Genomic DNA, 72,089 nt, shown 5'->3' on the forward strand with positions numbered 1-72,089 from the left:
CACCTTAGCAGTTTGCCTGGTACAAGAGACCTCTCTACCATTCGCTAATTCCACAAGTAAAGTAGGTGCATCTATTGTGGCTATTCCTAATCTTTTTACACAGACTAGTGAAATGAAGGAATGTGTACTGCCACAATCAATCAAGGTTTTGAATCTTTTACCTTGATAATCTGATGGAGTTTGAATCACCGAGAATTGGCGATTCGGGCCTTTCTTGTGAAGAGCGGCATGAACTGTTGCCCTCTCAATGTCAGCTTCCATGGATGGATTTTCCTCGTCACCCAACTCCTTGTTGGCAACACTGGAGGTTCTCCCTCTAGCCATGACGGTGGCTCCTTGGCCATGGACGGCTTCCTGGAATGGCCCTTGACGTTGTCCTCTGCTAAGCTTGGGACACTGCCTTTTGAAGTGTCCAGTCTCATTGCAATGGAAGCAACGGAGATTGCGGCCATTACCTTGTGCAGGAACGAAGTTGTTGACAGTGTTGGCCCTAGCTTTCTTCCTTTGTCCCTGATTTTGGCCCTGCGCTCTCTTAGCCTAAGATCTATACATTCCTTTGTTCTGATCCTTGTAAGACCAAGTCCTCTTATTCCTTGGCTTGGTCTGCACCTCATGTATTATTGGTGCAACTTGAATGAGTGCGTCTTGTAGGTCTGTTGGGCGCATTGATTCCAAGCGAGTGTTTATGGGTGGATTTAACCCAACACAAAACTTTGAAACCTATTGTGTCATATCCATTTGTGGCGCGTACTTTAAGAGAGAGACGAACTTTGAATAATATGCATCAAGGGATAGTCGAAGCTGCTTCAGTTCATAGAATTCGTTCATCTTCTGTGTGCGGTAGGTAGGTGGCAGATACCTCCCTTGCACAGCTTTTTTAAGCTTCTTCCAAGTAACTGACCCTTCCGAGATCCCTTGGTCTCTGCACCATTGTTTCCACCAAAGTCGTGCTTTGTTGGTAAGCTTCAGTTTGGCGAGCATTGCTTAGTTAGTGGGTGCAGTTCCTGCTGCCTTGAAATAGTCCTCCATGGATTCGATCCAGACCTTGGCGTTAGTTTGAATGGTCCTTCCCTTACCATCAAATTTAGGTGGCTTGATTTGTTTGAGGAGGAACTTCTTCTCTTGAATTAGAGTTGTACTTAGTGCAAGGGTCGAACTAGGAATCTACACTTGGGGTTGCGCCTGGGCAATAAGATTCTTTACGTTAAAAACTTGCTAAACGTTTCTCACATTACACTAATATGCTCAGTTCAGCTTTTAGCCAAGTGACCTAATCACTTAACTCCTTTACCAACACTTACAGCCATGACAGACAGTGATAAAAATCTTATTCATTCATGTGGGCATAGCCCTTTTTAGTACATTTATTTTGGGAAGGTAGAACAAGCTGATACATCAGTTTGGGAAAAATAGGATTGTGTTACATTTGGCTATGGGGACTGAGTAATAATATGGAGAGAGGTCATGGATTTTCAGGAATCGATAGGTCATAGGAAGCTTGGGATATCCCTTCCTTTGATACCCATTCTTCTCATAACGTTCCAGCACCTTGATTCTATCGGCAGGGATTATTCGAGTCACTTCCTTGTACACATACTTGTTTTGCTTGACTTTTCAACCGTCGACATGTAAGGTTGCGTTTGCGTGAGCCTCAACAAAGATGAACAGCTTCACGATCTTTAAATCCTCCATGCACTTGATTCTCTTCACGTTGGTCTGAAGGTATGTAAGTCAGTGGACTGCTATGTAATATATCCTTCATTCACCCGTCCATCTCCGTTCCATGTACATGGGTGAAGGATTGTGGATGCAGTCTAGAATATTCATCATTCCTAGCCTCCGTCAATAATCCAAAGCATGCATTGCAGTCATAAACATAACCTAGAACACCAAGAATTTGTTCCATGCTTCGCGACTCTGCAGTTCAATATCCATAAGTAAGTAAGGAAATGTTCTTAGCAGCAACATTACTCTACTTACCCTCATTAAGTTCCCTTGTAAATATTAGATCTCGTTGGTTTGCTCTGATACCAACTATAACGTGTCCCCATGTCCACTTATAGGACACATCTTAGCAGCCCATCGGGAAGAGAGTCTAGAAAGTGCCGCCCGGCATTTACAAGGAATGTCATGGGGTTTGTGATCACGGTCTACTTGAGTCTGCCACGAAGCGGAAGCAGCTGGCTGTTCCCACTTAGGACCGACCTGTATCAAGGTTTTCCTAATAGTCAAGTTTCTAGGAAGTAGCTAGCATCGAACCCTAGATGAACCACTTTGCGCAAAAACATCAGGATCGAAGCGGATTTATACTACACTTGGTTCAAGGAGAATGGGAAACGAGAAGGATGCAAAGCTCGACCTTTCTGCCCATAAGGCATAGTCCCATTCCATTCCCCTAAAATAGCATAAATCGGGACTCTAGCTCTATTGATTCTAGGTCATTGCTACCTTGCTGTCAATTCTTTTTTGAGAAAAGTTCTCGGCCAACTGGGACCACCCTTCTGTAGAACGGACCCAGAGTCACGTCCACCGCACTTTCCTCGGGTTGCTTAGTTATCTAACTACCTACCACATTTAGTGTGACAAGCAAAAACAACTTCCTTAATTAACCAATTAAACACTGGTTCCTTCATGTAACTTAAGCACTGACACAGAAAAACAATGTCAAGAAAGTTCATTTTTTAACATTTGATCTTTATTTATCATAGTCTTTGGAATACATCAAATATCTAGCCCAAAGGCTATCCCAGAAATCCTCAAGGATTGCTATTCCAAGTTTCACCCGTTGACTAGTATATGGGCCTCAAGATCCCGTCTCAAGTCACGTTGGCCTCTTCTGCAGGATCCGGAGGCAAGGAATTTATGGCCAAAGCCTCCCCTGGCACCCAAGCGTCCTCCTACTCCAAGTAGCACCTACGGAGAGACCTCTCACGACGGGTTCGGTCCACGTACCCTGCGCGGCTAACAACCCCCTTGGATAGGGTCAGGCAGACAGTCGGAGGTAACTGGTACTGCCTCTCCCTCCAGGCTTTTAACCTGAAGCATTAGTTGTTTTCCTGAATTAGTTTCTTGAGCAAAGAAGTACAAACAGTGCACCTAAGTGTACAATCACGAGCATGCTAGTGGTCGTTCGTATGGCCAACTGCTAAGGTGTGATTCCTTCTCCCTGAATACTTTTAGCATTCGATCCTAGATCATTAGCGACTTGGCAAGATCCCAAAGGTTTAGCAAGCTGGGTTGCTTGTTTACGCTTTTTCCTTGAGATAGGGTTTATACCCTGTTGACCCCAAATTGTTACTACCTTGGGTTTCCTTATGTTATAGTTAAATAGCTTCTAGACAACCCTATTGACCTAACTTAGTTGGTCAAATTGCTTCTTGGCAAGTCACCACTGCCCTAAGCTTGATAAATCAGCTCTCAAGAGGGAGTGTTGTAGTAGGGCAACTACTCAATTCTCAGAGAGACTAATTTGTAATTAGAACTCGCCAACCTTGGTCTAAGGTATGGTAGTACTAGCTTGTGATTTATTCGCAAGAGCATAGGACCTCGCAGGCATGTTGCACGAGATAGGTGTCAGTACCTAACTTGTGGGATTATATCTCTCATCATACGGTATTTCTTGATCAAGAATGCCTTTGATCAAGCTATAGGGTTTGGGAGTCCTATTGACCCAATCCAAATCCCTAGCCCTACTAGGCTGATAAACGTTTTGGCCCTAGGGTCCCTAAATTCCTTACGAAAGTCCATCATTTGGTCGTCTGATCCTTCGGGTGAGAATCCTAGATCATTCGTATACAAGCATTTAGATAATCCTAGCATTTCATGAATGTGGGTAGGACCTTTAAGATCGAAAATATTGAATCGGCATCCTAAGTGCGATACTAAGTATAATTTTAACATAACTTAACCTAACCTAGCACATTGAGGTGCTCGTCGTACGCTAACTATCCACGCCTTATAAATCTCATGTGAGTTACACAATTACATGTGATTTACCTAATTATCTAATTGTCTTACGATTAAAGATGATCCTTCCCTTAGAGATGCAAATATTTCCCTCTAAATTTTGCAAGAACATTCCTTAAAAGATGGAAGTAAGATATATGAGATGCATCATTCCATGCAAATATGCAATTTCAAGACCATAGATCTTTTGCCTTTATGCAACTATAGGATCTACAATGATCTTTCTTTTCCTTGCCCTATACGGTATTGGTTGACATTTAGAACTATTTCTTATAAATCCTACGCTTATGCATCAATTTCAAAGCTTTTGTATTTTAATGAAGGTGCATCCTTTCCCAATTGCAAATTTTGATAATAGAACTCCATGCATGGATGCAACATTCCTTCATGACCGTATGCCAATGAATACATCATTGATTTAATCCATCCTTTATCACTTATCTCAACCTAAAATGTAACTATCCTTGCATGTGAATTGCATACTATATGTCTTTTGTCAAAGTTCATAAATCTTTTCCTTTCTTGCAACTATTTAGTCATCATTTAATGACCGTCTATGATTATCTTATACACGAGTCACAACCAGGAAATTATTACATAAGTGCATTATGTGTTATATATCCTATCCTTTGCGTGATGCAACAAGGATGCCTTTGCACAATTTCATCTCCTAACATATGCATCATACGTTCAAAAATGCGACTACCCTTGACCATGGAAGTGCAAGCAAATGAAAGTACTTGTCATGCACCCGAACTTTGTAAATCGAACAAGTATATAAATTTTCCAATGAATTTAAGTTTCCCTACATGAATTAAAATATGATTTATGCATCCTTTCCATGAGGGAATATTTTTCAAAACCTGGGCATTCAATATCGGGGCGTTGTCCACTCTCGTACTTTGGGTGGAAGCTCTCGCGTGCACCCCTCTCGACTTTTGCTTAGGAGACATTGAAGAAGTAAATTTCATCTCAGCGAACTCTCCCTTGGCTCCCTTACGAGATTCAAAGTTACTACTGCCCGAAATCTCCTCCCCTGCACAAGAAACAGTCCTTGCAAGACACAGTCTAAAAACCTCAGGAGCTGCAGGTGAACTTGGTCTAGAGAAGCTTCAATAGAAGCTTCTCAAGCTTCTGGATAGACAGAGATGATGTGTGAAGACGTGATGGTGAAGATGATTGAAGTAATGATGGTGAGGATAACGATGAGGATGATGATGGCGTTGGCGGCAGCAGCAACCTGACGGCACGGACAGCCTCATGGCGGTAGCAGATCGATGGCGGGCAGCACAGACAATGCCCCCCCCCCCCCCCCAAGCTTCGGAGGGGGGTTTATATGAGGTGAAGGTGGGGGGGTGGCCACACACATGGCAATTGCATGATCCCCCCCCATGCCCCTCCATAACACCTACTCACTCTCTCTCTCCTCACCATGCAACGGGTGAAGGGAAGGGAGTTAGATAAAAAAATTTGCAATTTATTAATTATTCCTTTTTCCCTTGAAGGGGAGTTCCCGCGGTGGGTTACGATTTTGAGCCACGGTTTCCTATGCACAATGCGGGTTGGTGTTTGTTAGTAGACAAGGATGGAGCACTTAGGCAAAAGTTTTTTTGTTGCGGGAGATTACTTCGAATTGCTTTTGCGTGGGATCTAGGGTCTTTAATATTTTGTTGTAGAAATATTACAAAAATAGTGTGCTACTTTTCCTATCAAGAAAAAGTGATCACCCCAACAAAAGAATGAAGCTCTAAGATAAACAAATAGACTTGAGATCTTCACCTTCTCCTCAAGAAGAAAATAATTCATCAAATCCCACAAGATCAAAGTCAAAATCACCTCAACAAAGTTCCTTGTCACAAGCTCTTATTGTTAGTATGGCTGCTAATACTACTGAGAATGATTCCACTTAACCTTCCATTCTAGAAGTTACGCCTGCAAAGCCAATAATTTCTCTTGAGGTCAAGGGAGTAGAAAGAACATTTGATTTTCTTGAGATGGTTAAGAAGAAGGGAAAGAAGGAAGAATCAGGATTTCAAATGTTTGAAAAATTATTTCCATTTGGTCCAACAACACAATTTCCTGTTCTCGTTGATAGGTGTTATGAGGCACCTCCTTTGTATGCTTATAGGTCACTATGTTGGGATTATGTAGAGAAGCTAACCACATCTTTCATAAACAATCCCATGAATCCAGAAACAATAGCATATCTTATGCCTTTTGTATGCCTTTTGTACAAGACAACAATAAGAAGAGACCCATGCATCGTGATGAAGTGGATGCTAATAAGTTGGACACTTATAGTTATTGGATTATATCGGGGCTTCACTCAATTCATGCAGCAAAGATATGTATTCAGAGTAATATTGCACGTTGTCTAGCAACCAATCATTTATACACCATGAGAAATGCTAGAATATTAGTTGATTGTCCTGCAAAAATGTGCATTGAGCTTTCATGAATGACAAATATGGAATCACATAATGTTATTAGAGAATACCCCTTATATTGAGCAACTTCAACAATTAAGAGATCAGTGGCTAGCATTTGGTTCTCCACCAAAACCCCAACAAGGGCTTTCTAAGACAAGCTCTCAAAGAGTACCATGGCAGGTAAGCACATATAAGCTTACCTTCTCTTTTTGTGAAGATTAGTGTGATGCTCTCTCTTTTGTTCTATGCTCACTATTTTGATTTTTAAAAAAAAGAGATTTGTGGCATACATTGGAGAAAATTGTGCATCTAGAGATTGCCATATGATTGTTAGCTCCCAAGAAATATTTGATAGTTGGATCAAAATCATGAAGAGATACTCTAGAGGTGAACTGATATCCCAAGAGGAGAGTTTGAGAAAAAAGGGAAGGCAAACTTCTCCTACTGCATTTCATTGCCTTAATGGGTTTAAAGGATGGAGACATCCTTACACTACAAGAGGAGATCAATGAAGGTCATATCCTTTTTCTTAGAAACAAATGTAATAAGGAAGATATGATTGACATGGAAACAAGGGCTAAGCAAATCAAGCAAGATAGGGGTCCTAAAGGAGGAGTTAGTCACTCTTTTCAATGCTTCAATTCTAGAAAGTAGTGCTATGATGAAGACTTGGGAAGAGCTTGTTGATGATTATGATATCAATGATGAAGTCTACACAAAGATTTTAGGCATTTGCAATGATTGGGTATCAAAGAAACTCACACATGGAGCTGATGTGGGGTCCCTACCAAATGGAGCAAAAGATATTGTGAACTTCCTAATTGAAAAAAAGTAAAATCCTTTTCAGTCCTCCACTACTTCCCCTTGGTGTGTACATGTTGTCAGATGGAATCTAGAAACCTTTGATCTTATACATAATGTTTACAGAGATCCAATTACCATTGGGGTTTCATTACCCTTGGCGTGTATGCTCAATTTAAGGTTTTCAGTGATGAATGCACTAGAGCAGAGAATGATGGTATTTCATTATCATCATCACCACCGCACGAGACCATGATTGATAAAGATGGTATATATGTTCAACCTTCAATTACTTCTTGCTTCAAGAGACCATCTATTATACAAACATCCTCAAGAAATGCCTCATGTCATCCATCTCTTACATTGAACAGCTCCCAATTATCCATGTTGAAGCAGACTCCTTTACTCTCTACTTTGAAAGATATGGAAGCAATGCAACTTGCTCATGAGTTAGGTTATCACAAACATTTTATAAATGGTAGTGTAGCTAAACGTTTTATACAAAATCTACAAAAATTTTATTTTTTCAGTATACATGATGTAACAAGGTGGTGACTCTATATGGACTAATTTTGACTTTCATAATAAATATATCCCTTACATGAAAGGCTTTTGCATGGCTATGAAATATATGCTTGTTAGAAATTTAAAGTGTTTTATGTAGTTATCTCGGTGTTTCTAAACACCACCAATATCAATGAGAGAATCTACTTGATGTATTTAATTATTTCAATAACATTAGTGAACTCTGTTGAAATTTCTTATAAAGTGGTTTAAATCCCATTTTGTACTATGATCCTCTATTATACAAACATACTCAACAAATGCCTCACGTTGTCTATCACTTTACATTGAACAACTCACAATTATCCAAGTTGAAGCAGAATCCTTTAGTCTCTACTTTGAAAGATATGGAAGCAATGCAACTTTCTCATGAGTTAGGATATCACAAACATTTCATAAATGGTAGTGTAGCTATCTACAAAAGTTGTGTTTTTCCAATATACATGATGCAACAAGACAGTGACTCTATATGGACTAATTTTGACTTCCATAGTAAATATATCCCTTACATTAAGGGCTTTTGCATGGCTATGAAATATATGCTTGTTATAAATTTAAAGTGTTTTATGTAGTTATCTTGGTGTTTTTAAATGCCATCAATATCAATGAGAGAATCTACTTAATGTTTTTTATTCTTTCAAATAACAGTAGTTAATTGTGTTGGAATTTCTTATAAAGTAGTTTGAGTCCAATTTTGTACTTTATGTCTTAGCTAACAAATAAGTCTTAAATAATAATAAAATTGATGTATATTTCTTTGGAAACACAAACCATTAGTCAAAGGTTAAATCGTTGGTCTTAGAAAAATCATAAACTTCTAGCTTGGTATATAAATCTTCATTTTATGATATGAAAGTTCATTTAGCTAGTCAAAGTGTGAAGCTAGTTGATTTTGGCCAAAGCCAATATCCATCTTGTCCATATATTGTGAAGATAGATAGAAATTTTGAACAAAAGATAATTATATATCATGCATATACATACAAAAAATGCAAATTAGGTGAGCAATTATTTAACATACTTGTGTCTATTGGTTTACACAAAAAAAGAACCATCACATCATAGGTTATCCAAACTTATTACTATATGGCATTAGATCATGTATCATCTAGTTGAGAAGATGAATGGACAAAAGCCGGTGATACAAATGGTGCAACAAAAGAGGAAGACAAAGAAGAGTAAATTCCATACAACAATGAAATTTAGCCTTGCTTTTTTACTTCTTGTTGAAATATTTATTTATTTTTTAATTACTTTAATTTTAATAACTATTTTCAAATCTCAATAACATATGTATAAAGAGTCTCATAGTGAATAGGTTTCACACGATGGATGAAATTTATGTACTTCTCCTATGGTTCTTTTTAAAACTTTCTTTCAAAATCAAAGAACTTTTCAAGATGAAAAATATGCTATTATTCAAAAAATTTAGTCATTTTCAAATCCATTTTTCAAAACCTTGACTCAAGAAAGTGTGATTTTGAATAATTACATGAAAAAATGGTTGTAGGGAATATTTGAGAAGATTCTAGATATAGCTTCTAAGACAAAATGTTACCCAAAAGAGGTTATGTTTTCTAGCCTAAAAGACTCTTAGGTTTTATTGAAATACCAAAGCATCAAATCAATCACACTTACCTACAAGGTTCCAAACTCATAACCTTGGATTGTATTTTTCCACATGCTCCGACCATTCACTACCCACTTGATTAACACCAGCATACTCTACAACATAACCTGTTCATAGGATTTTCTTAAATTCCTTACAAATGTTAGATGAAAAGTGGATTAGCTATAACACGTTCACATCTAGTTTTGCTTCACATAAAGCATTTGCTAAATCAAACTCTTAGAAGTTTGGTATTAGTTTCTTCTCTTTCCATATGGTCTCCTCTTTTGTCTTACTAATGACATGAGAATCCTTCTTAACTTTTTCTTTCCAATTATTTTTAACCATAGGCTAATCTAAAATAGCCTCATCTTTAAGAGAACCTTCTTGTGTGTTATCATTTGTCACCTTTTTGACAACCATACTGTAACGTGTCCACTAGTATCATCCAGGACACGTCTTAGCAGTCCATCGGAAAGGATATCTAGAAAACTCCGCCCCGCACTCCCATGGAATGTTACGGGTTTTGCGATCTAGGTCTTCCCGCGTCTGCCACGTAGCGGAAGTATCCTGGCCGTTCCCACTTAGGGTCGACCGGAATTAGGGTTTTCCTGATTGGTCATTAGCTAACAGCAACTAGCGTCAGACCCGAGCGAACTACTTTATGCAGAAACGCCAGGTCCAAAGCGGATTCAAGCTGCACTTGGTTCAAGGAGAATGGGAAACGAGAGGGATGCAAGGCTCAACCTCTCTGCCATAAGGCATAGTCCCATTCCGTTCCCCTAAAACAACGTAAATCGGGTAAGACGTAACTCTAGGTCATCGTTCTCGTTATTCGTTTTGATGATCATCCCGCTGTTCTTTGAGATTTTTGAGAAAAGTTCCCGACTAACCGGGACCACCCAACCGTAGGACGGACCCATGGTCCATCCTCGGCACTTTCCTCGGTTTGTTTTAGTTATGTAATTATCTAACACATTAATTTGACATATAACAATCAGCTTCTTTAATTAATCATGTTAAGCACTGGTTCCTTCACGTAATCTTATCACGTGACATAGAAAAACAATATCAAGCAAGTTCTTTTTTTAACATTTCATCATTTTATCTTTGAAATACAAGGAGTTCCGCCCGTAGGCTTGTCCATAATCCACCGAGGGCTATCCAGTAATCCCCAGGGATCAGTATTCCAAGCTTCCGCCTGTAAACTAGTATGCGGGCCTCGAGATCCAATCCCGAGTCACGTTAGCCTCTTGTGCAGGACCCGGAAGGCGAGGGATTTACGGCCAGAGCCCCCCCTGGCGCCCAAGCGTCCTCCTACTCCAAGTAGAGCTCAACGGAGAGGCCTCTCGCGGCGGGTTCGGTCCACGTTCCTGGCGCGGTGAACAACCCCCTTGGTTAGGGTTAGGCAGGTAGTCGGGGGTAACTGAAACTGCCTCTTCCTTCAGGCCTTTAACCTGAAGTATAGGTACTCATTTAATTTGTAATTCATAATTCAAACAGAGCCCTAAAATCTCTAGCAAGCACAAACATTTCCATTAATCAACCATGTTGTTTGGCAAACTGCTAAGGAAGTGTTCTTTCCTTTTGAGTGTATCAGCACTCGTTCCCAAGGTGTCTTGTAAATTGGCAAGATACTTTACATTCTGGTGTAGGGCATACCTTATTAACCCAACTTGGTCAACCCTAAAGTTCCTTAGATATGCTAGTTTCCGGTTTACAACTTTCCTTATTTAGAAGGATATCCAAAAATACGTCCTTTTGCAAGATAACTTGCGTAGGGATCTGCCATCCTTGTTGAGGTTTTTTTACCCTTTCTCCTTGTGAATCAATCACAAGACTAAATGATTTCGTACTTACTGCGCAAGTCCTGCGATGGAATAATCCGTTTTAGGTCCTTTAAGCTGACGTATGTCGGGCCTAGGGTTTCTTTTTAAGGATCTCGGGGACAGCCCTAGTTCTTTATCTTTACGAATTTTTTTGACCCTACAATAAGGAAAGTAGTCAAGTGCTTAGGGTATGAATATTTCTATGTTTAGATTGGTTTGGATATCTTTTGGAAGGTAATATTAATCGTCTTGTCACAGTTTTGCTATCCTTGTGACAATTTACTTTTCAGTCAATACAGTTCAATTTACACTTCCTTTTTCCTTGCAGATGAACTCGTGCCAAATAACAAACATTTCCCTTGCTAAGATGTGCAATTAGCAATGATAACTTCCTAGTAATTTGAGCAACGAAAGAAACCTTTCATGAATTTAATCATTTACAATGATTCGTTGCGAAAGGAATAAGATAATGGTGCAAGATATAATTTCTATACCTTTAGGATTTAACTAAAATATACTACTATAGTAAATGGATAATCTTGCTCGTAATTTAATGCTTGATGCAATTCGAAGGAAACTAAGTTCTATACATTATCATTCATTCAAATAAGCTAAACTCCTTCATTACAAATAACTCGGACAAATATATCCTATCCCTAACAATTTCTCTTTATATGATCGACTTAAACCGAATTAAAGAAGAAAAACCTGGTTTTGGGGTGAGATATCCACATGGATACCGGGAGATGACCCTCCTGGGGCTACGCCTTCGACTTTCTTAGGAGGCATTGCAATTGTAGTTTTTCGAACGTGGAAGCAGCTCTACAACTCCTCCTAGGAATTCCACCGTCGCTTCCTTGCACTGCTTGTCGATATTAGTTTTTGGAAGACTCCCTCCTTGGAAGTCAGGGAAATTCAAAAGGGTGTTTCAGAGTCTTCTACTATTAAGACCCATTGAAGCCATGGGGAAGGCTTAATGGTCTTTTAATGACTCGCTCAAACGAGGAACGAAAAGGGATGGAAAAAACACAAGGTGCAGGAGAGAACTTCTAAGGGGATATAGTAACCGTAAAGGTTATAAATAAGGTCAAAGGACCCTTAAGTCAAACTTAAAAAGGGGGTTTCAATATGCCACAAGGGGAGGGCTAGGGAAGGTATAAATACGGAGGAAAGAGGGGTGGTTCCCAAGCCAAGGGTTAGGGGTTTGAGGGTTAATACACAGGGGGTGGGGTTGAGGATTTATAAAATACGAAAAAAAAAGCTTAAGGAAAAGGGCTAAGTGGCTTTTTTTAAAAAAAAACACGGGGGGGTGTAATAGTAGGACCTTTAAGCCACCCTTTATAGGGAAAAAAAGGGGCTTATGACCCTTTAAAACACGGGGGGGGGGGGGGGGGGGGGGGGGTAGTAGGGAGAATTTGGTGAGGCACAAGAAGGGGGTGAAAGGGGGCTTAAGGGGTTTTAAAACCCGAAGGGTGAAAAGGGGTTTAAAGGCCAAGGGGAATGGGGGCTAAGATGACCCCCCCTTTGGAAGCTTCCAAGCTTCCAGAAAGTCAAAAGGGGGGGTGATTTTCGACAGTGACGACCCGAGGGGGAGGGAGTCTGCAGGTGGCAGATGACGGCTCACGTGATAGAGGGGGCAGAAGCTGGTGTGATGGCGCTTGGCTCCTTCCTCTCGAGGGTAGGATCAATGGCAGCGTCAGAAATCTGACAATCCTCCCAGCGACCGCCTCCTTGGCTTCGACGTCAATCACTCCTTTCCTCCTGGCAGTTAGGCGGCAACATTCGTCTCTGTCCTTTCCTCCTCCTCCGTTCAGTAGAATATGGCAGCCTCCCCCGATCGTTCTTCCCTCCCTAATTTTATAGGGGGGGAGAGAATCCCTCCCCCTTACCTGCCATCATGCATGGCAAGGGAGCCAAGCAAGCTCCAGCGCGAGGAGCTTGCTGGCTCCTCCATTCCACCTCGCATGCTCCCACTCGACACGCCGCCGTGAAGGAGAATTTTTTTTTTCTTTTTTTCCTTTTAATATATTACATTCTCTCCCCCTTAGAAGAATCAAGATGTCCTCATCTCGAGATAAACTGGGGATACTGATGGTTGAGAGTGCCTTCATCTACCCAGGTGGCATCCTCTTCGGAATAATCTTTCCACTGGACGAGGCATTCTCTTAAGGTTCTAGATCTTAACTGTCTCTCCCTAACATCTAAGATCCTATCCGGCCTTAGTTCAAGGACTCCTTGACTAGGCATTACAATTTGTTGGTCATCAAGTACATGATTAGGGTTGGGTACATATTTTTTCAATAGGCTGATATGGAATACATTGTGAACCTTTAGGTTCTCAGGGAGTTGCAATCTATAAGCATTGGGTCCTAGGCATTTGAGGATTTTGTATGGCCCACAATACCTTGGACTTAGCTTCTTGCATTCTCCTAGGGATAGAGAACTCTTTTTAGGGCGTACACGAATGAAGACCATGTCCCCTTCTTCGAAGACTCTTTCTTGACGTTTCAAATCTGCGTATGCATTTTGTCTATCCTTGGCCGCTTGTATGTCTTGTCTTATTGACTTTATTTGATCATCCATGTCTTCCAACATCTGTCTTGACGCTTCAACTCTTAGGGTTGGATCAGAAAAGTTTAGGGGACTTCGACAATCATGACCATACAATGCCTGGAAAGGAGTCATCAGAATGCTCTGCTGGTAAGAAGCATTGTAGGCAAATTCAACCAATGGCAAGTATTGAATCCACCTCTTCGGCTCTCGACAGCAGTATGCCCTAAGCATATCTTCGATGATTTGATTTACTCGCTCTGTTTGGCCATCCGTTTGGGGATCGTGAGTTGCTAGGCCGGATGTAACCCTGATCTAACAGTTGCTTGAGTTGTTCCTTCAACTCAATTGCTTCCGATATGGACATTCTATAAGGTCTCTTTGCAATTGGTGCAGCTCTAGGCACTAGCCTAATCTCATGATCTACTTCTCTTGGAGGCGGAAGTTCAATCAATTCCTCAGGGAATACGTCAGCGTATTCCTTTAGCCAAGAAGGTCCTTCATGAGACTCTTGCTTTTGATCTAACTTGTTGAGTTTGATCAGGTAAACGGGTAATCCTTTTCTGACTCCTTTTATGATCCGAGATACTTTGGCTAATTGGATTCTTGGCACTCCTGCCTCACCTTGAGTTGTGACAAATTCCCTTTCAGAGTTTCGAAAGGAAACTTGACCCTTTCCACAGTGGATGTGGGCGTCGTTGGGCTTAAGCCAATCCATCCCGAGTAGACACTCATGGATACCTAAATTCATGACTCTGAATTTGACTGAAGTCTTCTTTCCTCCCAGAAAGAATTCCACCTTAGCAGTTTACCTGGTACAAGTTACCTCACGACCGTTTGCCAACTCCACAAGTAGGGTAGGTGCTTCTCCTGTGGTTATTCCTAAACTTTTTGCACATGCTGGTGAGATAAAGGAATGTGTACTGCCACAATCAATCAAGGTTTTGAAACCTTTACCTTGATAGTCCAACGGTGTCTGAATCACCGAGAACTGGCGATTCGACCCTTTCTTGTGTAAAGCAGCATGGACTGTCGCTTTTTCGAATTCAGCTTCCATAGTCGGATCTTCCTCTTCTTCTTCTTCGCATCTTTGCCTATTGGCAATGCAAGCAGTTCTTCCTCTTCCACGGGTAACGGCTCCTTGACCGCGCCCTGCACCTTGGAAAGGCGTTTGACGATGTCCTCCGCTGAACTTGGGACATTGCCTCTTGAAGTAACCGGGTTCGTTGCAGTGGAAACAACGGAGGTTTCGGCCATTACTTTGAGTAGGAACAAAGTTGTTGACGTTATTTGTCCTTGCTTTCTTCCTTTGTCCCTGATTATGACCTTGAACTCTCTTCATTTGAGGTCTGAATGCTCCTCTGTTCGGGTCACTATAGGACCAAGTTTGGTTACCCCTTGGTCTAGCTTGCCTCCTGAATTATAGGCGCCGCTCAAATGAGTGCATCCTGAAGATCTGATGAATGCATAGATTCGAGACGGGTATTTACGGGTGGATTTAAGCCCGCACAAAATTTGGACACCTGCTGCGTCATGTCCATCTGTGGCGCATACTTTAAAAGTGAGACGAATTTAGAGTTGTATGCATCAAGAGTGAGTCCTAGCTGTTTTAGCTCGTAGAACTCATTCATTTTCTGCGTACGATATGCAGGTGGTAAATATATTCCCCGCACGGCTTTCTTCAACTTCTCCTAGGTAACGGACCTCTCTGAAATCCCTTGATCCCTGCACCATTGCTTCCACCAAAGTCTGGCTTCGCCGGTGAGCTTTAACTTGGCGAGCATGGCCTGATTGGTAGGTGCAGTACCAGCTGCTTCAAAGTAATCCTCCATGGATTCAATCCAAATTTCAGCATCAGCCTGGATGAATCTGCCTCTCCCATCAAACTCGGGTGGCTTTATCTACTTGAGGAGGAACTTCTTCTCCTGGGTCACAGCAGTACTTGATGTAGGAGGCAAATTTGGAACCTGTACCTGGGGTTGTGACTGGATAAAAGTTTTCTTAACGTTATTATATGATAATCAACATTAGCTTATCTTTCATTTTTAGTTCAGCTATCTCGTAAACAATGTAGCTACTTAACTTTTTAACAACTCTTATGCACAGCCAGATATTGATAAAAAGAAGTCTTTATTTGTATTTACATGGGCATAGACTTTTTGAATACAACGTTTCGTGTGATGATAAGCCAATCATTACATTCAGTTTGGGGAGAACAACGTTGTATTGCATTTGTCTACAAGAACTGTGTAATAGTAGGGTTTTGGGTCATGGATCTTTAGGAATCGATAGTTCATTGGAAGTTCAGGATACCCTTTCCGTTGGAATCCATACTTCTCATGGCGGCCCAACACTTTAATCCTGTCGGCTGGGATTACGCGGGTTACTTCCTCATATACATATGAATTCATTTCAACCCTCCAACCTTGAATATGTAAAGTCGAATTTACGTGAGCTTCCACAAAAATGAATAGCTTCATGACTTTCAAGTCTTCCAACCACTTGATCCTCTTTAGGTTGGTCTGTAGATAAGCAAACCGGTGGGCGGCTATATAGTAGATTCCTGAAGACCCCGTCCATCTTCGTTCTATGTATAAAGGTGATGGATTATAAATCTGCTCCAAAATGTTCATCATCCCAATTCTTTGTCTATAAAGGGGAGAATGCATTGCAGTCATAAACATGACCCGAAATACCAAAAACTTGTTCCACGCTTCATAATTCTGCAAGACAGCATTGAAGGTGAGAAAATGTTTGGACAGCAACAATTTCTTTACTTCATCTTATTGAGATCTCATAAAAACAATTCCGTTGTTGGTCGGCTCTGATACCAACTGTAACGTGTCCACTAGTATCATCCATGACACGTCTTAGCAGTCCATCGGAAAGGATATCTAGAAAACTTCCGCCCGGCACTCCCATGAAATGTTACGGGTTTTGCGATCTAGGTCTTCCCGCGTCTGCCACGTAGTGGAAGTATCCTGGCCGTTCCCACTTAGGATCGATCGGAATTAGGGTTTTCCTGATTGGTCATTAGCTAACAGCAACTAGCGTCAGACCCGAGCGAACTACTTTACGCAAAAACGCCAGGTCCGAAGCGGATTCACGCTGCACTTGGTTCAAGGAGAATGGGAAACGAGAGGGATGCAAGGCTCAACCTCTCTGCCATAAGGCATAGTCCCATTCCGTTCCCCTAAAACAGCGTAAATCGGGTAAGACATAACTCTAGGTCATCGCTCTCGTTATTCGTTTTGATGATCATCCCGCTGTTTTTTGAGATTTTTGAGAAAAGTTCCCGGCTAACCGGGACCACCAAACCATAGGATGGACCCATGGTCCATCCTCGGCACTTTCCTCGGTTTGTTTTAGTTATGTAATTATCTAACATATTAATTTGACATATAACAATCAGCTTCTTTAATTAATCCTATTAAGCACTGGTTCCTTCACGTAATCTTATCACGTGACATAGAAAAACAATATCAAGCAAGTTCTTTTTTTAACATTTCATCATTTTATCTTTGAAATACAAGGAGTTCCGCCCGTAGGCTTGTCCATAATCCGCCGAGGGCTATCCACTAATCCCCAGGGATCACTATTCCAAGCTTCCGCCCGTAAACTAGTATGCGGGCCTCGAGATCCAATCCTGAGTCACGTTAGCCTCTTGTGCAGGACCCGGAAGGTGAGGGATTTACGGCCAGAGCCCCCCCTGGCACCCAAGCGTCCTTCTACTCCAAGTAGAGCTCAATGGAGAGACCTCTCGCAGCGGGTTTGGTCCACGTTCCCGGCGTGGTGAACAACCCCCTTGGTTAGGGTTAGGCAGGTAGTCGGGGGTAACTGAAACCGCCTCTTCCTTCAGGCCTTTAACCTGAAGTATAGGTACTCATTTAATTTGTAATTCATAATTCAAACAGAGCCCTAAAATCTCTAGCAAGCACAAACATCTATACTACATTATTATTTGAGCTACAGGTTCGAGAAAGTGTCGAACCACCACAGTGCTCCCGAACCTGGCTCCCAAACCAAACCAAAGTGACCATTAATGTCACATGATTGGGAGCAGAATGAAAGGTAAGTGACCATAATGTCACATGATTGGGAGCAGAATGGAACGTGGTCTCCTTCCACCACCTTCTCTTCTTCTCTCACTCTCACTCTCATTCTCACTTTCACTCTCACTCTCACTCTCACTCTCACTCAGGTGCAAGCAGCAAGTGCAAGCAGCAGGAGGCAGGCCAGCAAGCAGCAGAAGGTCAGTCCTCTCTCTCTCTCTCTCAACATTTTTGTGTTCTCTCTCTCTCTCTCTCACGTTGAGTCAGAGAGTCTCTCTCTCTCTCTCTCTCTCTCTCACGTTGAGTCAGAGAGTCTCTCTCTCTCTCACGTTGAGTCAGAGTGTCGCCAGTAGCCCGGTAGTAGATGTGCGCCAGTCGCCCAGTAGTAGACGTCGCCCAGTAGTCGCCAGTCCGCAGCCAGTCGGTCGCAGCCAATAGTCGCCCAGAGAGAGAGAAGCGCGACTCTCTGACTGACGGACGTCAGAGAGTCTCTTTCTGACGGACTTCAGAGAGAGAGAGAGAGTAAACACGCTTCTCTCTCTCTCTCTCTGACGTTTTCAGGCTTTGACGTTTTCTGACGTTTTCAGGCTGCCGCCATATTGGCCACTCGGATTTTACGGTTCGCGTCTCACTTTCTAGGCGTTCACGAGCCTGGCGAATGCCTCCAAGGCTGCCGCCATCCCCAGTTCATCGACCCGACGGTAGTAGGTGGCGGACAGGCGGCGAGTGCTTTCTCGCTTCCGATCGTGTCAGAGAGTCTCTCCGTCAAAGAGAGAGAGAGAAGCCAGCAAACGGGCCGGTCCGGGCCTGCGGGGTGACACGTCAGAGGGTCTCTCTCTGACGGACGTCAGAGAGAGAGAGAGGCGCGTTTACTCTCTCTCTGTCTGACGCGTCTGTCAGACAAAGAGAGAGTAAACGTGACGCGTCAGACAGAGAGAGAGTAAACGCGCCTCTCTCTCTCTCTGACGTTCGTCAGAGAGAGACCCTCTGACATGTCACGCACGTAAGAGAGAGAGAGAGAAGTAAAGGCGCTTCTCTCTCTCTCTCTGACGTGTCACACGACACGTCAAAGAGAGAGAGAAGCGCCGTGTGACACGTCAGAGAGAGAGAGAAGCGCCTTTACTTCTCTCTCTCTCTCTGACGTGTGGTAGAGAGAGAATTACTTCTCTCTCTCTCTCATCCTGCGGTCATAGGGTCACAGATGGTGCGCCGGGTCACAGATGGTGCGCCTACAGTCACATGGCGCTGCTTTTCGATCCAAGCTCGCTGCTACGTCACAGAGAGAGAGAGAGAGAGAGAGAGAGAGAGAGAGAGAGAGAGAGAGAGAGAGAAGCGTGTTGAGTTACTTTAGATTAGATTGTGTGTTAGTTTTGATTGTTTAGTTCGTTTAGTTTGTTTGTTTATTTAGTTTATTTAGTTAGTTTTGGTAATTTATTTAGTTAGTTAGTAGTTACTTTAGATTAGATTGTGTGTTAGTTAATCATTTAGTTAGTTTTGGTAATTTATTTAGTTAGTTAGTAGTTACTTTAGATTTAGTAGTTACTTTAGATATGTGTTAGTTACTTTAGATATGTGATTAGTTAGTTTATTTATTTAGTTATTTAGTTAGTTTTGATTGTTTAGTTCATTTAGTTAGTTTGTTTATTTAATTAGACATTTAGTTTATTTAGTTATTTAGTTAGTTTTGGTAATTTATTTAGTTAGTTAGTAGTTTGGTAATTTATTTGGTAATTTATTTAGTTTAGGGTTAGTTTTTTTTTGTTTTAGTTTATATTTAGTTTACTTAGTTAGTTTAGTTAGTTGTGTTAGTTTAGGGTTAGTTTATTTAGTTAAATATATAGTAAGTTAGTTAGTGAAATAGGTTGTTAGTTAGTTTGGTTAGATTTGTGGTTAGTTAGTTTAGTTAGTTTTGGTTGTTTATTTAGTTTAGTTGTTTCATTTAGTTAGTTATTTAGTTTATTTAGTTAATAGTTTAGGTTTAGTTTGTTTGTTTTAGTTTTAGTTTAGAGAGAGAGAGAGAGAGAGAGAGAGAGAGAGAGAGAGAGAGAGAGAGAGAGAGAGAGGTTGCTTTGCTTGGTATTGTCTAATTTATTGGTATTTTGGTTTATATTTTGTGCAGTTTGTTTGTGAGGATTGGTATTTCAGGTCGGTGATCTCACTCTCTCTCTTTCTCTCTCTCTCTCTCTCTCTCTCTCTCTCTCTCTCTCAGGTTGTAAATGTGTTTTGATGTATTTATTGGTTTAAATAGTAAATTAGTTAGTTAATTAGGTTATTGGTTTAAATAGTTAGTTTAGTTAGTTTTGGTTGTTTATTTAGTTTTGTTAGTTAGTTTAGTTAGTTAGTTAGTTAGTTAGTTTGTTTTGTTAGTTAGTTTAGTTACTTATTTAGTTAGTTTTGGTTGTTTGTGTTTATTTGGTTTAGTTAGTTTATTTAGTTTGGTTAGTTATTTAGTTAGTTAGTTTGGTTAGATTCGTGGTTAGTTAGTTATTTAGTTTAGTTAGTTAGTTTGGTTAGTTGATTAGATAAGTTTGTTTGAATTATTTTTGTGTGTTAGTTACTTTGCATTTAGTTTAGGGTTAGTTTATTTTATTTAGTTTACTTGGTTAGTTTAGTTAGTTGTGTTAGTTTAGGGTTAGTTTATATAGTTAAATATATAGTAAGTTAGTTAGTGAAATAGGTTGTTAGTTAGTTTGGTTAGATTTGTGGTTAGTTAGTTTAGTTAGTTTTGGTTGTTTATTTAGTTTAGTTGTTTTATTTAGTTAGTTATTTAGTTTATTTAGTTAATAGTTTAGGGTTGGTTTGTTTAGTTAGTTATTTAGTTAGTTTTGGTTGTTTGTGGTTATTTGGTTTAGTTAGTTTAGATTTGTGGTTAGTTAGTTTAGTTAGTTTAGTTAGTTCGTTAGTTAGTTAGTTAGTTTTGGTTGTTTGTGGTTATTTTGTTTAGTTAGTTTATTTAGTTAGTTGATTAGACTAGAGGGAGGTTTGCTTGGTATGGTTTAATTTATTGGTATTTTTTTTATTTTGTGCAGTTTGTTTGTCAGGATTGCTATTTGAGGTCGATGATCTCTCTCTCTCGCTCTCTCTCTCTCTCTCTCTCTCTCTCTTTCAGGTTGTAAATTTGTTTTGATATATTTATTGGTTGTTAGTTAAATAGGTTGTTAGTTAGTTTGGTTAGATTTGTGGTTAGTTAGTTTAGTTAGTTTTGGTTGTTTATTTAGTTTTGTTAGTTTGTTTAGTTAGTTATCTAGATTAGTTAGTTTTAGACTATAACTTAGTTACTTTATTTAGTTAGTTAGTTTATTTAGTTAATAGTTACTTTAGATTGAGTGTTAGTTAGTTTAGATTTGTGGTTAGTTATTTTAGTTAGTTTAGTTAGTTAGTTAGTTTAGTTAGTTATTTAGTTAGTTTTGGTTGTTTGTGGTTATTTGGTTTAGTTAGTTTATTTAGTTAGTTGATTAGACTATAACTTAGTTTATTTATTTAGTTAGTTAGTTTATTTAGTCGATTGTGTGGTTATAATAATATCCATGTATGTAAGTAGTTAGGTAGACAATCATGGATGAATAGTTACATGCATACCCATGTAAACTTTTAGTCCTATGTTACATGAACTTAGTTTATTTATTTAGTTAGTTAGTTTACTTAATTAGTTAGTTTAGTTGTTTGTGGTTCTTTAGTTAGTTTATTTAGTTAGTAGTTACGTTAGATTGTGTGTTAGTTCGTTTTTTTGTTTTAGTTTATATATGTGTTAGTTACTTTTGAGAGAGAGAGAGAGAGAGAGAGAGAGAGAGAGAGAGAGAGAGAGAGAGAGAGAGAGAGAGAGAGAGAGAGAGAGAGAGAGAGAGAGAGAGAGAGAGAGAGAGAGAGAGAGAGAGAGTTTAGTTTTGGTTGTTTGTGGTTAGTTAGTTCAGTCAGTTTATGTAGTTATTTTATTTAGTTATTTTTGGTTGTTTAGTTGGTTTAGTTAGTGTATTTAGTTATTTAGTTAGTTTTGGTAATTTACTAAATAGGAAGTTACTTTAGATATAGTTTAGAGTTAATTTACTTTTTTGTTTGTTTATATATGTGTTAGTTACTTGATAGAGAGAGAGAGAGAGAGAGAGAGAGAGAGAGAGAGAGAGAGAGAGAGAGAGAGAGAGAGAGAGGGAGGTTTGCTTGGTATGGTATAATTTATTGGTATTTTTGTTTATTTTGTGCAGTTTGTTTGTCAGGATTGCTATTTGAGGTCGGTGATCTCTCTCTCTCGCTCTCTCTCTCTCTCTCTCTCTCTCTCTTTCAGGTTGTAAATTTGTTTTGATATATTTATTGGTTGTTAGTTAAATAGGTTGTTAGTTAGTTTGGTTAGATTTGTGGTTAGTTAGTTTAGTTAGTTTTGGTTGTTTATTTAGTTTTGTTAGTTTGTTTAGTTAGTTATTTAGATTAGTTAGTTTTAGACTATAACTTAGTTACTTTATTTATTTAGTTAGTTTATTTAGCTAATAGTTACTTTAGATTGAGTGTTAGTTACTTGAGATATAGTTTAGGGTTAGTAAGGTAGTAGTTACTTTAGATATAGTTTAGAGTTAATTTGCTTTTTTGTTTTAGTTTATGTATGTGTTAGTTACTTGAGAGAGAGAGAGAGAGAGTGAGTGTTAGTTACTTGAGAGTGAGTGAGAGAGAGAGTGAGTGAGTGAGTGAGAGAGTAAGTTAGTTAAATAGGTTGTTAGTTACTTTGGTTAGATTTGTGATTAGTTAGTTTAGTTAGTTTTGGTTGTTTATTTAGTTTTGTTAGTTTTTTAAGTTAGTTATTTAGTTTATTTAGTTATTTAGTTAGTTTTGGTTGTTTGTGGTTATTTGAATTAGTTAGTTTATTTAGTTAGATGATTAGACAATAACTTACTTTATTTATTTAGTTAGTTTTTTTAATTAGTTAGTTTAGGGTTAGTTTGTTACTTTACATATAGTTTAGGGTTAGTTTGTTTTTTTATTTTAGTTTATATATGTGTTATGGGTTAGTTACTTAGTAGGTTTTACCTTAGATTAGTTGCTTAGTTACTTTAGAAGATTGTGTCTTAGTTTAGGGTTAGTTTGTTTTTTTGTTTTAGTTTATATATGTATTATGGGTTAGTTACTTTAACTAGAAACTTAGTTAGTTAAATAGGTTGTTAGTTTTGTTGGTTTACTTTAGTTACTTTAGTTTGGCTGATTAGTTGCTTACCTTACTTGGTTTAGTTTGTTTAGTTCGTAGGTTACTTTAGTTTAGAGGTTGGTTACTTAGTGCATTGGTTGGTTGGTTAGGTGTATAGAGAGGGAGAGGGACAAGCAGAGAGAGAGGGTTAGTTAAGGGTTAGTTTGTTACTTTACATATAGTTTAGGGTTAGTTTGTTTTTTTATCTTAGTTTATATATGTGTTATGGGTTAGTTACTTAGTAGGTTTTACCTTAGATTAGTTGCTTAGTTACTTTAGAAGATTGTGTCTTAGTTTAGGGTTAGTTTGTTTCTTTATTTTAGTTTATATATGTGTTATGGGTTAGTTACTTTAACTAGAAACTTAGTTAGTTAAATAGGTTGTTAGTTTTGTTGGTTTACTTTAGTTACTTTAGTTTGGCTGATTAGTTGCTTACCTTACTTGGTTTAGTTTGTTTAGTTCGTAGGTTACTTTGTTAAACTTTGGTAGTATAAGACATGGTAGTTTTTGCTGTTTTAAAATTTCGAGAATATTTTATATATCCCTCAAGGCTAACGCGTCTTTTTGTCCAGTATGGAGGCTTCTACAGTAAACAAGAATATGTCTGTAGAAGATATTATACAGTGCACTTCTAACGTGCAAATGAATGCACGCAAAATAAAGGAGGCCACAAGGAATAAGGCTGTTCGTCGTGCACTTAAGCATGTTGCAGGGCATGATAGTTCCGTTGGTTCCTTAAGGTTTATTCGTCGCTTGGATGGGATTGAAAAGCAAGTGAAGACACTATTTCGACGCCAAAAAGGTTCAATTTCAATTTCTGAGAACATTGGTGACCGACTACAGAGGATTGAGAGACTGTTGGATGAGAAATATGAAGGGCACCTTGCTGATGTAGTAACTATACAGGGCGAGTTAGAAGAGATCAAGGGTTATATAGGTGACATTTATGAGCATATTCAGAAAAATTGGTGTCCGCGTGCTGGATCTTCGAACGATCAAGAAGAGAAGCTGAAAGATATTCTTGATAGTACAGGTCGTATAGAGGATGGAGTATGTGAGCTGATTGCACACAAGAACGAGAGCTTAGTTGCACCGGAGAACATTGCTTTTGATGTGCAACTTACTTCTTTGAAAGTTTATTTGAATAGATTTTCAGCAATGTTAACGCAGATGAATGGCCGTGCAGGCTCATCTTCTGGCACTGGAGATCATTGCCCTTGATATGCACTAGAGAACATTGCATCTTTGAATAGTGGTTCACAATAGGTTTTTGGCGATGTTAATCAGTGCTTCTTTGTCGTGGTTTGCTTGGTATATGTAATTCTTGCAAGACTTCTTAAATGAATTGTTTGATGAAAATCTTCATTTTGAAACACATCGTATGTGTCTTGCAAATTATAAAACTACTTTCAATCCATTTTAATAGTTCCTCTTTCTCTCTGTTTCTCTATGTTTCTCTCTTGATTACTGAGCAATTTTTCTAATGTACTTTTGTAACTTAGATTGGACTAGATACATAGAATGATTGTAGCTTTGATATGTTGCGACGTTTTGTATAGTTTGCCTTCCTCGCTCCTCTCTCTCTGTGTCTCTCTCTCTGCGAATGTGAGTTGGTAAGGTATTGTGTGTCCTATGGGATTGACACCAATAAGTATTTCAAGATTGGGGACACCTTTCTATATAGGAGATGTTCTTTTCTCTCAAGATTGTGCTCATGTACGTGAATGAAGATCGACATGGCATGGCCTTTAGACAATGTATGGTTGGTACTTGGTGAGCGTCATGTGTGCATGATAGCACTCATGTGTAACGTACATATATTCTTTCATGCATTTAGGGTTTGTGGTTGCGAATGTGAGTTGGTAAGTTATTGTGTGTCCTATGGGATTTACACCAATAAGTATTTCGAGACTGGGGATATCTTTCTGTATAGGACATGTTCTTTTCTCTCAAGATAGTGAAGATGTACATGATTGAAGATCCATTGGCAGGGCCTTTAGGCAATGCGTGGTTGGAACTTGGTGAGTGCCATGTGTGCATGATAGTACTCATGTGTAGCGTACATATATTCTTTCGCCCATTTAGGGTTTGTGATTGCGAATGTGAGTTGGTAAGTTATTGTGTGTCGTGTGGGATTGGAACCAATCAGTATTTCGAGACTGGGGATACCTTTATGTATAGGAACATGTTCTTTACTCTCAAGAAGGTTGTGAATGTGTCTATCACTTATGTCTTGACGTTTGGTGTAGCCATGGAACAAAGCGAAGCCATAGGAGATATTCCCGACGTAGTGCTTTCGACTCCATTGAATGTAGTGGATTCAGTTGAAATAAACAAAATGGCAACAACATCATCTCTTCGGCGCTTGCCAGCTTGGGTTCATTCGCATGGGTATGGAAGATAGTTTTGTTAATTGTGATTGCGTCAAAGTGCTACTATTTATATTTTTGGAGATGATTGTTTATATGTTTCATTGCAGCCAACGTATGAGCTCTAATAGAATGAATGTGCAAAAAATGAAAGAGGTGGCAAGCGGACAAGAGATACATGTTGCTAAATGTACAAGAGCTGCAAAGTTTCGAAGAAACACAAGGGCTACTTCGGACGCTTCGGACTTTAAAAAACTTGAGGCCAAGATGAATGAGTTGATGGAAATGCAGACGAGTTTATGTACGCGTGTTGATAGTGCGCTTGCCATGTACTCAATGGAGTTACATGAACAGGCTAAAGGTCTGTATGGTGTTGTCAGCGAGACCAAACACACGCAGGGTGTTCTCCAGCAAGTGTCGACTGATCTGGGTGGTGAAGTAAGGGTACTTTCAGCAATTATTTCTGAGACAAGCAGATTAATGAATCTGCTGGTGAACGATATGTGGGCTTCCGTTTGGGGGCTTGAAGATGACCATGAACCTGTGATCTGCCAGAGGGGTTGTCGGTTGTCGTTCTTGCAGTTTCAAATGAATGTTAGTAGGTTTAATGCTTTGTTGCAACAATTGAACCGTTAGATGAACGGTCGCATCTAAGGAGACTATGTATATGCAAAATTTTCTTAGGGTGGAACTTATAGGTTCAGATTGTGTTGCATATTTTAAAGTGCATGGGTAGCACTTTTTATGATAATATTTGCTTCTTTTTTGTAAAGCCTACATGGAAAGTGCTAAGATGTGTAACACTTTTGATATAACAAAGCGTATTTGAGTAAAATGTATTGAGTGTGTATGACGTGATGTCTCTTTCTTGATATTTACATGGAGCAGATTTGATACTCCAATGATGGTTGGTATATTTAGATTTGATATATTGTGTACATCGAATGTACGCAATACATTTAGTTTAGAAATCAAACCATGCCTTTGATAAAGTGTATTGATAGTCATTTCTGCAGTTGCATGTTTACTTTCTTTTGTTAATTACCAAGGTTACTTCTATCTTAGCAACCAGGCTCTCTCTCTCTCTCTCTCTCTCTAATGGGCTGGTGTAGCATCTTTTTAGACAGATACATTGACTGGGTTGTAGTGGTTTTGTGTCTTGATATTTAATCTTAAATTTACATATTTATATATTAAATGTGTGTATACGTTGCTAATAGGTTTTGTGGCCAAGTGATCAATATGGGGTGTTCGCATCGAGCAACTGGGAGAGACTGTGTTGCGTGTTCGTAGGGACATGCTTACTTCCACGAGGTATGAGCGACGGCAGGTTGCTAGACTCAGGGCTCGGAAAGGGATTTTAGATCGTGGTAGATCCATTCAAAGAGACATTGAAAACCATTCGTTCCATGAGGAGATTCTAAATGGTCATTGTGAACTAGGCCAACCACAGTTTGGTATAGATGTGGCTAATGTTTTGCCATCACCGGATAGAACCATTAGGGGATTTCAAGCCCAGCGACAGTTTGGTGTGGATTTGACGAATGCTTTGCCATTAGTGGGTGGTTGCAATGGTCTTAATCATGTGACTTTTGAGTCACATGTTAATAATGCTTCAATGTCTATGTGCCAACATGGGGGAAATCTTAGTGGAGTCATTTGTGAGAGTGTGTCTCACCGTGTTGAATTTTTAAATGGGGATAATGAGCCAGTTGAACAGCATGTTGGTTTAGATTTTGGAAATCACCACAATGTGGAAAATTCCGTGGCTAATGAGTCACGTGTTCATAATATTGCTGTTTTTGATCCCCAAAGTGGTGGATTGTGCTCCATTTTAAATGCTTTGCCTGCAACGGATGTCCACCCGCCGGCAATGTCAATACTACTATTTCAAGAGCCGGATGTGCATTCCATGGGGAGTCTTTGTATGATGTGTGAAAGGTGTTCAGCTAAGTTGTGGAGATGCGAGACTCGGGTTCAAGGGTCGATTTTGTTTGGAAGACACTATTGTCGAAATGGAAAAGTAATGTTGCCGCCATTGCAACGTCCACCGCAGCCATTGCATGATTTGTTGCATGGCATGCATCCTCAGAGTAGGATATTTAAAAACAACATAGGAGCACACAACAGTGCTCTTGCATTTGTATCACTCGGAGCTAATGTTGATGAGCTACCTGTTATCGGGAATGGTTACACCTTTAGAGTGCATGGGTCTGTTTATCACCGTATAGGTACTTTGCTTCCTGATGTGCAGCGTCAAGAAAGGCCAAGATTTGCACAACTGTATGTTTATGATACCGAGCATGAGTTGCTTAATAGACTGGGGGTTATGCATGATTTATTACCAAACTTGCTAGGGGAGCTTCAATGTATGATGCATCGACACAACATATATGCACGTGCTTTTAGGTCAGTGGGTTTGCAATTGCAAAATAATCCCGTGCAGGAACTAAGAATGAGTATTTTTGGTATTCAAAGAACCAGTAAACAATACTCTGCTCCTGCAGCAACTGAGGTTGCAGCTATCATGCCAGGGCAGGGTGACGAGGGTACTCTTGATCGTCGGGATATTCATGTTTACACTCGGGGTGGTCGATGTGTTGCTATTTCAAACTTGCATAGGGCATATATGCCAATGCTATATGTCCTCCTTTTTCCTATGGGGGATGATGGTTGGCATGTAAAGGTTCCCTATAGTAATGTTAGTGTTCCTGTTAACATATATGAATTGTCCAATAAAAATTGTGTTACCCAGATGCAGTTTTATGCATTTCGTCTTCAAGTGCGTGAAGATACTGAGGTGTGCATATTGCGTGCTGGTCGACTATTGCAGCAATTTATTGTTGATGCTTATTGTAGTATAGAGCAATGCAGGTTAACTTGGTGTTGCTAGAATCAATCAGTGTTACGATCGGAGGCCTATAAAGGCTTGGCAGACATGGTGGGGGCAAACGATGATGGGACAATGCCGATTGTTGGTGCCTCTGTTGGCAAGAGGATAGTTTTACCATCGTCATTCACAGGTGGACCAAGGCACATGTATCAATTATATCAGGATGCCATGGCTATAGTGCGATGTAAGGGAAAACGTGACCTTTTTATAACAATGACATGCAATCCAAAGTGGTTGGAGATTACTAATGCTTTATTGCATGGGAAAAGTGCTTATGATCGTCCGGATTTGACTGCTCGCGTGTTTCATAAAAAGCATGCTGATTTGATGTGTACGTTGTTGCGGAAGGATCTCTTTGGAAAGGTTGCTGGCTATGTTACTGTGATTGAATTCCAAAAGAGGGGGCTACCATATTCTCATACTTTGCTAATGTTAGAGTCGTCTTTCAAACCTTCTGAAGCATGTCACTACAATAGACTGGTTTGTGCTGAGTTAACCAATAGAGTTAAGTTTCCAGCCTTATTTGAGACAATTTCAAAGTGTAACATTCATGGCCCTTGCGGAGAATTGAACCCCAAGAGTCCCTGTATGGACAAGGGTAGATGTACTAAAGATTACCTGCGAAAATTAGTGGGCATGATGACAGTTGATAGTTCTGGCTATCCCGTTTATCGAAGACGAGATGATGGAAACTCTGTGATCATAAATGGTAATGTTATTGATAATCGATGGATTGTTCCATATAATCCATTCTTGAGTAAAAAATACAATGCACACATAAATGTAGAGGTTTGCTCGACAATTGCGGCTGTGAAGTATTTGTATAAGTATGTGTACAAGGGGCATGATCGTGCAACCGTCAATTTTTCTGTTGGGGTTGATTCAATCCGGAATGGTGGCGATGCTCACGAGGTGGACGAGATACAAAGTTATTTGGATGCACGATATGTTTCTGCCTCTGAGGCATGTTGGCGGATCTATGATTATGCATTGCACGATGAAAATCCTGATATACAACGTCTGCAGGTACAATTACCTGGTGAGAACTATGTGGTGTTTCGGGATACAGATAGTATACCAGATGTTGTGCAGAATGAAGACCTCCAGAAAACTACTCTTACTGAATGGTTTGTGTGCAACCGCATTCATCCAGAGGCTAGGACTATTCATTATCAAGACTTTCCAGTGTATTGGGTGTGGAATGCACGACATAAGATGTGGACTAGAAGGAAGCATGGGAATACATGTGGTCAGATGTATTTTGTGGTGCCTACCTGTGGTGAGCTCTACTATTTGCGGATGCTTTTAACAGAGTGTCGGGGATGTACTTCTTTTGAAGATTTACGTACTGTTGATAGCGTGATTTGTGATACTTTTAGGGATGCTTGCATTGCAAGGGGCATGTTGGAGAGCGATGATGAATATGTTGTGTGCTTAGAGGAAGCTGCCTCTGTGCAGACTGGTGCTCAACTCCGAACTTTATTTGTTGCAATTTTGGTCTTTTGTGAGCCAGCTCGGCCTGGCCATCTATGGGAAAGATTTATGGTGCCAATGGTAGAGGATATCATGTATAGATTGCAGTTACAGCACGTGCATGCCTCTCTTGGTGTTCTGCAGCGTGAGGCATCTAACATGGCTTTGTTGCATCTACAAGACCTTTTACGTCATGTAGGACGAAGACTTTGTGATTTTGATGGGTTTCCTGAACCTCATCAACCAAAATCACAACTGCATGCTAACCCTCTTTTGCAAGATGAATATGCATACAACATATCAGAACAACATAGGGTTTCTGAATCCATGGAGGGCATGTTGAATGAAGGACAAAGAATTGCCTTCGGTGCAGTCATGGAACCTGTTGATACAGATACTGGGGATGTATTCTTTTTGGATGGTCCTGGTGGGTCTGGAAAGACCTTCCTATACAAATGTTTGCTTGCGAAGGTACGCAGTGGTGGTCGCATAGCATTGGCAACAGCATCATGTGGCATTGCTGCCTTGCTTTTGCCAGGTGGTCGTACAGCTCACTCGCAGTTTAAAATCCCAGTAGAATTAAATAATCTATCCACTTGCAATATTCCTGTTCAAAGTGACCTTACTCGGTTATTGAGACAAACAAGCCTTATTTTGTGGGATGAGGCTCCTATGACCCATTGGCATGCCTTCGAAGCGGTTGATAGAACTCTAAGAGATGTTATGAGCTGTGATAAGCCATTTGGTGGAAAAGTTGTTTTGTTTGGGGGAGATTTTAGACAAGTCTTGCCTGTTGTGGTAAAGGGAACACGTGAGGATATTGTTAATGCTGCATTGTGTTACTCTGATTTGTGGCGTTACATAAGGGTGCTAAGGCTATCTGGCAATATGCGAGTGTCGACAGCTGGTAGTGTGGTGGACAATGGGTTCATCTATTGGATTCAAGGAATAGGGGATGGAGTGGGTGTTACCGAAAGTTGTGATAAGTTGTGTGTCCCACCTGGCATGATATTAAAAGGGCACTCTATCGAAACACTGATTGATAGTGTCTACAATGACGTGTCCAATGTGGGTGACTACACGTCGTATTTTAGTGAGCGAGTTATACTTGCCTCGCGGAATACAGAGGTGGCTACTTTGAACGATCGTGCATTGCAACTAATGCCAGGGGAGGTCAGGCAGTATGATAGTGCAGATTCAATTGCAGAGACCGATGACTCATTTTTGTACTCTGTTGAGTATTTAAATACATTAGACCTTGGAGGTGGATTTCCTCCTCATTTATTGCTGCTGAAGGTAAATGCACCTATTATTCTTCTTAGAAACCTAAATCCAAGAAGGGGTATGTGTAATGGTACGCGATTGATATGCAGAGCTTTCAATAGGAAAGTGATAGATGCTCAGATAATAACAGGGGCAAATGTGGGCGAACGAGTTTTTATTCCCCGTATTACTTTTGTTTCGAATGCTACACATTTGCCATTTACTATGAAGCGGAGACAGTTTCCCATCCGGTTGGCATTCACTATGACAATCAACAAGTCACAGGGGCAGACTTTGTTCATTGTTGGGCTTTATCTAAAGGCACCAGTATTTACACATGGTCAACTGTATGTTGCATTTTCAAGGGTAAAATCTTCGCATGGTGTGAAAGTGCTATTGGGTGAAGAGGATGGGGGTATGATCACAAACATTGTATACAAGGATGTTCTCGGAAAGGTGCAGTAATGTGCATTACTTTCTTTGCGGAGATGTAGTTATTGACGACCATGTAGGTACATTGGTTTTTGCATATATATGACCATGCAGGGACGTTGGTTTTACATATGTGTGAATTACTATGCGCTGTTTGGTTGGAATATACTCTTGGAAGTGTAATTTTTTCATATTTCACTATTCATTTAACTTTTGCAGATGCCTACCCTAGAGTGGCACTATTACCCAGCTTCTGACTATCAAAAGGAGCTGCAATGCACATTACTCACTATAGCTCCTGATAATATCATAAGAAGAACACTTGCAAGGGTCATCGAGCATTTATATGATGATGTTAATATTGACATCAAGCTCCCAGTTTTTATTGAAGTTGTACATTGTGGATACATGCAATGTTTTCGGGTGCATATGTACGAGGTTGACCATAAGAAGAGATTTCAACGCTCCCATACAGATAAGATACCGAGGCATTGGTTTAAGTATGGGTTCAAAGATTTGGGTTGTTTTGTGACACTGCATCAACGTTTGTCAGTACCTACGGAGTGGCACACAAATGTTCGACCAGGTATTATTGTTGTTGGGATGGAATGATCTTTGCTAGTTGTTCCATGTACTTATATTGTAATTTTTGTTCTAATGCAGGTGGTGAAGAGAGAAGTAGGACCGTTGCATCGCCCATGCGATTATCAATGGAAACTGTGGAATCGTTCCATGCTTCACCTTCACATATTTTGCTCAAAGAGGAGGATTTTGTTAATGATTCCTCGAAGAAAAAGAAGATTTCTTTCCATTAGGCGTCTTTGAGACATTGTCTTTTTTTGTAGGCATTGGCCATTTGCCTATGGTACTTAGAAATACGTCGGTGCCTTATGCTTGGCCTTTGTGGCTTCATTTTGACTAGGTCTCTTATAGAAATTATTTTTGTGGTGCTTGGTCTCTGCCTCAATTATAAGTAAGTACGTGTAACATTGTTATTCCACGTACTTACTTATACCGTTGCATTGCCGATGTGATTACTAATAGAAACTATGGAAGCATTCCCGGCTTCGCCTTCTCATGTTTTTCTCAACGAGGAAGATTTTGTTAATGATTAGTCAAAAAGCTTTGTTTCTATTAGGCATCTTCGAGACATTGTCTTTTTTTGCTGGCATCGGCCATTTGCCTATGGTGCTTAAAAACACTTGCATACCTTATACTTGGCCTTTGTGGCTTCGTTTTTCAGTATTGTGCTGTTGTTTCTAATTATCGCATGTGCAAGCATATAATTTCTTACATTTATGTCGAGAGGAATGTTTGTAGGTATGGTGCATGGAAGAGATTGTTTTTATGTTTGGCATTTTGTGTTACATTGGTTTGAAACTACTTTTAGTTTTAAGTTTGGTGTGTGTGTGTGAGACATAGAGAGGGTGCTTAGAGAGAATTGGAGAGAGAGAGAGAGAGAGAGAGAGAGGTTGAGAGTGATTGAGTGAGTGATTGAGTGAGTGAGTGAGTGTGGATATAGAGGGGGGAGGTGTAAATGGGATCAAAGATAGAGGGGTTGTGAGTAGAGGAGAGTAAAGTATGTGATGTTTTTGTGATAGCATTTCCCACCACTACAAGGGATCGGGCTCATACCCGCGCTCCTAGCCACACAAAATGACTTGGGAAAAAAAGTGTCGGGCCCGTGTAATACCGCGTGTATCATCGCGGCCGGAGACATGCGTGTAAAAGCGCGTGTACAGTGACAGTCAGTCACGCGAATACACGACCCCATACACGCGTTCTGCGCAGTTTTGCTGCAAATTTACACGCGAATCTAACAGACTATCTGCGCAAATATACGCGATTTTGACAGATGACACGCGCTTATACACGCGATTACAGAGGGAAAAAAAAAATCCAGAGAGTGCTTTTGGGTGCCTGGATGCTGTTCCAGCATCCAGCCACCCAAAGGCACTCTCTGGATTTTTTTTTGGTGCATTGCACCATAAAAAAAGAGCGATTTAGATTTCAAGACACGAATCAAGACTCACTCTCTATGAATACACGATTCAATATTACTATCTAAAACTTAATACACGACTCAAGACTCACGATTCAATACATTGTCAATACATGATACATTTGTGTACAAGGGAGTCCATATGTCAAAATAGCCCATGGCTTTAATTAGGAACAAATATATACAAAGTCAAATAGGGAGCTAGGTGCAAAAAAGCCCATGGCTTCAGTTACAAAAATTTTTTGTACAACCACATCCTACAGTATTCTGAAAGCTAATCAGAGGATGATGAGGACCCTGTGCTCTCTCCATGATCAGAGGAGCTCGCATCGGTATATTCCGATGAGTGGTGCTCGCCTCCACCAGGAGCAGTGGCACGAACATCAGCAGTGGCGGCTGGATCATCAAGGGCAGGAGCATCAGCAGCTTGTGCCTGTTCAAGAAATATACCGTATGTAAGTATACATATATATGCAATTAAATAAACCGAAATCATTCATTTAGAGTTTTCAAGTACCTGTCGACCGTATGGTCTCATGGCCGCGTCAAACTGCGCATCCGTAATACGTCCCTCGTTTTTGAAGATGGCCCACGTGTCACGTCTGCTATTGCGGCGAGCATACCCAGTCTCGTGGGCTGTGGGCCTCCTCCCCATAACCCGTCGCTGTAACATAATCAAGATAGTTTGTAAGATCAAAACAATCATAGAATCAATGAATTTGGCAAACAATCAAATAAAGAGGCAAGTTACTTACGAACTCTGCCTCCCACGACTTGACACCGCCAGATCCGAAATGCGACGATCCAATGGTCTCCATCTGGATCCGTCGTGCCTCCACATGCTGCCTGCTCTTCATGCCTCCCTCTGCGCGCTTCTTTGCCTCCTTCCACTCGCGTTTGTGGGCAGTGGCAGGTTTCTCACAAGGATAGCCACCCGCAGCTACATTCACCCCATCATCGTACGCGAGTTTCTTAAGGTGAGATCTTTTATTACTTAAGATCTCCCTTATTCGCGTCCTTCCCCATACATCCGAGAATGTCGCTCGTGGGGGATTGGGGTACCGACTATGTACACTATCTAGGACCTCCCTAACTAACCGGCTATCCTGATCTTTAAATTTTACAAAACAGTTTCTATACATGTTTGAAACTACCCCCCGCATATACTCCATCACCTCTTTCCCTCTCGCATCCATGACTACCCCGCCCCTATCCGTAACATCGTAGAAAATCTCTCCCTCCACCTCTCTCGCCTCCTCCGACTCCTCACTGTCTCCTCATACATGCCTCCCTCCATGCCCTCTCTCACCGCGTGCCCTACTACCCCCCCCACCAAAGCACCCGCCGCATCCTCCACTCCCGCTCTCTTTACTGCGGCGTCGGCTCTCATCTGTACTGCGGGAGTAGCCATGACTAGGGGTGGCTGCACGTGACTGTGTACGTGACTGTGGCTGTGAGGGAGCACGTGATGGTGGCCGTGAGCCCTCACGTGACGGTACAGAGGAGGGTGTGCGTGAGTGTGTCCGTGCAGGGGTGTGTCTCCTCGGTGAGCGTGTATGCGCAGGGGTACGTCTCGCCGGACTCGCAGGCGTAGACGGCAGTGGAGAGGCTTGTGTACTTGGGGGCGCGGTGTGACCTGGGAGTCTAGGAGGAGGATGGGCATACATATACTCTGTCAGCTCCACTGGATTAGGATGGCGCCCAAAATGGTTTATCATCTCCATCATCCAAGTGGCGTATGCCCACGGATCGAAGGAAGAGCCTGGATCCATGAAGAATCTGCAAAGCGTCGAAATTCCGCCTCAATGAACCAAGCAAAACATGCATATAAAAAATAAACATATCTCCTACAATATATCTCCTACAATATATAACCTACAACATATATCTACCATTCTAGAAAATAAACATATCTCTTACAATACCAAACATCGAATTAGTAGAAGATCATAAGCCAAAAGAAGAAGTTCATTTCGAATTAGTGACGAAATTCATGAAAAACAAAAACTCTTTCCTCTATCTTGACGGACATTGTCCATCAAGGGAGAAATGACTAAACACATACACAAGGGTTCCTTCTTCTCTCTTTCCTCTATCTTGACGGATGTCGTTTGTCAAGAAATAAATAGTTAAGCACATATACAATGTGTGTGAATTCTATCCTCTGTCGCTTTCAAGTACACATAGCATGGGTGGAAAGAAAGAAAGCGACAGATTTGCCAAAACAAACAAACGACAACCAACCTCTTTGAAAAGTCTTTGAAAAGTGAGTTCGTTGATTCTTGCTTCTCTCTCCCTTTCTGTGTTGTCTGCACCCTTTGCTTCTTTTGGGTAGTCCAAGAGGGAGAGGGCTGGTTGGAAGAGGCAGGTTCGGGGGTTTGGAAGAGCTGGAGGCAGAGGTACTGTAGTGACAAAGAAAGAAGAAGAAGAAGTGTTTTGAAAGAGGGCTTTTGAAAGAAAGAAAGCGACGCGCGCGGTAGGTAAACGCAAAAAGCACGCGTGTAAAAGCGCGTGTAAAAGCGCAGCAGAATACATGTGTACACGGGTCCATACACGCGATTTCACACAGTGCCTGTACACGCGACACAGAGACTGTTTATACTTTTTTTAAAAACTGATTGTTCTTGTGTATCCATTGTTTTGTGCATAGGATGTGTATGATTTCACTAAAAACTGATCCTACTTCTGTATTGGTTATTTTGGACATAGCATGTCATCATCCTCTTCAAGCAGTTCTGGTGAGGATGAGACAATGTGTCATTGTGATCACGACGTGTGGCTGGCACAAAGGATCAAGTGTACGTGTAATCGATGTCAAGGGTGCATTGTATGAGCGCGTCGAATTACATTGAATCACATCTCGATGTATGGAGAATGGATTCAAACAGGTTTAGAGGTGAGAAGATGTGAATTGAAAGTATTAAAATAACTCATGGTGTGCAAATTAATGGAGCGCGTTGTAATATATATACTGTGATTGAAGCAGGATGCAGTACCACACCCTAACATGGTGCCATACGCACGGCGAGAGCATGCAAAGCGTCGACGAGATGATGCTGGAGCTTCGGGATCTGTTGTCGGAGATGAGTGGGAAAGGGATGACAATAGCCCTGCACCCCACGAAGTTGTGGAAGAGGAAGTGTTTGATGACATGGTGCGGAATCTTTTTAGGGATGATCGCAAAGGTGTGGACGACAATGATATGGAACAAGAGCATCTCTACAACGCTTCATCGACATCGGTTTTTGAAGGGTGCACATTCTCTATTTTACGTGCTTCACTTGAACTGCTCAATATACAAATAGTTTATGGATGGAGCAATGCAAGTCTTGACGCATTATTGAAGTAAGCATTGTAACTTGCAAATTTGAGTTAGTGGTTTTTGGTTTACAGTATAGGGTTTAGGGTTATGGGCTAATTGATGATATTGGATGCAGGCTATTATCAAACATGCTTCCAAAGGGGAATAGACTACCCACCTCAAGAGACAAAGCGAGGCGCTATGTGACATCTCTTGGAGGATTGGATTATGATCGCATACATGCATGCGTCAATGATTGCATTCTCTTTCGTGGGACGCATAAGGAGGCTCGACAGTGTCCCACTTGTGGTGAAGCAAGGTATAGAACAGATGTGAAGAGTTTTGATGTACCTCGTAAAGTCTTGCAACACTTTCCTATAATTCCTCGCATCAAACACATGTTCAAGTGCAAATCCATAGCAGAGCTCATGTCATGGCATTCCTCGCATCGATTGGATGATGGCATGTGGAGAATTCCTGCAGACACTCCTGCTTGGAAGCATATTGAAGATGAGTGGCCCAGCTTTAAAACAGAGCCCAGAAACTTGAGACTTGGCCTAGGTATGGATGGAGTGAATCCGTTTGGTTTCAAGAGCACCGCATACAGCGTGTGGCTGGTTGTGTTGGTGAATTACAACCTTCCACCATCAATGGCGATCAAGAAGGGACATCTTATGTTATCCCTTCTGATTCCAGGGAAACATAAAGTCAAGCATATGGATGTTTATCTTGAACCGTTGATTGATGAGTTGGAGGAACTATGGAGAGGTGTTGCGGTAGTGGACATTAGTAGGCCTCCCTCCTCTCGACACTTCGACTTAAAAGCAGTGTTGATGTGAACAATGCATGACTTTCCAGGATACAGCGATTGTTCTGGTAAGAATTCTAACTACCTCCCGACTCTAATACTACTAGCTATATCAATTATAACTATTGATTTTATTATTCTAACTTTTTTTTTATTTTAACAGGTTTGAGGACATCGGGTAAACATGCATGTCCTATATGTGGCCCTTCATTGGTACATGAGTATGCTGATGGTTTGTGTAAGACCATATTCGATAATCATCATCGATTTCTCCCATCAGATCACCCTAAATATGCTCCTAGTAAGAGGAACATTCATCCACAGACACTTCGTGCAAAAGATTGGAAGCGTATTTGGGAGTCTTCAAATGTTCTTCCTCCAGATGGCATGAACAGGTACATCTCCATTGTTTTCAATCTTGTTTTGTGTAGTCTCTAAAGTTGGAATAAAGATGACAGTCTGCAATCCCTTGTGTAGGTACTCCATTTTTTTCCGGCTACCATATTGGACCCATCTCAAGATCAACCATCTTCTTGATCCCATGCACATCTTCAAGAATGTGGGATCTAGTATTTGGGAACATGTTATTGGTAAAAGAGACAATGTTAGCGTACGGGAGGACTTGCAGGTCGCAGGACGTATGCGTCAAGCTTGGCCACAAGAGGAGGGTGCGCACGTTCGTCTTCCGCCTGCTCCCTGGATTATATCAAAGAAGGAGGAGAAGCAGGTAAAGCAAGCCATCACCACTTTGCGTACTCCCACTGGATGCATGAGATCGTTGAAGGGAGCGTTTACAACCACTAAGAAAAGAGGGGTTGAGCAACTACATGGGTTGAAGTCCCACGATTGGCACAAGATGCTCCAAGTAAGTGTTTTCCAATTATTGTAGGTTGAAATTAAATTTTGTAATGCCTTAACCCAAATATACATGTGCTCTTATGTGCGCAGTTCATACTACCTACTAGCATCGACCATTGTGCAGACATGAGTTTGAAAAGATGTATTTATAAGATGGGCGAGCTTGTGAGGTATGTAAATCCCATGTAAGATCACCCTTCATTATACCTTGCAAAATGAATGTGCACGAGGTATAACGTATTGTGCATTTATTTTTCAGATATGTTAGTTCCAAAGCAATTGATCCAGCCACATTGGATGATGCGCGTGTTATGGCAGTGGAGGTGGTTTGTATGGTAGAGGAGACTTTTCCGCGAACCATTCTCACAAGTCAACTACATCTCATTGTGCATTTAGTGGATGAAATTGCTTTATGTGGCACTGTGCATGCCCGTTGGATGTTCTTCCTAGAGCGCTTCATGAAGACCTTAAAAGACTTTGTGAGGCAAAGTGCAAGGCCCGAAGGAAGCATGGCTGAGGGTTGGTTGATACAAGAGTCTCTTGTATATATATCAGAATTTCTTGATAAGGTGGATAGCTCTTTGCCGCGACTATGGAGCAATGAAGAGGACTTGAGGATGACGTCTATTGTGCCTCAAGGAAAAGGACAGAGCAAAGTAATTGAGAGAACATTGATTGATGATCTTAATTTCACTTGCATCCTTAATAGTGATGTGATGAGCAGATGGGTTACAAGATACGAGGATGCAAAGACAAAAAGGCAAGCAGACAGAGCTCTCTTTCGGAGGCAACATGGCTCTCGTAAGGCGTACCCTAAGCATCTAGCAACACTTCCGAATGATATTCATGTTGATTGGTTGCATGAGGAAATGGAGAGAGCAGAGAGAGATGAGGGGCTGCATATCACGGCGGAAGAATGGGAGTATGCACGAGGATGCATGTTAAAGGTACATAGAACAAATGTAAATTTGCATTCTTTGTAAGTGATTGGCTTTTCATATTTATTCACATTAATTGCTTACATAGATATTGCTTATATTTTGGTCCAGTGCACTATGTTCAATGCTATATGGTGTGAAGGCAAGCATTTTCGAACACAAAGAATAGATGAAAAGAGGAATACACAAGATTGCGGTGTCATTAGTAGCTTTGAGGGAGCCAATGGAAAAATGGATGATTATTGTGGCACAATCCAAGACATATACAGACTTGACTTTCGCCGCTTCTTTGTGTATGTTTTGGATGTCAAATGGCAAATGAACGTGGTGGAAAAAGGGCCTAACGCAACGATAAAACGCCATGCAAGTGGCTATGTAACTATTGACTCTACAAAGTTTTGGCAAACAAAGAAAGATAGGCTCGTATTGCCACAACAATGTGAGCAGGTATGCATTTTTTTACAAATGTGTTTCATGTACATATATATCTAAGCTCGCGCACCCCTTGACTTTTGATATGCTAATTAATTAATGAATTATGTGTATTTGAGCAGGTTATCTATCTGCCAATGGTGCATGACAGTAAATGGTGGTATGTCATCCCTATTGCACCACGTTCCAAAGTAATGTATAATACATTCACTGATATGGAGCATATGGAGGATGTGGCAAGCCGCAAAGAAGATGATGTCGAACATGCCAATGTAGATGATCATGATAATGAGGATGAGCGTGCCATTTCTCATGATCATGAGGATGACCCTTCCATTGAGGATGATGGTGATGATGATGAGAATGATCAAGGCATCGGTACCATTATCAATGGGCAAAATAGCGATAGTAGAATAAATTTAATCATAGCCTTACAAATTGATCAAATGGATATTGATGTTGATCGTTTGGCAAGGATGGATCTTATTGAAGATGAGATCGAACCCTAACCAATCCGTCACTGTATTGCTCCAAATTCATGACATTTCTATTGTATACTTTGTCTTTCAATAACCATATGAATATATATTTTTCAATGTATTACGTTGTTGTAAGTGCATGTAGTGGGATTTTGTAATGGTTTGTAAACACTGCAATGCACAATGACATTTTTAAAACTTAATGGTTTTCTGTTTTGAAAAGAAATGGATTTCTGTAGTTAGGCTCTGTGTCGCGTGTAACAGAGCGTGTATTATGACAGACTTAACGCGCAAATACACGCGCCCTCACATGCAATTATACACGCGCTGTTACATGCATGTATACACGCGCCCGATATTGCTGTAAGTATAAATGACCATACACGCGCCCGTAACTTTTCGCGTGTAATGGACGCGTGTATGGCGGCATTGTGTTGTAGTGCACTGTGCGATAAGGAAGTGAAGCTGCCGTGCGATAGCACGGCAGCTTCACTTGCCTCGCACCCCGCTTCGCGGCAGCGAAGCTGCCGCGAAGCGGGATAGCATCCCTTGTGCGCAAGGAACGCTAGTTTCCATTAATCAACCGTGTTGTTTGGCAAACTGCTAAGGAAGTGTTCTTTCCTTTTGAGTGTATCAGCACTCGTTCCCAAGGTGTCTTGTAAATTGGCAAGATCCTTTACATTCTGGTGTAGGGCGTACCTTATTAACCCAACTTGGTCAACCCTAAAGTTCCTTAGATATGCTAGTTTCCGGTTTACAACTTTCCTTATTTAGAAGGATATCAAAAAATACGTCCTTTTGCAAGATAACTTGCATAGGGATCTGCCATCCTTGTTGAGGTTTTTTTACCTTTTCTCCTTGTGAATCAATCACAAGACTAAATGATTTCGTACTTGCTGCGCAAGTCCTGCGATGGAATAATCTGTTTTAGATCCTTTAAGCTGACGTATGTCGGGCCTAGGGTTTCTTTTTAAGGATCTCGGGGACAGCCCTAGTTCTTTATCTTTACGAATTTTTTTGACCCTACAATAAGGAAAGTAGTCAAGTGCTTAGGGTATGAATATTTCTATGTTTAGATTGGTTTGGATATCTTTTGGAAGGTAATATTAATCGTCTTGTCACAGTTTTGCTATCCTTGTGACAACTTACTTTTCAGTCAATACAGTTCAATTTAAACTTCCTTTTTCCTTGCAGATGAACTCATGCCAAATAACAAACATTTCCCTTGTTAAGATGTGTAATTAGCAATGATAACTTCCTAGTAATTTGAGCAACGAAAGAAACCTTTCATGAATTTAATCATTTACAATGATTTGTTGCGAAAGGAATAATACTAATGGTGCAAGATATAATTTCTGTACCTTTAGGATTTAACTAAAATATACTACTATAGTAAATGGATAATCTTGCTCATAATTTATAATGCTTGATGCAATTCGAAGGAAACTAAGTTCTATACATTATCATTCATTCAAATAAGCTAAACTCCTTCATTACAAATAACTCAGACAAATATATCCTATCCCTAACAATTTCTCTTTGCATGATCGACTTAAAACTGAATTAAAGAAGAAAAACCTGGTTTTGGGGTGAGATATCCACATGGATACCGGGAGATGACCCTCCCACAGCTACGCCTTGGACTTTCTTAGGAGGCATCGCAATTGTAGTTTTTCGAACGTGGAAGCAGCTCTACAACTCCTCCTAGGAATTCCACCGTCGCTTCCTTGCATCGCTTGTCGATAGTAGTTTTTGGAAGGCTCCCTCCTTGGAAGTTAGGGAAATTCAAAAGGGTGTTTCAGAGTCTTCTACGATTAAGACCCATTGAAGCCATGGGGAAGGCTTAATGGTCTTTTAATGACTCGCTCAAACGAGGAACGAAAAGGGATGGAAAAAACACAAGGTGCAGGAGAGAACTTCTAAGGGAATATAGTAACCGTAAAGGTTATAAATAAGGTCGAAGGACCCTTAAGTCAAACTTAAAAATGGGGTTTCAATACGCCACAAGGGGAGGGCTAGGGAAGGTATAAATACGGAGGAAAGAGGGGTGGTTCCCAAGCCAAGGGTTAGGGGTTTAAGGGTTAATACACAGGGGGTGGGGCTGAGGATTTATAAAATACGAAAAAAAAAGATTAAGGAAAAGGGCTAAGTGGCTTTTTTTTAAAAAAAACGCGGGGGGGGTGTAATAGTAGGACCTTTAAGCCACCCTTTATAGGGAAAAAAAGGGGCTTATGACCCTTTAAAACACAGGGGGGGTAGTAGGGAGAATTTGGTGAGGCATAAGAAGGGGGTGAAAGGGGGCTTAAGGGGTTTTAAAACCCGAAGGGTGAAAAGGGGTTTAAAGTCCAAGGGGAATGGGGGCTAAGATGACCCCCCCTTTGGAAGCTTCCAAGCTTCCAGAAAGTCAAAAGGAGGGGGGTGATTTTTGACAGCGACGACTCGGGGGGGGGGGGGGGGGGGGGTGTCTGTAGGCGGCAGATGACGGCTCACGTGATAGAGGCGGCAGAAGCTGGCGTGATGGCACTTGGCTCCTTCCTCTCGAGGGTAGGATCAATGGCAGCGTCCGAAATCTGACGATCCTCCCAGCGACCGTCTCCTTGGCTTCGACGTCAATCACTCCTTTCCTCCTGGCAGTTAGGCGGCAACATTCGTCTCTGTCCTTTCCTCCTCCTCCGTTCAGTAGAATATGGCAGCCTCCCCCGATCCTTCTTCCCTCCCTAACTTTATAGGGGGGGAAGAGAATCCCTCCCCCCTTACCTGTCATCATGCATGGCAAGGGAGCCAAGAAAGCTCCAGCAAGGAGCTTGCTGGCTCCTCCATTCCACCTCGCATGCTCCCACTCGACACGCCACCGTGAAGGCGAATTTTTTTTTTCTTTTTTTCCTTTTAATATATTACACATACTAGGCTTAGGATTAGCTTTGCTCGTACTAGGGCCATCCTTTTGATCCTCTTTTATCTAACATCATTAGAAGCCACATCCTCCTTAATTGGAAATGTTTCAACTAAGCTAACCCAACTAGACATTTACTCTAGGGTGGATTTTCCCCTTTGCAAGATCTACATAAGGCCCTCCCCTTGAGTATTCCCATTATTTGCATGATGATTCACAAGATAGGTAGTTGACTACCTTGCTAGAGAGAACTGACCTTACTCTAATAGGTATTGGTCATATGGCCTGACTTTCCACATATTTCACACTTCACATTAGGACACTTCCTTGGGAGGTGCTGAGTTGTAACGTGTCCCCCTGTCCACTTGTAGGACACGTCTTAGCAGCCCATCGAGAAGAGAGTCTAGAAAGCGCCTCCCGGCACTCCCAAGGAATGTCACGGGGTTTTCAATCTAGGTCCTCCCAAGTCTGCCACCCACGAAGCGGAAGTATTCCGGCCGTTCCCACTTAGGGCCGACCTGAGTCATGGTTTTCCTAATGGTCAAGTTCCTAAAAGATAACTCGCGTCGAGCCCCATACGAACTAATTGTGCAGAAACATCACGGTCAAAGCAGATTTATATTGCACTTGGTTCAAGGAGAATGGGAAACGAGAGGGATGCAAAACTCGACCTCTCTGCCCGTAAGGCATAGTCCCATTCCATTCCCCTAAAACAGTATAATCCGGGACTCTAGCTTTCTAGTTTCTAGGTCATTGTTACCTTGCTGCCAATTCTTTTGAGAAAAGTTCCCGGTCAACTGGGACCACCCTTCTGTAGGACGAACCTAGGGTCACATCCACCGCAGTTTCCTCAAGTTTCTTTAGTTATCTAATTACCTACCACATTTAGTTTGACAAGAAAAAATAGCTTCCTTAATTAACCAATTAATCATTAGTTCCTTCACGTAACTTAGGCACTGACATAGAAAAGCAATGCCAAACAAGTTCCTTTTCAACATTTGATCTTTATTTATTAGTCTTTGGAATACATCATATAATCCACTCAAAGGCTAATCCATAATCCACCCGAAGGCAATTCCAGCAATCCTCAGGGATCGCTATTCCAAGTTTTGCCCGTTGACTAAAAAGCGGGCCTCGAGATCCCATCTTGAGTCACGTCGGCCTCTTGTGTAGGATCCGGAGGCAAGGGATTTATGGACAGAGCCCCCTGGCACCCAAGCATCCTCCTGTTCCAAGTAGCACCCACCACGGAGAGACCTCTCACGGCGGGTTTCTCGGTCCATGTACCCGGCGTGGCTAACAACCTCCTTGGATAGGGTCAGACAGACAGTCGGGGGTAACTGATGCTGCCTCTCCCTCCAGGCTTTCAACATGAAGCATTAGTTATTTTCCAGCATTAGTTCCTTAAGCAAAGAAGAACAAACAGTGCTCCTAAGTGTACAAACACAAGCACTCCAGTGGTCGTTTATAAAGCCAACTGTTAAGGTGTGAATCCTTCTCTCCAAATACATCCAGCATTCGATCCGGGATCAATTGGGACTTGGCAAGATCCCGAGGATTTCGTAAGCTGAGTTACTTGTTTACCCTCATTCCTTGGGTTAGGGTTTATACCCTGTTAACCCAAACTGATAATACCTTAGGTTTCCTTGTATTAAGGTCAATACATCCTGGACAACCTCGTTGTCCCCACTTGATTGGTCAATTGCTTGCTAGGCAATTCATAACTACCCTAACTTGGCAATTCAGCCCCAAGGAAGGGTGATGTAGCAGGATGACTATTTATACTCTAAAAAATTAGAATTGTTCTTAGAACTCGCCAACCTTGTTCTAAGGAGTGGCAATTCTATTTTGTGATTTAGACACAAAACCATGCGACGTTGCAACTTGTTGCACGAGATAAGTGTCGCTCCTAACTTGTGGGATTATTTCTCTCATCACACGGTATCCCTTGGTCAAGAATACCTTTGACCAAGATATAGGGTTTGGGAGTCCTATTGACCCAATCCAACCCTAGCCCTACTAGGCCGATAACGTTTTGGCCCTAGGGATCCTAAATTCATACGGAGATTTAGTATTTGGTCAATTAATTCTTAGGGTGAGAACCCTAGATCATTCTTGCATGGATGTTTTGATAACCCTAACATTTTCGAGAATGTGGGTAGGATCTTTGGGATTGGAAATATTAGGTCGGCAACCCAAGTGCAATACTAGGCAGAATTTTAACGTAACTTAACCCTACCTAGCACTTTGAGGTTATCGTCATATGCAATCTAATCGTACCTTTATGATTTTCATGTGAACTACTCAACTATACGTGAATTACTTAGTTGATTTAATTAACCCATGATTAGAGATGATCAACCTTTTTAAAGATGCAATTGCTTCCTTCTAAATTAGTAAGTACCTTTCCCTAGAAGATGCAAATAACTGCAAGATATAACATTCCATGCAAATATGCGATTTCAAGACCATAGACTTTTTCCTTCTATGCAGCTATAATATCTACAATGATCGTTACTTTTCCTTGCCTAAACTATAATGATTGACAATTCGGAGCTAACTCTTATAACCCTACATTGATGCAACGAAATCAAGCTTTAATATTTTTAATGAAGATGCATTCAAACTTTGATAAAGAACTCCACGCTTGAGAAAATGCCATGAGTCCATCATTGATTTAATCTCTACTTTTATCACTAAACCCGACCTAAAATATAACCATCTTTGCATGCAATTTTCCATGCATTGTGACCATTTGGACATCATTCAATGGGCGTCTAAGATTTATCTCATACACGAGTCACAACTAGGAAATTATTACCTAAGTGCATTATGTATTATATGCGCTGTTCTTTTTGCAAGGCAATGAGGATGCCTTTAGACAAATCCACCTTTTAACTTGTGCAATATGCATTCAAGAATGCAACTACCTTGACCATGCAAGTACTCGTCATGAAATTTAACTTAGTAATTCGATGCGAGTATATGAATTTTCCAATGTATTTAAACTTGCCTACGAGAATTTAATAATGCTTAATGCATCCTTCACATGCAGAATTAATTTTCGGAACTTGGGTATTCAGAGTTGGGGCATTTTCCACTCTTGTACTCCAATTGGAAGCTCCCGAGTGTGCACCTCGCGACTTTTGCTTAGGAGCCATCGATGACGTAGATCTCAACTTAGCAAACTTCCTCTTGGCTCTCTTACGCATTATGAAGCCACTTCAGTTCGATACCTTCTCCTCCGTGCAGGACACAAGCCTTGCAGGACTCAGTTTTAAAAACTGGGAAAGGCACACATAAACAAGGCTTATGGAAGCCTTAATGGAAGCTTCTAATAGAAGCTTCCAAGCCTCTGATTATAGCAGATGACGTGGAGAAAGAAAATGATGAGGGAGATGATGACGAGGAGGTGAAGATGACGATGATGATGTTGATGATGATGATGATGGTGAGGAAGGTGGAGGCGACAGTAGCGTGGCGATGGCGGTAGGCTCCCAGGTGGCGTGGCAGCGTGGCGATGATGGTAGGTAGCATGACGTCCTTCTCCCTCCCTTCCCCCCTCAAGCTTGGGGAGGGGGGTTCATATATAGGTTGTGAAGGGGGGGGGGAATAGCCACACATGTGGCTAGTTGCATGCCTCCTCCCCCCCGTGCTCTCCTACTCCACACCCGCTCCTCTAACACTCCCTCTCCCCCACCATGCAACCGCTGAAGGGGAGGGGAGTTTATCCATATAAAAATTTGCCAAAAATTTATCCATTTTGCCTTTTCCCCTTGGAGGGGTGTTCCTGCGTGGAACTACGGCTTTTGAGCCTCGGCCTCTTATGCACAACGCGGGCTGGAGTTTGCTAGTGCATGCGGAGGGGGCACTTAGCCAACAATTTTTATCGTTGCGGGAGATTACTTTGGGTTGCACTTGCGTGGGATGTGCGGGGTCTAGGATTATTAATGTTTCGTGCGGAAATATTACATGACTACCATATCAATTGCAACTAAACTTTGATGGACCCATCTCATTAGGTTTTGTAGTGCCCATTAGGTTTTGGTGATGCTTCAAGAAATTAATATTCACAGCAATCTATAGGTCTTGTTTCGTGATCATATTTTTGTAATGCTTCATCATATCATGCATGAAACCATGTCGAGATATATTCCATGCCTTTATATTGGGCACACCAATGAAGCTAGTCACCCCACTTCTTGACATTCTACTCAACATGATGTTAGTCCTTTCAATGGTATCTTATTGCATCATGTTATTCTAGTCTCTAGATGTAATAGCCTTCCCCTAAATGTGTTGGAAGCATATGCATCAACCACATTAATGTCAACTAAGCTATGGAGGAAAGTAATGGAACATTATCATGACAAAATACACATGAAACTTGATAGTGAATGAGATAAACTAAATGATAATCACATTAAGTAGAAGCTAATGCAAATGGTGTAGTCTCACTCTCGCATCTTCTTCAGTGTGTTGAGACTAATTCATTGATTGTTACAATTGATGACCTCTTCATAGGCTAAGGCAAGTGGATGGATAAAATATAATAAATACTTAGGATAGATAAAATATATGAGGGCTAGGTGGTACTTACTTTGACAAGACAAACAAACATCCAAAACTTCAAAATAAGAAGTCCAAGTTTACAAATTTCAAATACTATCCATTATCAATACCAAGATTACTTGGAAAAGACTTTTGGATCTTAAACAACAAGCCTACGATTACTAGGAAAGAGGCTTTTTGAACTTAAATGTAGTAAATCTAAGATTACAAGGGAAAAGACTTCTAGAACTTAAATAGTAACTCCAAGATTACAAGGCAAGTAATGAGGAAATGCCAAAACAAGACCTAGCCTCTAATGTTGATGTAGCTTAATCAATGGTGATTGGATCTTGAATATGATCCAAGTCTTTAGTGAATATTCCAATGCTGTATAGGTTGATGTAGGTTAGTCAATGGTGACTAGATTTGAGTATGATCCAGGCTTTTAGTGAATATTCCAATGCAATAGAGGTTTATGTAGGTTAGTCAATGGTGGCTCGATTTGAGTATGATCCATATAGGAAGTCTTTAGTGAGCATTCCAATGTCCTATAGGTTCCAATTTTATAGTAGAAAGTTTGAGTAGCAATCTTTTTTTGGACTATTAGTTCTCCATGTCCTTAAAACCTCCAAAGCCTAGCTCCGTAAGGCCTGAAGCAATCTATTGGCCACAATCACCGATTGCCACTAAAAAAATTCCTAGTTCTAGCACACATGATGCCACTCAAATCTGACATGGATCTAGTGACTCGACAACCGCAACCACCACCAAAACCACAAAATGGGAAACCCAGCTTCGAGTAAACCACACCACGACCATTACTAGCTGAAATATCTAGCCCTGTGAAGCCTCAACCACCCCCCAGCCTTTGACCCTCTTATGAATGATGATCAATCCTAACTTTGGTCGTGTAGACTTAGCTGAAAATACGGGGGACGACTTGGTTGCTTGCCTCCGATGCTTGGACACTACTTTCATGACATTGGCTAAAAGCTATGCACCACTAGACTTAGGAATCTTGGAAGAACATATAGCAATAGAAGTCTAGAAGACATCGCTAGAGGTGTTTGCATACCATTTTGTAAGCAAGCCTTCCATCTCCGCCTCTTTGTCAATGTAGAAACTGGTTCAACAGCATCTTGCCAATCTGTCTTCAATCCCATAGGCTGTGTATGTCTTCAAGAAGCTCTCCCAACTCCTCCTGAAGTGTAGGGTCAGCCACGTGCAAGAATAACTCCATTTTCTCCGAGTTTAGGGCTCTTTTCTCAAGTGCATCCAACTAGTTGTAACGTTTCTCAAACTCACGCAATAACTCGGAAGCAACACGCCCTTGGTTGTGGGCTGATAGACACACTCTCTGAATGTCTTTTTTGAATAGCAATACCATAATCCTCAAGAAAATATTCAACTTTGAGTGCCTTCTTGAAGACATTCCATTTTCAATCTTGCACAAATAAATCAGTAACTCTGACCCGCAAAGTAGGCATGACAAGCCATAGGAAATACTTGCTCCAAATGATAGGAACTCTCTCATTGAAGTCCATGGCAAAGGTTTTACTATATGATTCTTGCAAGAGAAACATAATTAATGTTAGCTTAGGGCTAGAATAATCCATGATATTTGATACATAAGCACATATATTTATGGTTTGATCTTATAACACACTTAATCTCAAATTTCAATATTTCATTTGATGGAAGAGTCCCTTTGGAGTACATTTGCCTTGTATTTCGTAAAATCTTGTATTGTTGTGTTTTCAATTTTCAACCTAGAAATCTTATACATTTATTAGGGTTTTGTGAATTTTGAATATTTTTAAATCCACTTTTTTCTAACCACTTTTTCTCTTTGTAGAACTATTCAATGGCAAAGAAAGATAGCACATCCAAAAAGGAGACCCAAACCATTGATAGAGTTAGCGGTGTTTTGTATATCCATGGTATGTAGATGTTAATGATAGTCAAGGTAAAATGGCTGACAATGTTCTCTTATTTACTTTAAAAAGTGATATTGCATTTTTTCAACAAGATGGTGTCATAGAGAAGATAATAGATGGATGTGCTGGGAAAGAGGGAATGCCATGTAATCTTGTTAAGATCAAGGGGAAAAATGTAGTATACAAACTTGATCCTTTGTCATTTCACTTTGCCCATGTTAAACAGGACAAATAGTACTCTTTGAAAACAATGGGATGGACCTTATTTGAGGAGGTAAAGGGTAGAGAAGACATTATATTAGCATTCCAAGCTATTCAAAATAGTGAGCTACCTTTCCTATCAAGAAAAGGTGATCGCCCGAACAAAAGAATGAAGCTCTAAGATAATTAAATAGACTTGAGATCTTCACCTTCTGCTCAAGAAGAAATTTATTCACAAAATCCCACAAGCTCAAAGTCAAAATCACCTCAACAAAGTTCCTTGTCACAAGCTCTTATTGTTAGTATGACCGCTAACACTACTGAGAATGATGCCACTTTACCTTCCATGCTAGAAGTTACACTTGCAAAGCCAATAATTTCTCTTGAGGTCAAGGGAGTAGAAAGAACATTTGATTTTCTTGAGATAGTTAAGAAGAAGGAAAAGAAGGAAGAATCAAGACTTCACATGTTTGAAAACTTATTTCGATTTGGTCCAACAACACAATTTCCTATTCTCGTTGAAAGGTGTTATGAGGAACCTTCTTTGTATGCTTATAGGTCATTACGTTGGGATTATGCAGAGAAGCTAACCACCTCTTTCATAAACAATCCCATGAATCCAACAACAATAGCATATCTTATGCCTTTTGTACAAGACAACAATGAGAAGAGACCCATGCATCGTGATGAGGTGGATGCTAATAAGTGGGATATTTATAGTTATTGGATTATATCGGGGATTCACACAATTCATGCAGCAAAGATATATATATTTAGAGTAATATTACACGTTGTCTAGCAACCAAGAATTTATACACCACGAGAAATGCTAGAATATTAGTTGATTGTCTTGCGAAAATGTGCATTGAGCTTTCACGAATGACAAATATGGAATCACATAATGTTATGAAGAATGCCCCTTATGTTGAGCAACTTCAACAATTAAGAGATCAGTGGCTAGCATTTGGTTCTCCACCAAACCCTAATAAGGGCTTTCTAAGACAAGCTCTCAAAGAGTACCATGGCAAGTTATCACATATAAGCTTACCTTCTCTTTTTGTGAAGATTAGTGTGATAACACAATATTATTGAGTTTGGGAATCTCCCAATTCCCATTTTTTGAATAATAAAAGGGTGGCACTCGGATAACAAGTTTCTCAAAACCATATGATGTGACCTATCATTGGAAACCACTTGAAAAATGGAATATATTGAGTTATAGAGCGATCGATTTGGAGTTATAGTGTTCAAGTTATGACAAATCCAAAGATTTGAACATGTGTCCCAAACTTGTGGGAAATTCCCATATTCCCTAATATGGTGTTTGATGCTCTTTCTTTTGTTCTATGCTCACTATTTTGATTTTTTTTTTTGCAAAGATTTGTGGCATACATTGGAGAAAATTGTGCAACTAGATATTGCCATATGATTGTTAGCTCCCAAGAAATATTTGATAGTTGGATCAAAATCATGAAGAGATACTCTAGAGATGAACTTATATCCCAAGAGGAGAGTTCGAGAAAAAAGGGAAGGCAATATTCTCCTGCTGCATTTCGTTGCCTTACGGGTTTAAAGGATGGAGACATCCTTACACTACAAGAGGAGATCAATGAAGGTCATATCCTTTTTCTTAGAAACAAATGTGATAAGGAAGATATGATTGACATGGAAAAAAGAGCTAAGAAAATCAAGCAAGATACTGTCCTAAAGAAGGAATTAGTCACTCTTTTCAATGCTTCAGTTCTAGAAAGTAGCGTTGTGATGAAGAATTGGGAAGAGCTTGTTGATGATTATGATATCAACGATGAAGTCTACACAAAGATTTTAGGCATTTGCAATGATTGGGTATCAAAGAAGCTCATATGTGGAGCCGATGTAGGGTCCCTACTAAATGGAGCAAAAGATATTGTGAACTTCCTAATTGGAAAAAAATAAAATCCTCTTCAATCCTCCACTACTTCTGCTTGGAGTGTATATGTTGTCAGATGAAATATAGAAACCTTTGATCTTATATGTAATGTTTACAAAGATCCAATTACCATTGGGGTTGTTGTTCTAGATGCAACGCATGGGGTTGAGGGAATGAAATGGGACTCTATAAAGTTTGGAAAGGTTGTATCCACTCTACTATAAATGACATGTGAACCTAAACAATTCATGTTGTTATCATTTCTTGATTGAAAGCAAATGGCAGCTTTGGAAACTACTCTTGAAAGCATTTCTTACAAGTATCTCATGCTGGTTGATAGTGTTGACTTCCTACCAATGGATAGAACATTAACTTTTGGATCTATAGATTCTTTTGTGATTTTGACATTAGTAACCATGGAGAAAAGCTTCATCAATTTTGAGCGATATATAAACAATGTCAACAACCCTTCCATTTTGGACTTTGAGGCTTGGACAAGGAGTGCAATGATGAAGATCTTCAAGAAGAACAAAGGATTGCAAAGGCCATTTTGAGAAAGAAAATGAAAGTTATGAAAAATACAATCAAAGCATTCAATGATGCTCATGAGGTTGTATTTGATGTATATGCAAGTGGGCTTGCATCTAAGGTGGCATTGGTAAGTCATATGAAGACTATTGCAGTGGTTTGCAACACTCAAGAGCAAAGAGAGGTTGAAGCACAATTGTGGAGGGTCCATGAGAGTGCTAAACAAAATTCAAACTCCCAAGAGGTTCCTCCTACTGAAGTTCAAGTTCTTGAAGTACCACCCGAGGGGATAGAAGAATCAAGCCAAGATATAGCAAGTCTAATTATGGAAGAGAAATTAAAGCCTACTTCAAATGTTTAAACTCCGTTTCTTCTCCTTTCATCAAGGAAGACACATTGATGTAATTTTGATTTTTTTCTTGAGAAGTTACTTCCGTTAGCATTTGCAATAATTTCTTTCTTTGGTGATATTACTTAAAGAAATTATGTATTTAGTTTTTTAATTTTTAACAAAAGTTACCAAGCATGTTTGATTTAAAAAATCTATTTAAATAAATATTTTCCCAAAATAGTATTAAAGAGCTCATTAAAATTTATCATGCTTTGTAAATATAACTATTTAATTGTAATCTAGTGTATAAGAATACTTATCATAATGAAAAGTTTGGGCTAGATATGTAAAATTTACTTAAGCCTATTTTAGATCTTATTTCAATTGAATTCTTATAGGTGTTGTGTAATGACCTTGTCATATTAGTTTTGGTTAGATTTGTCCACATGGTCAAATCTATTATCTCTTATAGCCTCTTTTACTACATCACTAGTGTATGTCTATGCATGTACCTTACGATAAGAGAGCCAAAAATATATTGCACACCCTAAAAAAGATTCATTGCACCTCGCAAAGGAGTTTTGCCTCAGTAGCAAATATTGCAACAAAGATTTCACTCCGATGTATCTTCTGAGATGTGTGTATGGAATATTAAGGTAAAATCCTTGTTACAATTCATGAGTTTAAATATCTATGGGATCTAACTAGTTCAAAAATACAATGGTTAGTCCTTAAGAAGAAACTATGAAAACTTATCCAAATAGAGTATAACTTATCTCAATTTAATTATCATGTGTCACTTATATGTGATAGTTTTGGTCATATGGTCAAAAGTATCATGTTTAAACTTTCTTTTAATATTTAAGAGTAATAAACACCTTCCCATGCCATTTTGAAGGCCTTTTTAGAAACTGAGTATGTTTAATATCATAATGATAATATAATTTTTGCAACTAATTACAAGAATCTATTGTTAGTATCTCAAGTATACTTATAGTAAGCAATAAAAAGTAGGTATGGAAAAATGATTTTATTAGAATAGATTTTACTTCAAAGAAATCATCATGTATACTTTTTTTACATCATGATATTACTCTTGGTTAGATTTGTCCACGTGGTCAAATGTCTCTTTTCTTAAGACATCATTTATTAAGTAGTACCTATGTATGTATTTATCAATGTGAAGTTAAATTTCATTAGTGTTCTATGCCAGTTTATAGCTCAAACATTAAGTAGAATGATGAGGAAGTAAATGAATCTAATGTGCTTCTTTTTCTTCTTTGTAACTTCAACAAAAACATCTATGGTTTGATACCTAAGAGATTCAACAACAGTAGAGCACGATGATGTGATTGATGTGTCCTTGATAAGAAATGCAACACAATTATGTGTAATACTTGATCTCAATGGTCTTCTTTTACAACGATGCTTTGCTAAGTCTAAAAGATTTCAAAGCTTTCAAATGGGAAAACAATGGCTTGTTCTTCGACCAGGATGTATGAAGTTTCTTGAAGCCTTATTTGCAAGATTCCAAGTGGTAGTTTGATCAACAGCTTTACATAAGAATGTCATGGCAGTTATTAAGTTCTCGGAGATCCATGCAAAAATGAAGTATCCTTTCTTCATGATTTGGGGCCAAGAACAATGTCATAGACATCGACTCAAAATCAGATATAGGCCAGATAACATGGGAGTAGAAGCAATGTTCAAGCCTTGAAAGTATGTATGGGATCGATATGGAGATGTTTGTTTGCATACCAAGACTATTCTCATAGATGACAGTCCTTACAAAGGATGTCCAAATCCTGTTGAGAATTGCATTTATCCAAAAACAGTTGATATTGATCGTGAAGACTCTATCTTGATCAAGGAACTTCTACCATACTTGAGTCACTTAAGCAAATACCATGATGCACGTGAAGTCATCAAGTTTGATCGATATGGACAAGATCTAGTTCAATATGGACATGAATTGTATGCTCAATTCAAGGTTGTCAGTGATGAATGGACTAGAGCAGAGAATGATGGTATTTCATCATCATCATCAGCACCACACAAGACCATGATTGATAAAGATGGTATATATGTTCAACCTTCAATTACTTGTTGCTTCAGAGACCATCTATTATACAAAAATCCTCAACAAATGCCTCACATCATCTGTCTCTTACATTGAACAGCTCCCAATTATCCATGTTGAAGCAGAATCCTTTAGTCTCTACTTTGAAAGATATGGAAGAAATGCAACTTGGTCATGAGTTAGGATGTCATAAACATTTCATAAATGGTAGTGTAGCTATCTACAAAAGTTGTATTTTTCCAATATATATGATGCAACAAGGCAGTGACTCTATATGGACTAATTTTGACTTCCATAATAAGAATATCCCTTACATTAATAAGGGCTTTTGCATGGCTATGAAATATATGCTTGTTAGAAATTTAAAGTGTATTATGTAGTTATCTTGGTGTTTTTAAACGCCATCAATATCAATGAGAGAATGTACTTAAATTTTTTTATTCTTTCAATAACATTAGTTAAATGTCTTGAAATTTCTTATAAAGTGGTTTAAGTCCAATTTTGTACTTTATGTCTTAGCTAACAAATAAGGCTTAATTAATAATAAAATTTATATCTATTTCTTTGGAAACACAAATCATTAGTTAAAGGTTAAGTCTTTGGTCTTAGAAAAATCATAAACTTCTAGCTTGGTATATAAATCTTCATTTTATGATATGAAAGTTCATTTAGCTAGTCAAAGTGTGAAGCTAGTTGATGTAATATTTTCGCTCGGAATATTAAAGAGCTTGGGTCACCACACACCCGCGCAAAAGGCCGTGCAAAGTCATCTCCCACATCGCAATTATTGGCAGCTTAATTCATACCTTACACGCACAAAAATGAGCCCTCCACATTGTGCAATTGAGGCCGGGGTTTAAGACCGCAAGAACCATGGGGGAACACCCTCTTTGAAGGGGCCAAAATGGATAATGATTAAAATTAAGCAAATTTTTTTTTACTAATTCCCACAGCCGATGCATGGCTAGAGGGGAGGGAGTTGCGTGGAATGACCTAAGGTGGAGTTGTGTGTGGGAGCATGAGGAGGGAGGGGTATGCTTAAGCCACGTGGTGGCTACCATCTCCCCCCCTCTTGCATTATAAAAACACCCCTTAGGGTGGGCACATAAAGGATCAGAGAGAGGAGTAGACGAACGCCATCGTGCTGCCTGGGAAAACGCCGCTGCCGTCACGAATCTGCCGCCAAGCTGCCGATGCAGCTGCCACCATGTCCGTCCTCGCCATCAACATCATAATCCCACCCCTTCATCCGTCACCATAATCCTCCCAATCATCACCCCTTTTTTCTCCCATGTGCTCCTGGGAAGCAGAAGCTTCCTAGAAGCTTCTTAGAAGCTTCTAAAGGAGATCCTCTTAAGCCTTGTGCATGCGTGTAATTCTCGATCTTAATATCCACACCCTGTAAAACGGTAATTCCTGCGCAAGGGAGAAAGCAGGAGGGCTTGGAGGCTATTTGCCAAAGCTAGGAGGAATCTGCGGAGTTCAAGTCATCAACGATGGCTCCCAAGAAGACGGAAGGTGCACCTGCGGGAGGTTCCTCCCCAAACTTATTGCATACCTTATAGAACATAGATGTAACAAATCTTATACTTACACGAAATGTGGTATCTAGCATATGTTTACACCTTTAGAACAAGGTTAGCATCTCTAGGAAAGGATCACCCTTGTCGCAAGACAAGTAGTCCAATTTAGCTAAATCACCTAACCCTCAAGGGATTTGTATAGGCATAACTAGTCGATACGATAAACACCTCAAGTACTAGCTAGGGCTTGGCACGTTAGAAATGCAGCAAGTATCGTGCTTGGACGCCAAGTCGAAACCCTCAAACCCAAAGGTCCTACCCACATTCACGGAATGTTTGGGTCAATTGGACGCTCATGAAAACAATGATCTAGGGTTTCTACCCTAAGGATCGTTCGACCTAATGATAAAACTCGGATTGATTTTGGAAAACCTAGGACCCGAACGTTGTTGGCCTAGTACAATTAGGGTTGGGTTGGGTAAGAAGACACCCTAAACCTGCATCTTGTCTAAACAAAATTCCTTGACCAGGAAACGCCATTCAATGGGTGAAATGATCCCATGAGTTAGGTGCGACACTTGTGCAACAAGTTGCAACGTTGCGCGGCTTTGTGGTTTAATCACATGATAGATTTGCCATTCCTTGGAATAAGGTTTGGAGGTTCTAGTGCAAGTCTAAGTTGCAAGAGGATGGGTAGTCATCCTGCTTCATCACCTTTTTAGGGCTGATTTGCCAAGAAGTTATGTTTTGCCTAATAAGCAAAGGATCAATCAGGCTAGAGCGACGTGGTCGCCAGGATTCAATGTCTCAACTTAAGAAACCTAAGGTGTTGGATAAATTGGGTTGACAGGGTATGACCCTAATCCAAGGATATAAGGGTAAATAAGGAAACCCTTGGGGATCTTGCCAAGTCACAACTGATCCCGGATCAAATGTTGGATTCATTCGGAGAGAAGGATTTACTCCTTTAGCAGTTGGCCAAAATAAACGACCACTGGATTGATTGTGCTTGTAACAGTTTAGGAGCACTATTTGCATTGTTTGATCAAGGAACTAAAAGATGAAAAGTTAATTAATGCTTCAAGTTGAAGGCCTGAAGGGAGAGGCAACATCAGTTACCCTCGACTGTCTGCCTGACCCTAACCAAGGGTGTTGTTAGTCGCACCGGGAATGTGGACCAAACCCAGTGCGAGAGGTCTCTCCATTGGGCACTAGCAGGAGGACGCTTGAGTGCCAGGGGGGCTCTGGCCGTAAATCCCTTGCCTTCCGGGCCCTGCACAAGAGGCCAACGTGACTCAGGATTGGATCTTGAGGCCCGCATACTAGTCTATGGGCAGAATGGATTAGTAATCCCTATGGATTGCTGGATAGCCTTCGGGTGGATTATGGATTGCCTTCGGGCGGATTATGGATTAGCCTATGGGCTAGATTATATGGATGTATTCTAAAGATAAATAAGATAACTTGTTGAAAAGGAACTTTTTTGACACTATTGTATACGTGTCCAACTAGCTGTGGTAGGTAATTAGACAACTAAAGCAACCCTGAGGAAAGTGCGGTGGATGTGGCCATGGGTCCGTCCTATGGATGGGTGGTCCGATTGGCCGGGAACTTTTCTCAAATGAAATCGACAGCAAGAAACTTTGCTCGAAGGAAATGAACAGCAAGGAACGTTGACCTAGAGTCTAGCTTACTAGGATTCAGATTTATGATGTTTTAGGGGAACGGAATGGGACTATGCCTTATGGGCAGAGAGGTCGAGCTTTGCATCCCTCTCGTTTCCCATTCTCCTTGAACCAAGTGCGGCATGAATCCGCTTCGATCCTGACGTTTCTACGTAAAGTAGTTCACCTAGGGTTTGACACTAGCCACTGTTCTAGGAGTTTGACCATTAGAAAAACCCTAATTCAGATCGGTCCTAATTGGGAATGGCTGGAATACTTCCGCTACGTGGCAGACTCAGAAAGACCTAGATCACAAGCCCCGTAACATTCCATGGGAATGTTGGGCAGAGCTTTCTAGACCCTCTTTTTGATGGGCTACTAAGATGTGTCCTGCAAGCGAACGGGTGGACACGTTACAGTTGATTTTGGCCAAAGCCAATATCCATATTGTCCATATATTGCCAAGATAGATAGAAATTTTGAGAAAAATATATTTATATATCATGCATGTACATACAGAAAATGCAAATGGGATGAGCAATTATTTAGCATACTTGTGTCTATTGGTTTACACAAAAAAAGAACCATCACATCATAGGTTATCCAAACTTATTACTGTTGAGAGAGAGAGAGAGAATACGAGAGAGATACACAAGACATGCTCCCAAAGAATGATTCATATTGATGTAGAGTTAGTATATATAGGTGAGACCCAAGTCAAGTGAGAGATGATATATATAGTTGTAACATCCCCACTCAAACAAAGGTCTCTGGCTGCGAGTGAAAAAACCCTTGGGGAGAACAAGGGAAAAACCCGAGCCCCTACACATACCTATGATACAAAAATGATTTACTATAAAGTTTTCTTAAATACAATGATACATGCCTCAATAAGTGAGACGAGAACTTGGAACAATACCAAGTGCATGTCTTAATGAGCTAAAGCAAGCTTCACTAAGAGATTTTGTGAAGATGTCTCCAACCATTTGATCACTGGGACAATGCTCCACCATCATGGAACCTTTCTTGACTTCATGTCGAACATAATGATAATGAATAGCAATATGCTTTGATTTACTATGTTGTATATAGTCTTTGGTGAGACTAATAGCACTTTGGTTATCGCATCGAAGAGGTGTACTAGATGATGAAGGATGTCCCAAATCTGCAAGTAGTTGTCGAAGCCAAACTAGCTCGCGAGCTGCTAATGATGCAGCAACATATTCGGCTTCAGTTGTAGAAACCGCAACACATCGTTGTTTCTTGCTGGACCAAGAAATCAAACATCCATTTACAAAGAAACAATTTCCACTTGTAGATCGCATGGATAAGTGTGAACTTTCCCAATCAGCGTCTGTATATCCAATAAGGTCAAGAGAAGTTGAAGAAGATAAAGAAGAATCCTCTCGACGACGACAAATAAGACCGAATTCTTAGTACCCTTGAGGTACTTAAGAATACATTTTGTAGCACTCCAATGAATAGGGGAAGGGGAAGAAAGATACTGTCCCAAAAAGTTAGCTGCAAATAAAATATCTGGTCTTGTGTTTAAACCAATAAATTGAAGACAACCAACAAGATTAGCAAAAGGTTGATGAATGGCTGATTCTTCATTGCGTGTTGTAGATGTACCCTTGGTAGAGCTTGAAAGAATGGGAGTGTTGGCAGAGTGCGCATTTGTCAACCCAAACTTCTTAACAATATCATTAATAAACTTTGTCTGGCGAAGAAGAAGAATGCCTTGTTGTCAGTGTCGTTGAACTTGAATACCCAAACAAGAATGTATCTCACCAAGATCCACCATTTCAAATGCAATCGATAAAAGCTTCTTCATAACATCCAATAAAGCAATATTATTTGACACAAGAATAATATCATCAACATATAGAGCAAGAATAATAAAATATTTGTCCTCCCTTTTGATGTAAAGATTTGGGTCAGCAAAACATGCAACAAAACCTTTAGATGTGAGGAACTGATCAATCTTAATATACCAAGCACGAGAGGCTTGCTTCAATCCATATAATACACGATGAAGCTGGCATACAAGATGCTCCTTTCCTACAATCATAAAACCTTCAGGTTGCTCCATATAGATTTCTTCTTCAAGATCTCCATTGAGAAAAGTTGTTTTAACATCCATTTGGTGAATTTCTAGATCAAATAGTGTTGCAAAAGCCAAAATAATACAAACAGTTGTGGAGCGCACAATGGGAGAAAATGTTTCTTGATAATCTACTCCTGCAATCTGTGAGTAACCTTTTGCAACAAGTCGTGCTTTGAACTTATCAAACGAGCCATCAGCTTTGGTCTTGGTTTTATAAACCCATTTACATTTGATAGGAACATGATTTGAGGGGAGTTCAGTAAGAATCCATGTACCTTTGGAGATTAAAGAATCGTACTCAGCTTGCATAGCTTCTTGCCATTGATCCCTTTGAGATGAATTGATAGCTTCCATATATGATATTGGATCCTCTTGGAGAGACATAGCATCATCAAAGACATCATATTCAATAGAATAGAATCCATGCTCTATCTCAATAGGAAGATCGACATAGATCTCTAAATTTTCATCAATCTTCTTTGGAGGTGAAGGAGGTTTATGATCATTAGAATTAGTAGAATCACAAAACAAGTAAGGAAATGCACTAAGCAAAGTCTGTGTATCATCTGAAACATCTAACGACCATGTGCCACCCATAGTCTTCTCATCAAATATAGCATCACAACTAATGATAACCTTTTGAGAAGAAGGATCATAAAATTTGTAACCTTTGGAATGATCTGAATAACCAAGAAAAATAACCTTCAAACCTGGAGGATCCAACTTATGTCGAGAGTGTCCTTGGGCACATGAATATAAGCAATGCAGCCAAATGTGCGAAAGTGAGAGACTGAAGGTGTCTTCCTTGTCCAAATTGTTATAGGAATTTTACCAGCAGGTGCAGTAGTTGGAAGATGATTTTGAATAAAAACAACTGTTAGAAGTGCTTCAGTCCAAACTTTCGAGACAAACCAGAGTGTATAAGCATGCAACGTATAGCATTAAGAATAGTGCGATTTTTGCGCTCAACAACACCATTTTGCTGAGGAGAATAAGGAACTGTAAACTCATGATGAATACCTTGATCCTTACAGAGGTCATCAAATAGATTGGATACATATTCACCACCATTGTCACTGCGAAGCATCTTTATAGAGAATCCAGTTTGAAGCTCCACACTTATCTTGTATTGTTTAAATATAGATAAAGCCTCAGACTTATGTCGAAGAAGATAGACATGTGTGTACCATGAGAAATCATCAATGAAAGTTATAAAATATTGATATTGAGACTTTGAGGCAGGAAAAGGACCGCAAATATCGGTATGAACCAAATCCAAGAGAGCACAGGAATGTGATGAAGTAGAAGTGTGGAAAGGCGAACGATGGTGTTTTCCAAGTGCACAGTACTCACATATTCCCATATGTGGATGAGATTTAAGATCCATACCTTGCACAAGACCATGAGGATGAAGATCAAGAATTTTGGCAAAATCCGAGTGTGCAAATCGTTAATGCCATAATTTGCAATCTGCATCTCTAGGGGCAGTAACAACATTTGCAGCTGTATTGTTCAATGATAGCTAAAATAGATTACCATGTCGAGGAGCCACTGCTATAGTATGCCCGTCTTTTTCTATACAACATTGATTATGATCAAAGCCAACAAACAAACCAAGATCAACTAGATGAGCAACAAAAAGAAGATTTCTTTGCAAATCTGGAACATGAAGAACTCCTCTTAATATTCTAGTGGATGAAACAGTCCCCAGATATAAATCACCCACTCCTTTGACTTGACAAGTCGTATCATCCGCAAGGTAAACAAACTTCTTGACAGGAAGAGAATGATAATTGTGAAGCCACTGCGATTGGTATGTCATGTTTCCAGTGGCACTTGAATCAACGATGAATAGAGAACCATCATGAACATGAAGTACCTTTTCTGGAGAGATATCATGATGGACGAAATTGAGCTCCTGATGAGTATGATCATCATCAGTTGTAGTTTGTTGAACAATATAAGATCGAGAACATTCTTCATCATATCTGCGTTTATAACAACGACGAGATGGATGATTTGTATGTGCACAATAATCACAAGGAGGAAAACTTTTGGATGAGCGAGGTTGCTTTGTAGTAACTCCATGCTCCTCATCATATTGACGTGCCCAACAATCAAAAGCCACATGGCCTTTCTTATCACAATAAGAACAATGTTTGTTAGGATAAGCAAGACAAGAAGATTTACTACCTTGATTAGGACATCCACCCTGCTGAAAACGTGAAGCGGGACGTTTGCGAGACAAAAGCAGCATCAAAATCCCTTTGTTCGCGAGTGACCAAAACAACATCAGATTTTTCCAAATGATGCTCATGACGTTGAGAATATTCAATAAGAGATATACATGCTTTGTCAAAGTGGATATCATCTTTGTTAGACAAAATAGTGATAATGTTGTCATATAAAGGATATTTGATAGTATGAAGAAGTTGAGTAACAATCTGATTTTTAGCAACAGGAGCGCCGGCAGCACCAAGCTGATTGATAATGTCTTTAAAAGCCTCGATATGAGAGTGCATAGAAGTACCAACCTTATATTGAAGATTCTTCAAACAAGTTTGGAGATATAAAATTTCGGTGACCGATTTCTTCTCAAACGTTGAGATAAGATACTCCCAAACAGCATGAGAGGTTTCCAGATGAAAGACATCCAACATAAGTGAGTCAGGAAGTGCAGTAAATATATAACAACGAGCCGCTTTGTCACGATGAATCCAATCAGTATGATCAATTTTCCATTGTTCAAATAATGGACCATCAGTAATCACAGAATTGTTATTCATCACATCAATAGGTTGAACTGGGCAAGAGAGGTCGCCTAAAACAATATCAAATAATTTGTCACCTTCAAGAATTAGCATCATCTTTGCTTTCCACCCAGGAAAGCCTTGTCCTTGGAAGAAGGGAACCGAACATTGGCCAGATGGATATCCGTTAACAATTACGCAATTGGCCATGCCTGTATGTCGAGAGAAAACAAATAAGATGAGATCGCAGAATTTGCAAACCATGATCAAGACGAGCGTAGTTGAGACGCATGACAATCAAAATAGGGAGATGCACGTAAGAACGACGAAAAGTATTGAGTGACTAAAAAGAAAGCCCGAAATAGAGAGGCGTAACGTGCAAGACGAGATGACGCATATAAGAAAAGTGCTATTTCGGCCGAGCAAAGAACGTGCACGATAATAAAACATTGCTAAAAATAGCAAGATGTTTGCTTGTCGAAATCAACATCATTAACAAAGATGAGCGATTAACAAACTGTAATTGGGGATTAACGAACTGTAATTAGAATTACAGTTTTAAATAAAGAATCACAGATTCGAGCAGAATTGCTATCTTGAATCCTGAACTGTCATAACTTTTGATCCAGAACTCCGATTAACTAATACTTCTAATTTGAACAAATTCATGTATCAAATCATCACTTGTGCAAAGAATTCAATCAAGTATAAACAATGAAACAACTTATCTTCCTTGTTGTTGCTACGCATCCATAGCTCTGATACCATGTTGAGAGAGAGAGAGAGAGTACGAGAGAGATACACAAGACATGCTCCCAAAGAATGATTCATATTGATGTAGAGTTAGTATATATAGGTGAGACCCAAGTCAAGTGAGAGATGATATATATAGTTGTAACAATTACTATATGGCATTAGATCATGTATCATCTAGTTGAGAAGATGAATGGATAAAAGCTAGTGATACAAATGGTGAAACAAAAGATGAAGACAAAGAAGAGTAAATGCCGTACAACAATGAAATTAAGCCTTGCTTTTTTACTTCTTGTTGAAATATTTATTTATTTTTTAATTCTTTTAATTTTAATAACTATTTACAAATCTCAATAACATATGTATAAAGAGTCTCATAGTGAATAGGTTTTATACGATGGATGAAATTTACGTACTTCTCCTATGGTTCTTTTTCAAACTTTCTTTCAAAATCAAGGAACTTTTCAAGATGAAAAATATGCTATTATTCAAAAAATTTAGTCATTTTCAAATCCATTTTTCAAAACATTGACTCAAGAAAGTGTGATTTTGAATAATTACATGAAAAAATTGTAGTTTTGTAGTTTTATAGGTCACTACGATGGGATTATGCAAAAAATCTAACCACCTCTTTCATGAACAATCCCATGAATCCAGCAACAATAGCATATCTTATTCCTTTTGTACAAGACAACAATGAGAAGAGACCCATGCATTGTGATGAGGTGGATGCTAATAAGTTGGACATTTATAGTAATTGGATTATATCGGGGCTTCACAAAATTCATGTAGCAAAGATATAAATTTAGAGTAATATTACATGTTGTCTAGCAACCAAACATTTATACACCATGAGAAATGCTAGAATATTAAATGATTTTCGTGCGAAAATGTGCATTGAGATTTCATGAGTGACAAATATGGAATCACATAATGTTATGAAGAATGCTCCTTATGTTGAGCAACTTCAACAATCAAGAGATTCGTGGCTAGCATTTGGTTCTCCACCAAAACCCCAACAAGGACTTTCTAAGACAAGCTCTCAAAGAGTACCATGGTGGCAGGTTATCACATATAAGCTTACCTTCTCTTTTTGTGAAGATTAGTGTGATAACACAATATTATTGAGTTTGGGAATCTTCCAATTTCCATTTTTTGAATACTAAAAGGGTGGCACTCGGATAACAAGTTTCTCACCATATGATGCGACCTATCATTGGAAAGCAATTGAAAAATGGAATCCAAAGATTTGATCATGTGTCCCAAACTTGTGGGACATTCCAATATATCCCTAATATGGTGTTTGATGCTCTTTCTTTTGTTCTATGCTCACTATTTTAATATTTTTTTTGCAAGCATACATTGGAGAAAATTGTGCATCTAGAGATTGCCATATGATTGTTAGCTCCCAAGAAATATTTGATAGTTGGATCAAAATCATGAAGAGATACTCTAGAGATGAACTTATATCCCAAGAGGAGAATTCGAGAACTTCCTAATTGGAAAAAAGTAAAATCCTCTTCAATCCTCCACTACTTCCCCTTGGGGTGTATATGTTGTCGGATGGAATCTAGAAACCTTTGATCTTATACATAATGTTTATAGAGATCCAATTACCATTGGGGTTGTTGTTCTAGATGCAGCACATGGGGTTGAGGGAATGAAATGGGACTCTATAAAGTTTGGGAAGGTTGTATCCACTCTACTACAAATGACATGTGAACCTAAACAATTCATGTTGTTATCATTTCTTGATTGAAAAAAAATGACAGCTTTGGAAAATGCTCTTGAAAGCATTTCTTGCAAGTATGTCATGCTAGTTGATAGTGTTGACTTCCTACCAATGGATAGAACATTTGCTTTTGGATCTATAGATTCTTTTGTGGTTTTGACATGAGTGACCATGGAGAAAAGCTTCATCAATTTTGAGCGATATATAAATAATGTGAACAAGCCTTTCATTTTGGACTTTGAAGGCTTGGACAAGGAAAGAAATGATGAAGATCTTGAAGGAGAACAAAGGATTGCAAAGGTCATTTTGAGAAAGAAAATGAAAGTTATGGAAACTACAATCAAAGCATTCAATGATGCTCATGAGATTGTATTTGATGTATATGCAAGTGGGCTTGCATCTCATTGGTAAGTCATATGAAGACTATTACAGTGGTTTGCAACACTCAAGAACAAAGAGAGGTTGAAGCACAATTGTGGAGGGTCCATGAGAGTGCTAAACAAAATTCAAACTCCCAAGACGTTTCTCTTACTGAAGTTCAAGTTCTTGAAGTACCACCCGAGGGCATAGAAGAATCAAGCCAAGATATAGCAAGTCTAATTACGAAAGAGAAATTAAAGGCTACTTCAAGTGTTTAAACTCCGTTGCTTCTCCTTCCATCAAGGAAGACACATTGATGTAATTTTGATTTTTTTCTTGAGAAGTTACTTCCATTAGCATTTGGAATATTTTCTTTCTTTGGTGATATTACTTAAAGAAACTATGTATTTAGTTTTTTTTTTTTTACAAAAGGTACCAAGCATGTTTAGTTTAAAAAATCTATTTAAATAAATATTCTACCAAAATAGTATTAAAGAGCTCATTAAAATTTATCATCCTTCGTAAGGATAACTGCTTAATTGTAATCTAGTGTATAATAATACTTATCATAATGAAAAGTTTGAGCTAGCTATGCAAAATTTACTTAAGTCTATTTTAGATCTTATTTTAATTAAATTCTTATATGTGTTGTGTAATGATCTTGTCATATTAGTTTTGGTTAGATTTGTCCACATGGTTGTCAAGATTGTGGGAGAGAAGGAAGGAGTCTCACTTGTAGCTTTCTTGCTTGCACAATGGGGGAATACACACAAGGGTGGAGGCTGAAAACAGTTTTCCTCTTCTTAGTTGTGGAAGCCAAAAGAACTCTCGTACAAAGAAATAGAAGAACCCTATATATGAGTCTCAAACCAAACTCAACTAACTAAGGTGGCATACTAACTGAGCCATGAACTAGAGTAGATAAGGATAGCTATCATGTAGCTATTATTCATGGGCGGTGTACCAACCGCGTCTGCAACTGACAAGTCGGTGACATAAATACACAACGGTCACCCTGGCGTATCACGAGTGGAGCTCGATATCTCAACACTCCCCCTCGAGCTCAATCCCAATTCCTGCACACCAAGCAGGTCTCTGAACTTGCGCAGCTTCTCTGCGCCCAATGCCTTCGTGAATATGTCAGCTACCTGATCCTCTGTGCTGACATAAACTAGATCAATAAGACCTAGTAAAACCCTCTCTCGCACATAGTGATAATGCACCTCAATGTGCTTTGTTCTAGCATGATAGACTGGGTTATTTGCCAAGTGTATACTACTCATGTTGTCACAATAAATGACAACTGGCCCATCTGTAGACTGATGCATATCATAAAGTAGCTTATGCAACCAAGCTACCTCACATGCAGCCATTACTGCACCCCTGTACTCAGCCTCTGTGCTCGACAAGGCAACTGTAGGCTGTTTCTTGCTGCTCTAAGTGACTGCAGCACTCCCAAAAGAGAACACATATCCACTGGTAGATCGTCTATCAGAAATACTACCAGCCCAATCAGCATCAGTGTATCCATGCAACTGTATCTGAACCCCAGTCTCATAAAATAGTCCATACTGCAATGTGGACTTCACATACCTGAGTATGCGTCTAGCCGCATCCAAATGTGGATTCCTTGGAGCCTGCATAAACTGACTTACCAATCCAACAGCATAGCTCAAATCTGGCCTGGTAATAGTCATATAAATCAAGCTTCCTACTATGCGTCTGTACATAGTAGGGTCTTCCAGAAGCTCACCTGCATCTGCGCTCAGCTTCACATTCTGCTCCAAAGGAACTGAAATAGGCTTACAGCCTGTCATCCCATATTTGGACAGCATGTCCAATCCATACTGCCTCTGCAAGAGCTGTATCCCACTTGGTGATCTAATCACCTCAATGCCCAAGAAATAACGCAACTCTCCCAAATCCTTCATCTCAAACTTCTGCTTCAATAGCATTTTCACATGAAGGATATCTTCATCACTGTCACCTGTCATAATCAAATCATCAACATAAATGACAAGTAGCATAATACCTTTCTCTGTTTTTCTCACATAAAGTGAGAAATTTGCCTTGGAAATCTGAAAGCCAATAGTGACAAGATACTGTCCTATCTTGTCAGACCATGCTCTAGGTGCTTGCTTCAAGCCATACAAAGCTTTCTTCAACCTGCAAACAAACTCAGGATGAACAGCATGCACATAACCTGGTGGCTGCTCTATATAGACCTCTTCTTGCAAATCACCATGCAAGAAGGCATTCTTTACATCCATCTGATGTAAAGACCATCCCTTTGATGCAGCCATAGCAATGACTGCTCTTACGGTTGCCATCCTTGCAACCGGACTGAATGTTTCTTCATAGTCAATGCCATATGTTTGTGCATACCCCTTGACTACTAATCTTTCCTTGTATCTATTCACAGAACCATCAGCATTGTGCTTCACCTTATAAACCCACTTACAGCCAATTGCATTCTTACCTTTAGGCAAAGGTACATGTAGCGTTTGCTTCCAAGGCATCCATTTCTTCATCCATGGCTTTCTCCCATTTTTCTTTTCCCATGGCTTGCTCAAAAGAAGTGGGTTCTGGTTCCTGTATCACCTTGACCATATATGCATAGTGAATGGCTGTAAATCCATCATATTTCAGCCTATCCACAGGATACCTAACTCTGGTAGACCTGCGCAAAGTGGGTTCACTCCCAGGAGCTCTCAAAACATCCCTGGTCTTCCTTACTCCAGGTGTAACAATAGAAGGAATACCCAACTCATCATCAATGCTCTGTTCTGAGCCACTGGATTCACCATCCACATAAGAGTGACCTGCATTCACATCAAACATGGACTGATCAACCTTCTCTTTTCCTTTTCGTGATACCTGCATACCACTATCTGCATTACTTTGAGAAGATTCTCCTGATCTCAATCTGCCTGTCCATGGCGAAGAATGTGAACCACTGCTAGAGGACGCTCCATGTCCACTAATATTTTGTGACTGCTGCTGTGAATTCTGTGCAGCATTACCATTTTGTGCATCTACATCATCAATCACATTTACTGGTTTATACCAGCTACTCATCTTATCAAAAACAACATCTCTGCTCACTGTAAACTTACGAGTAGAAGGGTTATAGCATCTATACCCTTTTTGCTGCAGAGAGTAACCAATAAAGATGCACTTCTCAGCTTTTGGATCCAACATGGATCTCAGCTCATCTGGCACATGTACATAGGCAATGCAACCAAAAATTTTCAAATGAGAAATATCTGGTTTCCTACCAGTATACCTCTCCTCTGGAGTCATTCCATGTATTGCTGCAGTGGGAGTCCTGTTCATTATGTAGACTACTGTAGCAACTGCTTCAGCCCAATAAAAATCTGGCAAGTCTTTTTCATTGAGCATGGCACGAGATACCTCTCCAATATGCCTGTTTTTCCTTTCTGCAATTCCATTTTGTTGTGGGGTATAACTGCATGAATATTGCTGCTTTATGCCATGCTCCTGCAAGAACTTTGCAAACTCATTTGAGAGGTACTCTCCCCCTCCATCTGACCTCAGGCATTTTATTTGCAGACCTGTTTCTTTTTCAGCCATAGCTTTAAGAGTTTTGAAATGCCCAAAAACTTCACTTTTCTTTTTCATAAAATACACCCAAACTTTTCTGCTATAGTCATCAATAAAAGTGACAAAATAATGACAGCCTCCAAGAGATGCAGCTTTAGTAGTCCACACATCAGAGTGGATTAATTCCAATGGCTTCTCACTCTCTTGAACATGTCTAGGAAATGGTTTCCTTGCCTGTTTTCCAAACTGACAGGCTTCACATACCTTATGCATTTCTGCAACCTTGAATTTTGGCAATCCTGCAACAATATTTTGGGCCTGCATTGATTTAAGTCGCTGTACATTAACATGACCAATGTGTTTATGCCAGATATCAATATCTGCAACTACACCGGTCCCATGTGCAAACATTGTTGCACTCAATTCAGACATGTCTGCATCCAACGTAAACATTCTGCCCTTCTTCTTTCCTTTTGCTATCAAGCAACCTTTATTTTTCATATCCTCAACAAAGCATCCATGAGGATTAAATCTGACCTGCAAGCCCTGCTCAACCATTTGACCGACAGAAACCAGATTCTTGGTGATATTCGGGACATGAAATACATCGGACAGGTATTTCTTTTTCCCATCCTGCATAGACAAGGGAATTTTTCCAATCTGCACAATAAGATGTGCAGTATCATCACCAGTCTCCACAAATCCTGGTTTTTCCATTTTCCTTGCATCCTCCATCCATTCTGCATGACCTGTCATGTGGTTTGATGCACCTGAGTCAACATACCATACATCATTGCTTTCTTCTGCACTTGTCACAGAATTGTTCATGTGCTGCACCATGAACAATTGCTCATTTCTGTCATCACCCTGTCTGCTAGAAGATGCATAATTCCCTTGTTGCAGTTTTCCATCCATGATGTCATTCTGCTTTTTATAGCAGTCTTTAGCCATATGACCCATTTTACCACAGTAGTAGCATTCAACATTACTGTTTGCATTTTGACCTCTTTGCCATCCACCACGACCTCTTTGGCTCCCCCTGCCTCTAGAGTTACCACGTCCTCCTCCATAGGACTGGTTTTCTTGAGTTTGCTGCATATTCTGATTTCTACCATGGCCTCCAAATCGGCCTCCTCTACCTCTGCCTCTACCTCTTCCAGCATTTGAGTAGAAGACAGCTTCTTTTGAAGTTCCTCCTGAAGAAGATGCACCACCATTTCTCTGTTCCTCAGAAATTAGAAGAGCAATCAACTCCTCAAAATCAGGAAATCTTTCACGAACTGAAATGGATGTCCGAAACTGTGCATAATCCTTTCCTAGACCATTCAAGGTCACAGAAACTAAATCATCATCTTCCACTGGTGACCCAATGGAAGCAAGTGCATCTGCAATCTTCTTCACCTTCATATGGTAGTCGTTGATGCTCATATTTTCTCTTTGCACATTGTGCAACTCTTGCTTGAGCTGCATTTTCCTGGCTTGCGTATTTGTGCTATACATTTTTGACAAAGTATCCCATGCCTCCTTTGGCGTACTTGCATCCTGAATATACACAATCATAGAGTCTGAAATGCTGATAGACAGCCAATACATAACTTTCCTGGCTCTCTCATGCCATGCTTTAAATGCTTGCATTTGCTGTTGATTGGGAACATCAGGAAGAACTGGTTCTTCTTCATTTCCTGCAACAAATTCCCAATATCCTTTTCCCATAAGGAAATTCGTCATTCTAAACTTCCATGCTTGGAAGTTGTTCTTGTCAAGCTTTTCAGTGACAATCTGTGAAAGAGAATCAGATGCCATTACAGAAGACTGCAAAAAATTCTGTCACTGCAAAAACCACAGCTTCACCCTCACAAGGGAAAATCTGCAAAACTGGCGAAAGTGGTATTTGACCACACAGTCACTTCCTAGTGACGATTTTGCATCAACAGGCAATAGGGATGATTCTGTAACTCCCAATGTCTCTGCGCACAAGCATACAATGCAATTTTTACAATAACTATTCACCGACCTGTAGAACAGTGGCTGCACAGCATAAAACTGGGCCTTTTCCTGAGTGCGTGCAGAAAACTTCCGCCTCCAAAACAGGCCCCGAAATGGCCTCAAATCAAAAAAACAAGGTCGCCAAGGGCTAAAGCCCTTACCCGCAACATATACTGCCCTCTTGCTTCACCGCGAAGGGCGTCTCAACCTGAGACAATGCACTCCTGCACTTTCCGGCTATGCTACCTGCAAAGATCTGCTCCCAAAACAGAAAATGAAAGCAACACTGCTCCTCTTACCAGAACACCGCGAGCTTGGCTTGCTTTCTTGAGCTCCTTACCACAAACAAGGCTCTGATACCATGTCAAGATTGTGGGAGAGAAGGAAGGAGTCTCACTTGTAGCTTTCTTGCTTGCACAATGGGGGAATACACACAAGGGTGGAGGCTGAAAACAGTTTTCCTCTTCTTAGTTGTGGAAGCCAAAAGAACTCTCGTACAAAGAAATAGAAGAACCCTATATATGAGTCTCAAACCAAACTCAACTAACTAAGGTGGCATACTAACTGAGCCACGAACTAGAGTAGATAAGGATAGCTATCATCTAGCTATTATTCATGGGCGATGTACCAACTACGTCTGCAACTGACAAGTCGGTGACATAAATACACAACGGTCACCCTGGCGTATCACGAGTGGAGCTCGATATCTCAACAATGGTCAAATCTATTATCTCTTATAGCTTCTTTTACTACATCACTAGTATATGTCTATGCATGTACCTTACGATAAGAGAGCCAACAATATATTGCACACCCCAAAAGAGATTCATTGCACCTCCCAAAGGAGTTTTACCTCAGTAGCAAGTATTGCAATGAAGATTTCACTCCGATGTATCTTTTAAGATGTGTATATGGAATATTAAGGTAAAATCCTTGTTACAATTCATGAGTTTAAATATCTATGGGATATATCTAGTTCAAAAATAGAATGGTTAGTCCTTAAAA

The 72,089-nt window shown here is 40.0% G+C and overlaps 2 protein-coding genes across 2 annotated transcripts; one reads left to right on the plus strand and one right to left on the minus strand.

The window, feature by feature from the left end:
* Positions 1–33,673: 33,673 nt before the first annotated feature.
* On the minus strand, positions 33,674–34,595 carry LOC148038179 (uncharacterized). Its single transcript, XM_087675374.1, has 3 exons — positions 34,155–34,595; positions 33,917–34,063; positions 33,674–33,832 (listed from the first exon to the last, which is right to left on the minus strand). The coding sequence occupies exons 1-3, from the start codon at positions 34,593–34,595 to the stop codon at positions 33,674–33,676; spliced, it is 747 nt and encodes a 248-aa protein (XP_087531500.1).
* A 3,924-nt stretch (positions 34,596–38,519) lies between these two features.
* LOC148038180 (uncharacterized) lies at positions 38,520–40,245 on the plus strand. The gene is made up of 4 exons (XM_087675206.1): positions 38,520–38,536; positions 38,620–39,313; positions 39,416–39,751; positions 39,859–40,245. Exons 1-4 carry the CDS (start codon positions 38,520–38,522, stop codon positions 40,243–40,245), a joined length of 1,434 nt encoding a protein of 477 aa, XP_087531332.1.
* Positions 40,246–72,089: the final 31,844 nt, after the last annotated feature.

Source organism: Lygodium microphyllum, chromosome 3 (genome assembly GCF_053477565.2).
Source record: "Lygodium microphyllum isolate KBCC chromosome 3, Lygodium_microphyllum_v1.1.10, whole genome shotgun sequence".
NCBI classification, from domain to species: Eukaryota; Viridiplantae; Streptophyta; class Polypodiopsida; order Schizaeales; family Lygodiaceae; genus Lygodium; species Lygodium microphyllum.

Bases quoted from the DNA above. Each gene is read 5' to 3' on its own strand.
- LOC148038180 (XM_087675206.1), top strand. The intron at 39,314-39,415 runs GTACATAGAACA...ATTTTGGTCCAG, and splicing joins CACGAGGATGCATGTTAAAG to TGCACTATGTTCAATGCTAT. The intron at 39,752-39,858 runs GTATGCATTTTT...GTATTTGAGCAG, and splicing joins TGCCACAACAATGTGAGCAG to GTTATCTATCTGCCAATGGT.
- LOC148038179 (XM_087675374.1), bottom strand. From the start codon at position 34,595: ATGGATGCGAGAGGGAAAGAGGTGATGGAGTATATGCGGGGGGTAGTT. The intron at 34,064-34,154 runs GTAAGTAACTTG...ATTATGTTACAG, and splicing joins AGTCGTGGGAGGCAGAGTTC to CGACGGGTTATGGGGAGGAG. The intron at 33,833-33,916 runs GTACTTGAAAAC...TTTCTTGAACAG, and splicing joins TGAGACCATACGGTCGACAG to GCACAAGCTGCTGATGCTCC.